General features: G+C 46.2%; 8 protein-coding genes across 8 annotated transcripts; 5 read left to right on the top strand and 3 right to left on the bottom strand.

Moving 5' to 3' along the window:
* Positions 1-3905: 3905 nt before the first annotated feature.
* PtA15_13A355 (uncharacterized protein) lies at positions 3906-4347 on the bottom strand (the record flags this gene model as incomplete). The annotated part of the gene is made up of 2 exons (XM_053162544.1): positions 3906-4266; positions 4304-4347. The coding sequence occupies 2 exons, from the start codon at positions 4345-4347 to the stop codon at positions 3906-3908; spliced, it is 405 nt and encodes a 134-aa protein (XP_053026510.1).
* An 18780-nt stretch (positions 4348-23127) lies between these two features.
* PtA15_13A356 (uncharacterized protein) lies at positions 23128-23676 on the top strand (the record flags this gene model as incomplete). Its single annotated transcript, XM_053162545.1, has 2 exons — positions 23128-23251; positions 23354-23676. 2 exons carry the CDS (start codon positions 23128-23130, stop codon positions 23674-23676), a joined length of 447 nt encoding a protein of 148 aa, XP_053026511.1.
* Positions 23677-24612: 936 nt separating this feature from the next.
* PtA15_13A357 (uncharacterized protein) lies at positions 24613-25467 on the top strand (the record flags this gene model as incomplete). The annotated part of the gene is made up of 4 exons (XM_053162546.1): positions 24613-24664; positions 24765-25080; positions 25181-25327; positions 25422-25467. 4 exons carry the CDS (start codon positions 24613-24615, stop codon positions 25465-25467), a joined length of 561 nt encoding a protein of 186 aa, XP_053026512.1.
* Positions 25468-26518: 1051 nt separating this feature from the next.
* Positions 26519-27341, top strand: PtA15_13A358 (uncharacterized protein; the record flags this gene model as incomplete). Its single annotated transcript, XM_053162547.1, has 4 exons — positions 26519-26570; positions 26667-26916; positions 27011-27181; positions 27287-27341. The coding sequence occupies 4 exons, from the start codon at positions 26519-26521 to the stop codon at positions 27339-27341; spliced, it is 528 nt and encodes a 175-aa protein (XP_053026513.1).
* Positions 27342-28437: 1096 nt separating this feature from the next.
* On the top strand, positions 28438-30568 carry PtA15_13A359 (uncharacterized protein; the record flags this gene model as incomplete). The annotated part of the gene is made up of 6 exons (XM_053162548.1): positions 28438-28539; positions 28660-29130; positions 29359-29982; positions 30151-30251; positions 30314-30457; positions 30538-30568. The coding sequence occupies 6 exons, from the start codon at positions 28438-28440 to the stop codon at positions 30566-30568; spliced, it is 1473 nt and encodes a 490-aa protein (XP_053026514.1).
* Positions 30569-32248: 1680 nt separating this feature from the next.
* On the top strand, positions 32249-32795 carry PtA15_13A360 (uncharacterized protein; the record flags this gene model as incomplete). Its single annotated transcript, XM_053162550.1, has 3 exons — positions 32249-32438; positions 32522-32640; positions 32721-32795. The coding sequence occupies 3 exons, from the start codon at positions 32249-32251 to the stop codon at positions 32793-32795; spliced, it is 384 nt and encodes a 127-aa protein (XP_053026515.1).
* Positions 32796-33068: 273 nt separating this feature from the next.
* PtA15_13A361 (uncharacterized protein) lies at positions 33069-34881 on the bottom strand (the record flags this gene model as incomplete). Its single annotated transcript, XM_053162551.1, has 4 exons — positions 33069-33177; positions 33270-33483; positions 34477-34657; positions 34747-34881. 4 exons carry the CDS (start codon positions 34879-34881, stop codon positions 33069-33071), a joined length of 639 nt encoding a protein of 212 aa, XP_053026516.1.
* Positions 34882-34915: 34 nt separating this feature from the next.
* Positions 34916-35147, bottom strand: PtA15_13A362 (uncharacterized protein; the record flags this gene model as incomplete). Its single annotated transcript, XM_053162552.1, has 2 exons — positions 34916-35043; positions 35111-35147. The coding sequence occupies 2 exons, from the start codon at positions 35145-35147 to the stop codon at positions 34916-34918; spliced, it is 165 nt and encodes a 54-aa protein (XP_053026517.1).
* Positions 35148-70966: the final 35819 nt, after the last annotated feature.

Consider the following 70966-nt stretch of genomic DNA (forward strand, 5'->3'; position numbering starts at 1 on the left):
ACGATTTTCTCTGTAAAACCCCGTCAGCCTCAGGCCAAGCATGGGACTTTAGTCATAAGCCTCTCCTTCGGAGACGCTTCGCGCCTCCTCAGAGAGGCTTAGTTAAGCTTGCTCCTCTGCGGGGATCCAGAGTGCCCCCGACCGCAGGGTCGAGGGACTTGTGACTAGTTATGCGGGGGTATCCGGCCTGATCCGGCAAAAGTCTGGTTCAACTTTGAGACATAACATAAACACCTCGTACATATGAGGTCCATCACATCTTTGTTTCTATTGATCCAGATTTTGAAAAGAGAAAGTATGTAGAACAAAACACAATATCAAAATAATACAAACAAGAACTTGCCCCGCCTGCGGGGCCAGGCCAGCCCACAAAGAACGTGGGCTTGAGGTTTGTTGGTAAGGAGATGAACTCAAAAAATCAGCAACATCTGTATCACCTTAACTTCAAATAATGGAAGGGACAGGGTTGAACTTGAAGCTGCCGGCTGGAAAATTCAGAGAGTGAATTTTCATCACTTTTTGGTGGGTGCTCTCCCAGTCCCACCCAAATGGTCAGACGGGTCCTACACCACAGCTGCAGGAAAATTTTCTTAAGACCAACATGAAGCATTTCAGGTTTTAAAGGTTTTCCGGTTTGATTTTGGTTCTGGGAAAAGTTTCTGTTTCCCAAAAGTTTTCATGGGTCAGATGTGGTTCGGGAAACATTTTGGGGCTTACAAACGGTTTGCAAAAAAGTTTTGGGTTTGTAGATTGTTTTGGGAAAGTTTCTACCCTCCCCAGACCAATTTGAAAAGTTTCCAGAGACATTTGGGATGAGCTTTTTGTAAGAGATCAAATAGGGGGTTTCACAATAGGGATTCCCGCTTCCTGTGGCACTAAATTTCTTTGCTTGCAGGTGACATACTCGCTTAAAAATTTGGCGTGAAGTCCTACAAGAAATCAACCCAAGCATCCTCATAACAATACTTGCAAGCGCTCAAACACCTTCCCGGGTTTCATTATTGTGAAACCCCCTAATATCTCTTCACTGGGGTTGGCTCAAATGGCACTTGGGGGGGGGGGGGGGGTCAGTTTCTAGAACTTGGGATGTATTGCAAAGATCACCTAGCTAGCTTGGGAGAAGATGAATGTTGTCTGGTCTTCTCTCAGTATTTACAATATCAGGAAGGGAAATAAGAAAAGGGAACATCAGAAAATGGGAAAGATGGATGCTCAACTAGCTTGGGAGAAGATAAATGTTGTCTGGTCTGCAGTGTGTTGAATTGAGTCCAACAGGGGTGATGACGCTGAGATGGTAGTCAGAAGTCCGCACAATGCAAAAGGGAATCAACGGAGGGGACAGACTAACCAAGTGCAGGAGGGAGCCAAGTTTTTTGGGGAGGCCGGTAGGGATTTTTTTTTCTTTTTTGTGGGCTGGGTGGGAGGGATGCCAGGTGGTGGGGAGGGGGGGGGGGGTGGTTTGTGGTTGGGTCCAATTGGAGGTAGGTAGGCTGGTTTGGGAGCCATGGCTGAGGAAGAGAGGTAGGGAGGAAGTATGTAGAAGAAAGGAAGAATTGGAAGGCCATACAGCCCCCAGCTGGGCAGGGGGCTGAAATGTCAATTGGTGTTGGTTGGATTTTCAGCCACACATAAAAGCAAGCTTTCCCACGTTAGCTGTATCACATCTACATATAACAAAAGAAATGGCCTCTGGGGGCCAAACAAACCAGTACAAATACCTGTCATGCAAGTAACGCCGGCATCGGTATGCAAGTAACGCCGGCATCAATAATTTTTTGTATTAACCACGTCCGTTCAATGCAGAGTCCGTTCCCTCTGAATTGACTCCGCTTGAACGGACTCCTGGTGCAACTTTCTGAAAGGATTTGGTAAGAGAGTTTGCTCTTCTGCTTGAACAGACCAGCGACTCCATTGAAGCAGACTCCAGAGTTGTCAGACACTGAGACAATACGTCCATGTGTCTACAAGTGGAAAGTACATGTCTTATAACCTAATGGTTAAAGACTCCATTAGTAATTAACTCATGTACATGAAGTCATGAGTTCAATTCCCTGTCTTTACATTGATATTGTACCTTTTATTTCTATGTACATTTATCATGGATTAATGCATAATATTTCACACTTTTTAAGTCCGCAATTAACTTTATTTCACATTTGTTACATATTAGGGGGGTTCACAATTGAAATTTACAAAACTTTGGAGCTAAATTTAAGGCCCTTCTGAACAAAATTTCAAAAAATTGGTAAAATGCATAGCAGCATGTGATACTAGTCAATCAGTCCAATTGATCAATTTTTAAAAAAAATGATTGTAAACACCTTAAAATGTGTCCTAAAGTCTTGTGAATTTCAATTGTGAACCCCCCTATTGTACATACAGAGAGAGATAATCTTATCTCTCTATGTATTTATCCTCATTAAGAGAAATTACTTACAAATAGAGAGATTACACTAGAGATCAAGGCGGCTGTGCCGCCGTACTTCCATTGGCAGACATATAGCCTACAAGCCAATACAAGTTACAGCTTACAACCTAGGTGGATAGGTTTACCTAGTCCATGTCTTTTTCCAGAGAAAAAATACAACCAATTGCATATCTCAAAGAATAATTTAGGCTCTATTTAGCAGCAGTATACTGTGGATTCTTGTAATTCACATGAATCTGAAATCTGATGAAGTTTTAGGCCCTGTTTGGATGCCACATTATATGCCATAAATGTGTGAATTTATGATGTGTGACCCCTGGGGGTTTCAGGAATTTGAATTTTGGTTTGCACATTATAAATTTGCCCCAATTATGACATATAACAGTATGTCCAAATGGGGCCTTAGAAGAGCTGATCAGATTTTGGATGGATGGATGTCAGGCAAAAAAGAATCATGAATTTCCTTAATTTCATTGCTACCAGACTGGGCCTGAGCAAAAATTTGAAACAAAATGCCTCAGTGCTTAGCTAAACTGAGTGTATAATTTCTCAAGGTTGGGTCACATAAAATCCTGACATAATACACTCTTGGACTAAATGTCAAAAAGTTGATATGGAATCCTGTGTAATGTGATCTACTACCATTCCCCTGCCCCCTCCAAACCGGTCCATAACAGTTTTTCAGCAGTGAACTTGCACTCATGAGGCTTAAATTTTGTATGTTTTCAACTTAGAGAACCCTAAATGATCACCATGTACACAAGTAAATGATGGCAGGGTCTAGCCAAACCTAAACCCACATCATGTGAACAATCAAACCTATCTAATGAAAACCCCAACTTGGATCACAGCATGCATATGCTTACTTGAGGAACGGTATCTAAATCTCACCTTGAGATAATCATAATTTCTTGGCAATTTTATAAATTATTTTCCTGAGGAAAAAACCAATTAAAGGTTGAAATTGATATTAACACATTTGGATTGGGCTGGATAGTATAAATAACTAACATTAACAAGTCTACCTTGGGAGAATAAGTGGATGACTTTCAGGCTCATCAGCCACCCTTTGGAAGATGCTCTGTTCAGGGAGTTTATGCTGGAGCTCTTTGTGGGAGAGGACATGTTTCCTCTTGATGCTTTTCATTGTAGAGACCTGGTTGGTATGGCTGGTTCCCGCGGCCCTGCGGTAGCGGACCATGAATATACATGCACATTTCCATCTGAGCACGCGCATGATGTGAGGGTCGTCAACATTCACATTGTGCCGCTTGCAATGTGGGGAAGGGTTGCCTTTGCCTGGGCGCGACGTGGGATGAACAGAGGAGGGGGCGGGGAAATGGATGATGGTGGGACTGTGGGCGAGGTTTGCAGGGACGACGAGAGCGGATACTGGGGCCGGTGAGTTGTTGGGCAAGGGGGTTTGGGGGGCGGTGAGACAGAGAGGCTGCAGATGGGTAGGCGATTTTGTGCAGGACTACGTTGCCGCTGTTGTCTTTGAAGTGCTGGTGCGCCGCTTCACGGCCTCGGCGTCCCCTGCGCTCAGCCCAAGCTCCTCCTCTAACGCCTTGCGGGTCCGGATGCTTGAAAACTTGTTGAGAGTTGGGCTCAGTGGAATTTCCTGCAGCAGCGCTGGGGGCGATGAAACGACCCACATCTTGTGGGCTGAGGAGGGCTGGCCGCCTCCGGGGCGTCGGTGTACATGATCTGGTCCAACATCACGTGCTGGATGGACGCCAACATGGACTGATAAACTCTTGCTCTCCTTTGGCTCTGGGTGCTTGGCTGGGGTGGCCAATGACGTAGCGGGGACGGCGACGGATGTATGGCCGTTCAATCTTGGATTCTTGAGGTAAACAAATGAGAAGCTTGCACTTGCGCTGGAAGTTGTCCTGGACAATCTTGGTAGCTTCCCTCATGATATTCAACATCAATTTCCCGCCGCCGCTGCCGGTCTGAAACAATTCTCGACGATTGGAGGAGAGGGAGTGTTGGGCAAGTGTGTTTAAGTAGTGGCGGAGCTTGTGTTTGTGGTGTTTTTGCCAACTCCAATCTGAGTCTGGGTGGGGTTGAGGCCGTGCGGTGAGCGGCCGAAGCAAAGGTTGACGTTGGGCCTGGAGATGGCGACTATCAGAATTGTGAGGATTGATGCGGGGGAGGTCTTCCAACACGCCGGGAGAGGTCTTACGCAGCTGTTAAGGTTTAAACAGAAGATTATGCGGGTTGTCAGCATCCATTGGTATTGACTTGGCTTCACTGATGCAAAACCTTACATAGTTGAATGTGAGGCGTTCAAGGGTGAGGGTGGAGCCGTTGCCTTGGCATGGTTTTGCAAAGGCAGCCTGGACTGGGCATTCTGGTTACAGGTAGGGCAAAGGTGTAGGCCTTCAGTGGCGGCCCAGTGGGCAGGGGCACCAAATTGGAAGCCGTCGGGTTAGCGAGCACAGCTTTTTGGCAGTCGGGGTGGGAGGTTGAAGAGCTGGGATATCAGGAAATGGCGAGAATGAGATGAAAACTCCCCCGAGGAGAAGAATAAGATTGCACATGAGTAGAGTATATATATACAAAAGTAATTATGTACTTGGGTTGATGAGAGAAAATATATAAAGCCATAATTAGAGTATGTAATGAAGTGTAAGAAAACGTAATGAAAATATGTAAACCCGTAATTAATATGTAAGACAAAAAATGACAGATCATAACACTCCCCCCCTCAACAACCCAAAAGAAGAAAATAAAGAAACAGAGACGTGACAAAACAGACTGAAAAGAAAATAGTTTGAAAAAGCAATCAAAAAGAAAACAAAACAAAAATAGAAGAGAGAATAAAATAAGACCAAAAGCAAAGAATCCAGAACAGACAAAAGAAAGAAATTCAACAAGCAAACAAAGAGCAGGAAGTAATTGACAACCAGAGGGAACCTGGAAGTACGCCAAAAAGAACAAAATAAAGCAGCAACGGTTAACCTCCGTTGAACCAATCAGGGGAAAAATGTTGAGGCGTCGGAAGGAGACGGACAGATGCGGGGGGTGTATGTGTCTCGCAGCTAGCGCATACTGTCCCCCCTGTACTTGCCATAGCTTGTGACGGGCACCAAAGACCCGTCTGAGTGGCAAACTCATTAACCTTCCTCCAACCAAGGGCTTTGGTGAAGATGTCCGCAAGTTGGTCGTTGGTTGAAATCCAATTGAGCCAAACTTTCTCCTGGTAAAGTAGTTTGTTGATGGTGTGAAACTCCCAATCAATGTGGCGGTGTTCTTTTCGAGTCCCGCAGTCCTTGCTGATGTACACAGCAGCCTTGTTGTTGGAGAGAATGAGAGGCGGAGAAACCAAGAAAATTTTTGAAACAAGGGCAGAAACATAACAAGCGTCCTTCGAGGCGAAAGACAAAGCCATATACTCGGCCTGACACGTCAAATGCGCACAGCAAGTTTGACGCTTTGACGACCAAGAGACTGGAGCGCCCCATGCCGTAGAAATGAAACCATGCACGGAACAAGAACCTTCTCCGCCCCAATTTGCGTCAACAAAAGTCTTGATGCAATCAGAAGGATCACCGCCCGCAATTATGGGAAGAGCCGCCGCCGCAGTGAAACAAATGTAACAGACAAGGTGGTCAAGAGCAGCCCAGTGAGAATCATCTGGAGCCATAGAGAAGCGATCCAGAAAGTTGACGGCGTAGGTGATGTTGGGCCTGGAACCCTGAGACAGATAAAGTAAACACCCAACAACAGAGAGGTAAAACTTGTCCATTTCCTTGGATGGGTTCAATACCAAATCGGAAGATAAGATAGGAGTTTGAGTCTTGATGCTTGAAGGAATGAGGCTGATGATTTTTTTGACAAGCAAGGGTTGATCAATTTGGAAACCACCCGGCACTTCACGGACTCAAAGACCAACAATACTGGATAATTGGTGATCCCATTTGAGGTCCAGGACGGAATCCAAGCTTGACTTGAGTTTGTCAAGGAGAGATTTTGAGTTTGCCATGAAGATTCCGTTGTCCACATGAACCCACAGGAAGGCCATGTCTGAGCCATCACGGTACACATATGTTGATTGATCTTCAAGGTTGGATTGAAAACCAATGGATGAAAGTCGGCTTTTAAGGTGGAGCCACCAACAACGGCTTGCTTGACGGGTACCGTACAGGGCTTTGCGAAGTTTAAGAACACAGTTTGGAGACACCCAAACACCAGGCGGAGGTCAAATGTAGACATCATAGTCTATGTCGCTATGGAGAAAAGCTGACTTCACATCAAAAGAGGCAACGGGCCAGGAGAATCAAGAGGCAATCGCCAACAAAACCCAAAGGGAAGTAAACGTTGGAGTAGGCGCAAAGGTCTTGCCAACGTTCACTCTGTGAATCTGGCAAAAACCCTGAGCCACGATTCGAGCCTTGAAACGGGTGATCTCGCCCTCTTGATTCCTCTTCAAAGCGAAGACCCATTGGCAATTGAGGACCTCAAAATTGGTCGAAAAAGGAACCTCATCCCAAACGTGGAGAGAAACCATCATACCAACTTCCTCGTCGCACGCGGCCATTCACTGCGCTCCAGAATCCGACCTGATTGCTTGATTCCAGGTCTCCGGGGCGTCAGAAATGAAAGGTGAGACCGAGACTGCCGACTCAATACAGGCTTCTTGAATTTCAAATTCTTTCATGATTGCGAAATTGCCCAGACGCTGAACAGTGATGGAACTCAGAACAGACGTCAGTTCGCCAGGATTATCCAAAGTACAGTGACCCCGCCATGTAAGCATAAGGATGGTGGACACAAATCCTATGCTTACATAGAGGTATGCTTCTTAGCGAAGTAAGCATAAATCAATGTATGCTTATATAGGACTGGCCTATATAAGCATTGTGAATTTCCAGGGCAGCTTATGCTTACATTGGCAACCACCAGGAGTGGGTTGCCATAGCCAATTCACGCATGTATGCTTATATTTATATGTATGTATTTCCATTACTATCTTGCACACAGACATTTCAAGAAAGAACATTTTTGAGGTTGAAGAGCTGTAGTTTGGAGATTCTCATGGTTTCAGAGATGGAGAACAGCAGTATCTATGGCCCCTTGGCCTCTTTTCCCAGTCCTATATAAGCATTTTTTTGTTTTCTCCCCCCAATTTTTTATGCATTATGCATTATGCATAAAAAGCATCAAATTTGCGGTAACCAAAAATGGTGGATGGAAATCCTATGCTTACAGCAAATTATGCTTACAACGTGTATGCTTACATGGCGGGGTCACTGTACAAGGAAGTTCATTCTCGTGAAAAACTATGGAACCACCACGCTCCAACTTATTTGAAACCAGATCCCACAAAATCCAACCATGAGCCACATCCAAGATCCCAACGTGAATGAGTTCCTTTGCCCAGGGAACAAACTGCTTTGGATAATTCAAGTCGTGAAGGTAAGCGCGACATCCAAAAATGCAAAGCATATTCAAAGAAGGTTTAGATTTGATACAAAGTTCATACGGTGTCTTTGTTGAACCATTGTGAACAACATGGTTGAAAATGAATGTCGCATGTTTGAGTGCTTGAAACCACAAACAAGAAGGGAGCTTTGCATGAACAAGGAGAGTGCGAGCCATGTCAAGCAGACTTTGGTTGGTACGTTCAACAGCGCCATTCTGATGGTGTTCATACGGTATTGACATCTCATGACAAATTTGATGTTCTTTGAGAAAATCATTGAACTTATTTGAAATGAATTCCCCGCCGTTGTCCGACCAAATGCAGTTGACATCGTATCCAGTGTGCTTCTTGAAATTACGAAACCAATTGATGACAGAGTTGCACGCGTCAGCTTTTTGTTTGAGGCCAAAAGTGGAAGTCATTCGGGAGAAAATGTCATGAATGACTAATCCATAGACGCTACCGTCAATGGCCTCAGGAAAGGGTCCAACCAGATCCACCGCTACAATAGCACCAGGCTTGGTGGCTAAATTCCTGGAAGGAGACACAACTGGCACGTGACGACTTTTTGCAAGAGAGCAAGAATTGCATTTCTTGGCAGTGGAGTTGAAACGTTTGTCAGGCAAACCATAAACTGAATTATTGAGAATAGCCCGATTTAAAGTGCGGGCCAACAAATGGACAAGACAAAGATGCCATGTACAAGAAGAAATACTGGATAACAAGGAAACATTGGAAGGAGATTGATTTGAGGGGGAATGGGATTGAGAAACTGGCAGAAACCATCTATAATTTTCGGAGTAAGAAGTGAAGGTGCAACCGGATTGACAAAAAACAAAACAGCCGTTGTTGAAATGAACTGAACCATCCCACCAATCGAAAAAACCGACCGAAAGAACCGTGCCGCAAACTTGCAAGCAGAGAAGTACATTGCTGAGTTGAAGAGGTCCGTGATGTCTGTTGACGATAACATCGCCAACACCTTCTACGGGAAGGCATTCTTCGGACGCCACATGGAGTCAAAGATTAGCAGGCTGAAGTGAGACAAAAAGATCACAGCATGACGTTACATGATTGGTGGCGCCCGTATCAATCAAAAGATCATCAGATTTTTTGGGGGCCGCAGAGATTGACGCCAACAAGTTATCCAAGACTTGAAGCCGGTTTGAGAGGACTGAGGATTTTTTTGGCCGCCAACTCGGGTTGCCGCGTCTGGGATCGTCCAGTGGCAGAAGGCCGTTCTTGGTAAGAGGACAATTGGGAGTCCAGTGCCCCCAATCCCAGCAGGAACTGCACGGATTCTCAGGAGTCAAAGATTTAGATCCCCAAGAATCCGTAGGCAAAGCCCCATGACTCCCCACCTGAGATTGGCCACTTTTCCCGGAAATTCCACGAGTTGGTTTGGAGGACCGGGAACGACCACCACGTTCTTGTTGAGCCAACATAGCCATGACCGATGATTGAGTAGCCTTCTTTGATGCTTGATCCACTCGCAATGCTATGTTGAGCAGGTCGTTAGCCGAGATTCAAAGACCAGGCGAGATGGAGTTACGGGCATCAATGGCATTCGCAACCTCGTTATGGTGAGTGCCAAGTCTGGAGTGAAAAATGAGAGACAGGAGCTTGTTGGTGGACCAACCACCCAAATGGGTCTCCAGATCAAGGAGATCACGTTTGAAAGACTCAAAACTGGAAGAAATGGTTGTTGAGATATCTCCCGAATCCTGAGTGAGACGACTCCATCGACCCAGGATAAGCGACCACAAAGAACCAGAAAACAGGGTGGAAAGAGAAGTCCAAGCGCCGTGGGCAGTCATCCCGTTGAGCAAAGGACGAAGAGCAGGATCAATTGGCTGCTTGATTGCCGCCAAAACCCCAAACGAAGTAGCCGAATCCTCTTCGTGGTGTTCTTGAGTAAGTAGTCCTCACGTTTAGTGACCAAGGCAATGGACTCTTGCAGCGCAGCCGCCCAGTGCGGAAAATTCAAACCGTCCAACATTAGAGGGGGATCAACTTTTTGGCCGAGGTCCTGCCATTTGAGTTGGGTTGAAACTGAGGATGCAGAAAGAGTGTTAGCTTTTGAGGTCTCGTTGATCATTTGGATAAGCAGGATTTTGAGGACATCCTCATTCAGACCTTCAAGACCTTGGCTGCCCATGGCATGCATAAGTAAGTCGTCTGTTGTAAGACTCAAAAGTGGTTGTGAAACCCTTTTGCTGAATGGAGAAGGGGATGATGGAGGTGCAAACTCTGCCCTTCTATACTATCAGATAACAAGACCCACCAAGCTAAGCTTGGCAAGTTTTAATCAAGTGATAGGTCTGGTCTAGTTCCAGATGAAGTTGTTTGATGACAGGTATGTGAGATTTGAGAGTGAGTCCAGTAGTTATTTGCAAATATAAGGGTTGTAGTGATGGGTGAAGGTGATGGTAAGTGTGAAGGGTGGTATGTAAATAACTGGGGAATACTGAGCTGAGGGAAAAACAACTGGGGGAGAGAGCTCCTTATATAGACAAATGTGAGGGATTTTAGCTACAAGGGGGACCCTGGATGAGGGATTTTAGCTGGTGGGCTGCATACAAGTGGTGTCAGAAGATATTAAATACAGGCAGAAAGTGGGGTGAGAAATGAAAGATGATGTCATACTAATGCAAGGAGCGCATAAACGAAGCGGAGAATGTCAAATACAGAGGTACTTCATGCAAGGGGTGCATGAGTGGTGTCAGACTAATGCAAGGAGTGCAGAAATGGGGTCAGAAGACTGCATGCAGATGTAAGGGGGTGCATAAATGAAGCGGGGACATGTCAAATACAGAAGAAATGGGGTTGGTCCCCTGCATATGCAGTGGAGATAAGAGGGATAGAAAAGAGTATGTGTTTGGCTGGGGCTGAGTATGCGTATACCTGGGAAAGGTGACTTGAGGGGTGTGACAGGTTGATGACTGGGGCTGGCCGTGTCCATGAGGGTCCAAGAGGGTGTAACTTCCAATCCAACGGGGTTCCAGTGACGCTTCCAGTGGTGACTAGGGGTAAAATTGGCCGTAGAATCCATTTCTGAGGTCCATTTGGTGGTATCTTGAGGCCTAGGGTGCGTAAATATATAGTATAGAAAAAACTTTTGATTTTTCACTTTTCCGTCTACCACACCGTCACAGGTTGAATGGTTAGATTAGGGTCGGAAGGAACAGGCTCCGGAGGCGGGGTCGTTGCAGGAGAGACAGATTTGCCTTTGCCTTTGGCGGATGGACCGGGTTGAGGACTGAAATGAGGCGGGGATTCTGGAGCAGGAACGGGAGACGGTTTAGACGTCGGACGGAAAGATGATCGTATTGTTGGTTGAGAAAAAGGATTGATTGGATTTGGGTTGGAGGGAAATGAACCGGGGACAAGAGAGTTTGAGCTTTCATCGTCAGACATAGACAAGGAAAGATTCAAAGAGTGGAATGATGAATTGGAAGGGTCGGAGGGTGAAGATGAAGGAGGATACACCGACAACCTCTGAGGAGTAACTCTAGCGGTGAAGTCGGGGATGATAACTTCAGGGTTCTGCGAGCGAGTTCGAACCATAAAACCAAATATTCTAAGATTAAGCTTTGTCGTTGATGAGACAAAGCCTAAGTGAAGTGAATAGGGAGTTGTATGTCTATGAATCCCGCTGGTGACAGCGCGGGCTCATAACCTGAAGAGCTGGCATATCAGGAAATGGCGAGAATGAGATGAAAACTCCCCCAAGGAGAAGAATAAGATTGCACATGAGTAGAGTATATATATACAAGAGTAATTATGTACTTGGGTTGATGAGAGAAAATATATAAAGCCATAATTAAAGTATGTAATGAATTGTAAGAAAACGTAATGAAAATATGTAAACCCGTAATTAATATGTAAGACACAAAATGACAGATCATGACAGAGGTGACTACTGAGATCCTGGCTACACACAAGTTCCCCCAAAGGGACTCAGAGCGAAAAGACCGGTGTGTTTGAGAAGGCAAGGAGAGACGGACCGTTCTGGAGGGCAGAGACGGCGGCGGAGATGAAGGCGCTGGACAGATGCTGTTGTTCAACAGACATATGGTGTCAATGTACATAGAAAACCCATGCTGCTTTTCCAGGCTCATTACTAAGCAATTCAAGGGTCACATACCAGGGGCTTTGGGGGTTGGCTGAAGCAAGACAACACAAAGGGTTGTAGGAGGGATTGGGCTTGGGTGCTTTGGGGACAAGAAGGTGTGCTCGAGGTGATTTTGCCGCAGTAGGGGCGCATAAAATACCTAGACAATGGTTGGGATGACAATGTTATGTTGGCGACTGTTCTGATAGGCCGGAGGGGTGGGCGTGGCAGAAAGCAGCGAGGGCGAGTGTTGTCTATAAAAGGGGGGGTGGGTTCGTATCTTGTCCCTCAGCCAAGTCCAGCCGCTGTAATTCCAGCGGGTGGTTCGGTTCAAGCCCCTCCGCTGTTTCACTTGCTCAGTTTGAGGGGAAAATACTTGTTGGCCCCCCTTTTGCATAATGCCTTCAATGCGGCGCGCTGGGGGCCATCCTCTCACTTTTTTTTGACCCTGCTAGACAGGGATGGACAGTGGGCCACGGTACATCAGCTTGCTGATGTTGGGTGGCAGGTTGTGGGCTTGTGGATTTGTGCATTGTTTTCTCATTGTTCTTTTGTGATGTTGTATTTTGTGGGGAAACCCTTGACTTTTTTTTCCTGTTTTTTGGTAATTTGTAGGGGGAAACCTTGAATTTTTTTTTCATGATTCACTGGCTTTAATATACTTGGGTAAATACTATGTAAATCCCTCTCCTGAATTCCATGATCCTCTCCCTCTCCTTGGAGTTAAGGATCCCTCTGGGGCCTTGACTCAAAGGAGGATCAGCATCCTGCAATATAAAAGGGGGGACCTTTCCCCTGGAGAGATCTCCCCCCAAGATTATTACCATGCAAACCCGTGCACCTTACTATAAATCATAGTGAGTGGGGTTTACCAACTAACCTTCTCTTCCTTTTACAGCTCTTTGACCTCTACTCTTGTATTTTCTAGGTATAGGTGATTGTTATCACACCTGTAACCTAGAAAATAACCTTTCTTTATTAAAAGCTACGGCGCCTGGCTTGAGTTATCGCCGCGTCCCCTTACATTTGTAAGGGAGCTAGCCCCTCCGCTATTCAGCGTTGAGGTGTGGTTTATTCCCACTGGCTGTTATAGCTATAGTGCGGCCCTGTTTTGCTGGCCGCTGCCCAAGCTGCTACAGCTCGTAATCCAAAACCCATCAGCCCCTCATCACATAATAGACGGGCGCTGACAAGAGTCATGCTGTCAAGTCTGTTCAAGCAGACTCATCAAGCGGACTTGGTGATCAAATTTCACCGAGTCCGCTCAACCATATTGCTTGAATGGACTCTTATCACACATCAATAATCAATCCCGTTCAAGAAGATTTCTCAAACGGACTCTTACAGACACCATTTCCATTCAAGCAATGTTAAACTGATAATTGATCTGCATGAATTCAGCAATCATAACACCTACATAATTCCCCTCATCATATGTGCTTGACAATCCCATCATCATCAACTTTCACACTCTCTTCATTCTCAACAATCCCATTATCATCTACTACCAATATTCACATTCCCATGTTCTTTTTATCTGTGGCAGGAGCACCAACATTCTATTTATCAGCCTCCTCCCATCATTACCAGCAATATTCACATTCCCATGTTCTTTTTCTCTGTGGCAGGAGCACCATGTAAACCCCCCTCCTCCTCTGGGGTTCACAAGGTGTCACCAATGGACACCTGCCCTTTCACAGACTTGTAGATAGCCTGTTCCTCCTCCTTCCTTGGCTCAGCAAAGAACTGACATGCAGTCTCTCTGAGCCAGGTAAGCTCCCTTCCTTTGTCTCTCTTCTTTTCCCTCTTCTTCCTCTTGGAGAGAACTGACATGCAGTCTCTCTGAGCCAGCCTTGCAATCCAAAGCCCCCCCCTGTTTGGTCCTAGAACATCCTCCCTGCGCCCGTTCCGCTGCTCATCCACCACCAACTCCAGTGAAGGGATTCAACCCTTACACACCAACATTCTATTTATCAGCCTCAAGATTTTCCTCATACTCAACAATCAAATAATCCAAATCATGAGTTGTCAGCCTGTATGTAACTAACCGTGTCTGAGAGGGTTGTTACTATCAAGATAATGGTGTAAGATGCCAAGGATGGGCCAATGGGTTCGTGGTAAGACCTGTAAAAGGTTTCACTATATCAGTAATCTTGACTGAGAGGCTTGCTCAATTAAGGCGCATCCAGATCAACACAGGGTGTTAATAGGCATCCAAGGAATAACTCAACTTGGGTTCGTGGTTTTACCTACAGAAAGGTAAGTGTAATCAAGAGTTGATGTTATTCCTGAATTGAAAGATGAGTGAGAATGAAGGCACTGTTTAACTATGTATGTGTTAAACCTTGCTGTAATGATATTCTGAGGGATAAACAGTCCTGGGGGGCGTGTTTATATAGAGGGGAAAAGAGCAGGTGGGAACATGAGGCGCTTGGAGGCGCTTCAGGACCAGGGGGGAACTGGAAGCGCTCAATGGAAGCAGATCCTCATGAAGATCAACATTGGAAATGATCAGGGCAGTGTAATGATCAGTACTGATCCTAGATCAGTAGCTGTGCACACTAGCTGATCATAACCAATCAGTGATTCTATTCAGTGCTCTTTGAATTGGATTACATCATGCATTGTTTATGTATTTATATCATAACCACCATATTATGTAAATAGGTACTGAGGCGTAACAGGGGATAAATGAGTGATACCTGTCTTGGGGTATTTCACGTGTACAGTAATATTACAATGTATTGTAATCTTACTGTTTGCACGTAACTTAACTCTCATAACAACCGTACATTATTGTAACTGTATTTAACTATGGTTATCTGTAATGTAATGTATAACAAGAGTAAATTCTTAAGCTGGTATCTAATGATATACATATGTAATAAAGGTTTAAAAGGAATGTACTATGAGTAATGTGAACAATTGCAGGTACTTGGTAGGTGTAAGGTACTGTGACATATACTCTGTGGCTGACATGAGTGGTCTTCATCCCCAAATTTCCATCAACATTGACAACAGACCCCCGCATACACAGTATCATCTAAATCATGAATCTTCTTACAATTTCAATCCTCAACCACAAAACCAATCTGAACACAGCTCACACAAATCTCCATCCCAGCATGGAAATAACAATCATGGCAACCACAACTCCAGGTTGTCTATTTTTAACTTGCTCAACTCCCAGAGTGCTTCACCAAGAAATATGCACAATCCATTTCAAACTTATGAATATTCTTCAAATCTATCCCCTGTGCAAATACCCGCAAACTTGAATCACCCACCTGAAATTGATTTGGGCCTTCATCAGGAACAAATTGATTCAATTTTATCTCAAGAGCAGGATTTTTAAAGGATCCTCCTGCTGGAAATTTGGTTGAACATGATTTCACAGGTAACCATTCCTTCAGAAATATTCCAAGAATCATTTAAACAGACCAAATGCATGGTGTTGGACTGAGCCTCCTGGGTTCAGGCCTGAAAATTTGAGGGCAGTGAGATGTTGTGTGAAGTGTCAAGTCAGGGTGTAAACGGGTTGGGTTTGGGTCGAAAAACAGTGCCCAAACCCAACCCAACATTTAGCGCGGGTTGGGTTGGGTTGGGGCAGATTTTAAAATATGCTGCCCAAACCCAACCCAATGTCATACTATTTTGGGTCGGGTTGGTTTGGGTTTTGGGTTGACTGTCAACCCTCTGTTAGTTTGGACAGCACAGAAGGTTGCCATGGACCGCCCCTTACGCGGCCAGAACAACTTCGGCCGCCGTAATGAGGCGCGGCAATGGACTCGGCAAAGCACTGACCTAGTGGTGCTGCCAAGTCGTGGTGTTGAGTAGCACAATGTGCAGTGTAGATTACTATGCCCGCTTAACAGCGGGCTGGAAGTTAGGAGAAGAAAGGATTCCGCGCGCGGAGATCCTTTCTCCCTTTATATAGTAGGGGAGGCTCTCGTCAAGAGAACTTCCCCCAGAGTTTATTTTTGGTACCAAGCCCGACATCATTGTTGTTCAAAGACAACGATTGGGGCCTTTCCATCAAAACTCGACCAGCTTAGTCCTTTCCTTTCCTTAGCTCAACTCCTCGACCACTACTCGCCTTCGACCTCGCCTCTCGGATCCTTCTAAGTCTCCAAGCCGGTAAGTTCGACAGGCTTTCCTTCATCAGTTTCTCTTTCTCCCTCAGGCGTAGAATCCTTTGGATTCCAGCACATCCCAGATCTGCTAGGCCCCTCTCCTTTGAAGAGGCGTGGCTGCTCCTCCCGCGCTGACGGTTGAGTAGAGAGAGACTTCAGTCTCAGTGTTTTCTTGTCTTCTCGCCTCGCCAGCGCTATCTCTACGGATACTACAGTATCTTATCTATTCAGGGCTCAGTCACTTTAGAGACGAGCCCTGACATCGACCCAACCCCTTAGGCGCCAAAAGCCCCCAACTTGACTGTTGGAGGCGTCATAGTTGGGTCGCAGGCTGACCCGATTAGGAAATAGGCTGCCCAAACCCAACCCAACAATTTTACAAGTTGGGTTGGGTTGGGTTCAGGTCATGTCATTTTCTTTAAGAATGTGCCCAAACCCAACCCAAAACCCGACGGGTCTCGGGTCGGTTTTGGGTCGGCCCAACCCATTTACACCCTGAGTGTCAAGCCATAATCTTCACAGGATAAACAACCTAAATTTGCTGCGGCCAAGGCAGGATCACTTTACAAAAACCACCCCCACCCCCTGAATTGCTTCAGATCTTCAAAATTACATATCAGCCCAATATACCTGAGGGAAATTAACTCATTCTATCCATCTGCTTGATAAATAGAAACTTCACATTTACATCTCTTGGAGTCAATGCCTCAACCAGAGATGCACTCAACAATCAAGGTGAAGGTATCCATACATTCAAGGTGAATGGTACAATTCACCATAACATTGGAAGTTTGCTTCCACTTTCACAGGAATTCCCCAAATTCTCACAGCTGGACATATATGACACAGAAAATGAGTTTGAAAACCACAGAGTTCATGGTCAAGATCTACTTCCAGGACTTATGCAAAGAATCTAAACAATCCTTCACCATTAATATCCTATCATGCCACAGCTTGAATTTGTTCCATCTGAAATAAATCCAAATCACTCAATAAGGCTTACTGATAATGCTACAAATGTGGATCAAAGAGTTTACAAACTCCCAAACGGCGACCAAATTGCTTAATAATAATTCTCAGGAACCTTGATTGGACAATGGGAATTTTTTAATGGAACCAGGTTGGGCCCAAATGTGATTTGCACAAGAGTTGTATCAGGTAACAGAGTTAACAATTCTGTGCCCATCCCTCAGAGTCACATTCCTTTCATATCTGACCCAGATAAGTCTGGAGCTGTCTGGACTGCCTTTCAAGCTCATACACAAGAAATTTTCTGTCAATCTGGCCTCCTCACTCACAATCAATAAATCTCAAGGTCAAAAAATTGGTAATTTTGGGATTGTACTTCATGAACCTGTGTTTTGTATTGTCAAGAAGCAAGTCAAGCCAAACTACTAAGGTAGTGATTCCACAGCCTGAAAGTGGCCAGCCTTCATAATAAACTTCAAAAATTGTTTAAAAGGAATTTCTCTCACATTTTCAGAGTTTTTGAGTATCTCTCATCACCATTTTTCCAAATACTTACTTTTTCAGTAACAAATTTTGTGTCTTTTCCCAAAATAAAATGCCCTTATCTCACCCAGTTTTCACTTGAAATGTTGTTTTTTGACCTATTTTTCAGTTGAAATTTGGTTTCTCCTTTGACTGAATGCATAGTCACCCTGAAATTGCATCATCAAAGGTTTGAAAATTTTATGTCATTTCCTTTGCTCTGTCCCATTCCCTTTTGGGCCTTTCACATCCTGTGACTTTCACACCCCCTGTAACCCCAAATTTGGCGGCTATGCCCTTGCTGTGATTTACAAACCCCTATGACTTTAACACACCCTGGAACCCCAAATTGGGGGGCTTCCCCTTGTGTAAACTATACATTTTTGAGCCCTACAGAAGTAGGAGAACTCAAAAATATAACTTTGAAGTCTGTGCAATGCCTCAAAAAAAAGTTTTATTTTTTTCAGATGCAAATTTTTGGAACAGCTGGTTTTAAGACCATAGCATATGGTTACAGATATGTACTGTGGACTTAAAGACTATTTATTATGTATTTAGAGACTATATTATCTATGTGCATACATACTACAGGTGTAGGTATTTATGTAAATATGCACCTCCTTAGTTATTGATGACTGCGAGATCAATCAGTGCACTCTTTGGAATGTGGAAATGTGAAGAATATTTCTTCATTGCTCTCTGGGCAGCGGGTCCAATGAAATTTCAATAACTTTGGACCAAAGAAGTTGACTTTCTTTTTGAATTTTGGGTTTCTTCTTGGCTTGTTTAGCAGTTTAAGCCAGCTTTTTCTTCATGGATGGCTTGTGAGCTCTACAGTTGCCGTAGTCATCCATTGGGTGAAACTTTTGGCTGGTCCCAATTTGGGGGCCTGGAATTTTTCAAGAAACATAGGGTCCCCGCGGGGAGAGCGGTGGTTGGGGTCAGCTGGATGTCCGCTATGGGTGAGAAAAATGTGAGAAATTCAAGATCAGCTTGACCCTATTGCCTGGTTGATGTTTTCAAAGCAAAAACTATTGATTAAAGATGGCTTTGAGTAAAGCATCAAGAGCTCAGCAGAAGAGAAGACGCTGTGGTGGTAAAACCAGGTTGGGGAATCAAACGGACTGCACAGATGTGCGGAGTTTGCAGACTGTGGTTCCGCAAGGCTGGTGCAGAGGATGTCTCCAAGACGCAGCGCGGAGTTGATTGTACACGGCGCAGCGGCGGCGGAGCTGGACTCAACTTACGCAGGCCGGCGCGAACTGGCTATTAGTGGTGGTGAATGGGGGAAGCTGTGGCAGCTGAAGAAGGCTACGTCAACGGGCGTAGCTGGGGCGGAGGCGGCGTGTGAGATCCCGGCATTGTAGGCTAGACAGGGGTGAGGAAGCTATGGTGAGAGGAGTCCAACGGTGGGCAATGATGTGCGGCAAAGTTGACAGGAGATCCGTGTGAGAGCAGAAATGGCGGATGATGTGTGTGGCTTGGCATTACAGCATCAAGCTTTTACGTGATGAAGAATGGGATGATTTTGACAATGATATTGAGATATTGGACTTCCAAGAACGCAGGTCTATATGTTTTTAAATTAGTTGAAATACAAATTTACCTTATATTGTGAGCCTGCGTCTCTTATGTGACAGCGGGACACAAGAAAAGAGGGGGGAAATAGTTTGGATTTCTTGGGATAAAGAAATACAAACTGAGAGAGAGGAAGAGAAAGAGAGAGAAAAGAGAAGATCAGGCCTAGACTTTAAGTCTTTATAAATTGATCTGGGCTATTCTCAACCTGGAAAATTTGGATGCCAGCTGTGCCAGGCCAAAAAGAGTGCAACAGCCTCCACTCACAACAAGGAAACGTTGGTGGGATTCAGAAGTAGGGTTACTACTCTGCTCTGGTTTTATAGGTCTTAACCAGAGATAACCTTTTGATCTTTTATGATTGAAAGAGTTGAAGAAATGAAGAAACAGTCAAGAGCAACAGAGTTTCACTCTGGATAAGCAAGGTTCAGTGAAAGAGTTTACTTACTGTCAATATCCTAGGCGCCTGTGACGGCAGGTATACTGGGAGCGTGGTAATCTCTTTGGTGGTGATCCTGGGTTATCTGGGGTGTGGTTCTGGTGTGCTGAAGTCTGTGTATCCTCCTCAGGCAAGGAGGATCCTGACTTCGAAAATTTTTCACAGTTTGCTTATGTAATTACATATGTACATGTGGTTTGGCGCGCCTGGTAGCACTGACACGTCACAACTGCGCATGCGCGCCACAACTCAAGAACTCAGGGAAGGAGTATAGTTACAAAGAATTGGTAAGTTGTAAATGGGGTTAAAATTGCATGAGGAAACAGAATATGAAGTCAAAACAAGGATATCTCTGAAGGTGAAAAAGATATGAAGTAATTCATATGTAACAAGTAGAAAAAGGCAGACTTTGGGTCAGCTGTGTTGACTCTAAGGCTGACATATATTTTCATTTTTATCAAGACCCATTAAGCAGCTTTGAGGCTTGAAGCTATTTTATGTTTGAATTAAACATGAGACTATGGCTTTAGAAAGCTCCACAAGCCCATAAAATAGATATAAGTCCATATATATGGCCTTATAGTATGTTATGTATATATGCCCAGGTCCCAATTGTGGAGATCAAAAAAATGAAACTTTTTTTTGTCTGGAGCAATCAGCATGCCCACTTAGATTTAGAATCTACAACCTCCAAAGACCCAAAAATGTGGTCAATGTGAGTTTTGGGCCTATGTTACATTCTCAGGATTGCCCCGCGTCTGGATGTCAACTTTTGCCCACGGGTTGGTACAGACGGATGACTGTACGTCTAACTTAGCTAATTCCATCCTTGGGCAAGCAAGGCAACCTCCAAAGGAGGGACTTCCGCGCTATGTGGACCCCGCGGCCAGAGAGAATTATGACTTTTGGTGGGGACTTTTTTAGAATCACTCTCCCTCATGAGCCTCTGCACCATTTTTGAAATTGTTTACATTTCTGGATCAGAGCTGTAACATCATGGATTCCAGATTCTGTGCAATGCAACATGTGCAATACAGGATATAGCCAACTAGATGAAGTTGCAAAAAAAGATGTTTGAATGTCATTACATATCCCTAAAAATAGGACAATAAGTCAAAAGATTCTCCTTGATGTTCAGCATCTTTTGTTCCCCTACAACTCAATCACATAATGTGATGTGATGAAGCTACACAGGATTGAAAAAGGCCAAGTTCCTGATTCTCTCAGGCCGCAGGGTCCACTTAGTGTATAAATCCCTCCTTTGGAGGGTCCCTGCGGGATGGTGTCCCCCTCCACAAAGAGAGGGACTTAGTTGAGTTAGACTGTACGTGCTCTTTGGGTTTGGACAGCTTCACTGACAGAAATCTTTTGTGGTTGGAAAGCAGTTTTTCCTCTCTACATAGAGCCAGGACTTGATGAGGCTCATTGAAATTTCTATGTATTTATTCATATGTACACCACGGGTGCACCAAAAGGTTTTGGGATGGTTGTCAAAACCAGATGGATTGGATAGTGGTTTTCAGAACCAAATTGGTCTGAATCTGGTTTGTGGACAAATTCTGTTGCCAAAAAGTTCCCAAAAACCGTGCCGTGAGAGAAGGAGCATCCAAATGGTTTCCAAAACCATTTCAAATGGTTCTGGAAAAAAAATTCAAACCAAATTGGTTTCCAAAATATTTTTAAAACCACCTCAGGTGTGAGCCTGAGTCTCTCTAGTGACAGCAGGACACAAGAAAATGGGGGGGGCAATATTTGGATTTCTTTGGATAAAGAATATAGAAATATAAGAGAGAGAGAGAGAGAGAGAGAGAAACTGAGCAGATTCAAGGTAAGCAGATATTCAAGTTTATTCTGGTGGGTACTAACTTCCACTGGCAATGCTACCTCCTTAAGGGAGTGCTGCCAAGCTGTGCTTGAGAGTGCAACATCCTCCTCTCACCAAAGAAGCGTGGAAGGCTCCTGGATTAGACAATTTTAATCCAGCCATAATTTTATAGCTTCCTTCTGGATAGTCAAGGTTCTTTAAAGGGAAACCTATGTGATTTTTTTCTTACAAAAACCACAGAAAAAGAAGGATGTAATGCAGCAGAATCCTTTGGTTGATGATGTCAAGTTAGGTGCAGACCTGTGATCAATGATTGGGCAAAAGCAAGCAAATGGAGAGAGCAATCAAGAGACACAGAGTTCTACCTCTGAGATAGTCAAGGTTCAGTGAAAGAGTGATACTTACTGTCAATATCCTAGGCCCCTGTGACGGTAGGTATACTGGGAGCGTGGTATCCTCTTTGGTGGTGATCCTGGGCTATCTGGGGGTGTGGTTCTGGGTGTCTGATTTCTGACAATCCTCCTCAGGCAAGGGAGATCCTGACTTTGGAAAAATTTCACAGTTTGCTTACATAATTACACATGTACAAGTGGTTGGCGCGCCTGGTAGCACTGCCACATCACAACTGCGCATGCGCGCCATAACTCTCATTGGGTTGCAGGACTCAATTGTAATTCATTGAGTTGCAGGACTCAATTGTAATTCATTGAGTTGCAGGACTCAATTGTAATTCATTGAGTCGCGGGGCCCAATTCAAGGAACTTAGAGCTTGCGGATCAACTTTTATTTTAGATTTATCATGCTCAAATAATTTGAGATGTAGAAAACGCAGACTTTTAGGTTTGCTGAGCTGACTCTGAGGCTGACACAAGAACTTAGGGAAAGAGTAGAGTTACCAAGAAATGACCAGTTGTAACTAGGGTTAAAATTGCATGAGAAAACAGAATATGAAGTCTAAACAACCTTATGTCTTAAAATTAAAAAGATATGAACACATTTAGGTATAAACTGGAGATAAAAGGCAGTTTTAGGTCAACTCTGTTGACTCTAAGGCTGACATCAGGTGGTTCCAGAAATATTTTCAAAATATCTGAAAATGGTTAGTCCAACTTGTTCTTCAGGATGTCCGGACTCAATTAAAAAAAATATTCTGAAAACCAATTGAACTGGTTTTCAAAATATTTTGTTACACCCGTGGTGCACTATGTTTGCAGGTATGGTTGGTGAAATGTGACATTTGCATCAAAAATGCCAACAAAAGCTCAACATTGGCCCACTTTTAAAAAAAAAAAAATTGGAAAGACAAATCTCCAAAATTTGGAACCCCCCCTGTAGGGGTAGTTGAGAAGTTGTGGGGGGCACTGTAGTGCGCCCGATGCGCCGTGTGAGGCCGTGTGTGAATATGATCAAGATGGTTCAACGAGTGCGATGAGGTTCGAAGGGATGCTCACAGGCTCATTCAAAAGGTTTGGACAAGGCTCCAACACATTTTTGTTTAATCCTGTTTGATCCAGTGGAAGCTTGCGACTTTAAAAAACGTATCAGGAAATTCTTTTGGCAGCTGCCGGGCACCGGAAGGATACGGCAATCCTCGGCAGTCTGTTCCGGATCCAGAGCGTGTTCCTCTCCTGAGTGACACACGATGTGCCCATGAAATGCAATAAAAAGACAGTGATAGACTGGACCGGATGACCGCCCAGAACTTGTCTTACACGACTTTTTGCTATTCTTATCGCACCTGCAGTCTCTCCTTTGCAATGTTTTTTCGATCTCTTACACCTAGCTTAGTGGCTCTCATCGTTGGATCTTTCTGTCAGCTCATGGTGACTTGCATACAAGGCGACTTAACTGGCACTCTGGATCGTAACACTGACCACTGTCCACCTCGCATTCCTCTGATCCACTGATGAACAGGTCTCGTTGCTTCAAAGATAAATGCATACTCTGTACCCAAGGAAAAAGTAAACTGGTCAAATCATCCCTCTGTACCCTCGAAGGACACTCGAGACTCGTCAAATTATACTTCTACTCCGCCATCCAAGGACAGTAAGGGCTCGGCAAATACTACTACTTTTACACTCCCCCATGGGCTGGGCACATTCGATATTTTCGGTGAACCTGCTGCCGTGGAAATGTCAGTAATCTTGAGGACAGTTTCCACTCTTTCTCTGAATCAATTGATAACAAGATTTGTTTCTCGCTTTTCGTCTCATCCCATGGACACGTTTGCCATATAGAGATCTTTGCTTGTGGGACCCAAACCGCTGGGGTTGTCACTAGAAGGCCGACATGACTTTGTCAATCTATCCCCGAGAATTGTACAAGACTGCGAAAAACATATGGACGCTGAAATTTATACATATTCTAAAATTGCCCTGTGGATTCATCATTGTTTGAACTCCTTACCACAAACTCATGGGTACTTGAAAAACATGGTGGGTTTCGAAGCCATGCTTAGTCTTGCCGATTCGGATTCCATTGGAGGGTCAAACTTCTTCAATGCTGTAGTCGGAAAAGATAAACACGCCTTTCTGGATGCAGCTCCATGGGTTGACAGCGGACGCTCCCAGTTATCTCTTGCCGGAGTGTTTATACGAAACTTATGTTCAATTACAGCCCGGCAACCAATTTCTTTCGGCGGAGTCTGATCGTATTCAAGTTCCTCTGTAGGAGGGGGGACACCGTCCCGCCTACCCATATTCACTGTTCAGTGCTCACTTGACACTCACACGCCCCGACTTCCCGTCCCGATCATTGACAGACTATGTAACCCCGGCGGCGGCACCTCTTGCTCCGGCATTTCTTGACCACTTCTTTTCTGGCATTTCAGCCTGGATTTTGTCAAGCGGGACTTTTGCATCATGCACTGCGGTCGCGGACATGCCAGTCGCAAAATACATATGTTTGGTATGGGGAAAATCTGGAATGACAAATTGCGTTCTGTTGTGTTTGACGGGTTTGTGATTCCAGCCTGTCAAACATTCTCATGACGCCGTCATCAAATATTGAACAAAAGCCCCATCCAAAGTTTCCCATCTAGACTCTGCATCTCGGAACGGGCCTTTAAGCAGCTCTCTCAGGGTCTCACGACTTCTCCTGTTCGCGCACAGCCACCATCTCGACTCTCTCTTATCACCTTGGCTGCACACCACCAGCTTCGAAGACAGACTACCATGATAACGCCATCTAGTCCTCTCCGCAACCTGCTTCTTGTTTCACTTTGTTGTTGAGTGGACCGCTTTCCTCAAGAGAAGAAGTGGCTAATTCCGTTCACGGGACTCCGCATACTGACGATGATACGCTGGTTTCACAAACGTCCGATCAGATCTCTCCGTGTTCATGAAGACTGGATCTGTGCCGATTTCGCTCGACGAGCACCCGGGCCACACGCTCGCTGAGCCCGCTGGCCACCCTGCTGCTCTCGTTTCCCGCCGTGATCCGGGCACGAGCCACAGCACGGCCGGACGTCAAGGCGGGGATGGCGGCCTGGACAGGCTTGCAACGCCGAGTCAGCCGGAACCACTCGAACGGAGAGCCACCAATGGCGTGGACGTGGGGGTGCAGCTCGATCTGCCTTTGCCCGGCTCGCTGGGTGGCTCCAGCCTGGCCCGCCTGATCGATAACGTCATTCCTAGCATTCCGTGAGTCGATCACTCTATTATTTTAAATTGCTATGAATCAGTTTTAACCCATCCCCATCTTTTTTTTTTTTCTTTGTATACCTTCGACTTGACCACATAGGAATGTCGTAGGATCGCTGTTTCCCGGGTCTTTGTACAATCGTCCAGGCTTTCCGATCATAGGTGGTCAACCGGCAGCCGCAAGAACGAGGGACCCCCCCAATAGTACTCCTAAGACTCCCGGGATCCCTCCTCAGGGGCTGGGCATGTATGTCTCTCTCTCTATTTTCACCAATCGTTATCCCTCAGACCAGTCTTGATGACTCCCTTTTTTTCTTGGATCCCGCCTTTTACTCTTACAGCGATCTTTGTACATGGGACATGGGTTACCCAAGTTGCTATTATTAGGACAGAGGACCATTCTTCTTTTTTGGTCACTCTTTCTCTCTCTCTAGATAGCTCCCTTTGATTTTTTTTTGTGGGAATTTTCAGGATATTTTCCCCTCAAGTATTGCTGTTCGGTTTGCCAATAGCAGTTTTCCTTCGGATTTATCCCAGCTGTTGAGTTTGCTTATCCGCTGTACGATCAGGAGTAAAATTTATGTTTCCCAACAGCCAAGGCTAGCCTGCTGATCAATGAGAGGTCATGAGTTTCTGCTGAGGGATCACGCCCGCAAAGAATACAAGCACTGTTCACTAATCAGAGCCCCCGTCAGTCAACTTTTAACTGTCATCAGCAAAGTGTGTTGCGGTCAGCAGACTCCCCTCAGCAAGGACCGTTGACGTTCGCATTCGAAGATCCGTTCACCCTCATCACTCACTAAACGCATCATCCATCACAAAAAATGCCTGATCAAGTTTTTATTGAGGGAATCGGTGACAGTGCTCACTGACAGTCTGACGTGACTTTCCGTCACACCCTTCTTGGCACGCATTAGTTTTTGCATAATAGCGGAATTCACCAATGAATTTGTATTGATGCTGCGGACGCACCAATCGGACAAGAGGTTTTGAAATATTACGTTCATGAGAATATTGGATCTAAAAAGCCAGATCTGTCAGGCCAGGTTGAACCTTACTGGGTGGTGAGAACTTGATCTCAATCACTTTTCACCAGCCAGTAAGGTTTAGATCTGTGAAATTTTAGTCTGTACGGGGGGCGCAGATCCTACGGGAAGTCTTCCATTGTTTGATTTGGGGGGGAAAGATGTGCAAAGATGAATTGTGTTCTGTGGTGTTTGACGGGTTTGTGATCCCAGCCTATCAATCAGGACACCTTCACCCAGCATCAGCAATAAAACGGAATGAACCCAACGAGCTCCCGCCCGGCACTCCGCCATCTGCTTCTTCTACCGGCATTTCTTGCTTGTGCACAGCCACCATCCGGCAGGACACACACACTCTCTCTTGCACATTCCCTTCACTGCACACCAGTCACCACACGCCCGGAAGCCGGTTGATGATGATCACTCTCTCTCGTCCTGCTCGCACTCTGCTTCTTGTCTCACTTTGTTGAGTCCCCCGCTTTCATCAGGGCGAGAAAAGGCTCTGTCCTCCGGAGGCAGCACACTGACGACGACATGCCGCTTTTCTACGCCTCCCCTCAGGCCTCTTCGTGTCCATGCAGGTGGACGCTCTGCCGACCTCGCCCCACTCGTCGGGTTATTCGCTCGACGGGGCCGCTGGCCACCGCGCCGCTGCCGTGTCCCGTCGTCATCCGAGCACCGGCCCCAGCGCACTCGCGCGGAGATCCGGCAACGGCCTGGACCTGAGCGTGCAGCTCGACCTGCCCATCCTGGGCTCGATGGGCGCACTCAACCTGGGCGGCCAGATCGATGGTTTCATTCCTGGCATGCCGTGCGTCGAGCACATTGCATTCTGCTGAATCGCTGCAAATCATGTTTTAACCATCCCCTATCCTCTGTTCTTGGATTCCTCCCGACTTGAGCAGATATGGTGTCCGATCATCGCTTGGCGAGTCTTTGAATCATCGTCCCGGAGGAAGTGGATTCGGCGAATCACAATACCCTCCGGCCATGGCCAGTCAACCATCGTTGGTACAAACGAGGATACCTCCGAAGTACAAGAATACGGGGGCTCCTGCGAACAGGATCAATGACATGTACGTCTCTCCCAGTCACCATCTCTCACCCAATCACGATCTCTCTCAGATCACCAGTCTTGATGACTTATTTATTTTCGTTTCTTCGATTGCGCCTGTTTGTAGAGATCTTTGCACCCAGAACCCCAATGCCCCAAGTTGCTGGTACTACTATTATTAGGCCGCATGACTGCTCCTCCGTTTCGACCACTCTTGCCTCTATAATCAATGTGAATCCAGTGATTTGTTCGGAAATCCTTGCATGCATATCTCATCGACTTCTGCTCCGTTAATTTTGCCAATTGTTTGACTTCGTACATATTCATCACCCCTCGTTGTTTAATTTTTTGTTTTGTTTTTAGACTTGAGTGTCTTGATAGTTTAATAGGCCAACAGGACAGAATTAGAGTGCAACACTCTAAGCCACACCGCAAGTCCCCCCTAAATTAACACAAGTCCGCTGCTCTGGGCTGGCGCAAAGTGCAAGCCTCTGAATGATGAACTTGGAACTCATGTTTCCCAACTGCACTGAGAGATTCAGATCTTCTGATGAGCTTTTGCTGGGCATTTCTTGCCGTTCCAGTTTTGACCCTGTTCCTGAAGGGCCCCATGCATGCGCTTTGTTAACTATGAGACTGGTCACATTCTGCCCCGCATCTTTGGCTGGTACTCACATCCCTGGAGGTTCCGCTTTGCTGTCCCTTCAAACTTTGTGTTTTTGGGGTATATTGGGCTGTATCATGTATTGAACTGCCTGGGGAAAACAGTGTGGAATTTAATTTGATTGCACAGGAACCAGGCTCTCCAAGCTGTGGTTGATATTCCTTGGCAAATGTCCCCAATCCTCACTTTGAGGAAAGCCAAGATGGATGGCTATTCACCAGGGGGGGATTTGTGGCACTTCCTACAGAGTGCCGTACTGTGATTCCATAAGACCCAGGTCCTGATGTGGTGTTACTATTTACCTGACTCATGTGCCACTTTCCTGGTTTGTTCTATGCATGAGAAAAAGTGATGGAGATATAGCACAAACAGTATTCTTTTCTTCAAGATCTTCTTTTTCCAATGAGCTCATAACCACACAAAAGGTTTCAGGAGATGTTCAGTAGGCCCCAAACCCACTCTTGGCTGGCCAATTTTGGGAGGTAGGGAGGCATTGTGAGCTGGGCTAGTGAAACAGCTCTCTGGGCCGGGCCGCGTGCCGGGCCAAGCCCGCCCGGCGGCTGTCTGGCTGTCTGCTCGCCCAGCCTCCCGTTTTGCAGCCAAGCACCCCGGAAATGGCCCAGCAGGACTTCCTCCTCAACCCAAACCCATTCGACTTCCCCCGCGAACAGCAGCAGCAGCCATTCAGCCCAGCCTACAACGTCAACGCATTCGGAGTCACCGACCGGCCAGCAGCAGCAGCAGCAGCAGCACCAGCCAGCAGCAGGCCCCGGCTGGGCATCTCCAGCGGACTGCCCGGCGGGGGGGACTGTGCCAAGCTATGCCCACGCCACCAGCGGATGGCCAACGAGGGCACCAACAGGGCCCTCCAGGAGGCGATCGAGAAGCTCACCCAGACCGACCAGGAGGCCGTCAACACCGTCTGGAGCATCTTCAGCGCATCCAACGGCCACCGCCGGAGACTCATCCTCACCGGCCTGCTCACCATCTGCTGCCCCTCCCAGCTCACCTTCCTGACCGACTCGCTCCGCGCGGCCTGCCGGACGGACCCCTTCAGCCGGCTCCCCAAGGAACTCAGCCTCCGGATCCTCTCCTACTTCGACGCATTCAGCCTCGGAAGGGCCGCCCAGGTCAGCAAGCTCTGGAAGAAACTCGCCGACGACGACCTCCTCTGGCGCGAGATGTGCCAGCAACACATCGAACGCACCTGCCAGAAATGCGGCTGGGGCCTCCCCTCGATGCAGAAGCGCAAGCGATCCCCCTCCCTCCCCAGCTCGCATCAGCAGCAACAGACCCAGACCCAGCGAGCCAGGTCCTCCGATCCCAACCCATCCCCTCCAATAGCATCATCATCCTCCACCTTCCTCCTGCCCCCCTCATCCCAACCACCACCACCACCACCACCACCACTCTCTGAACAGCAACAGCCACCGTCTGAACCGCAACAGCCGGAGCCGCAACAGAAACAGAAACAGAAACAACTGTCCATCCCCACCCGGCCCTCATCCCCGGCATCGATCGATGACTCAACCAAGCCCTGGAAGTCGGTCTACACAGAACGCCTGGCACTGGAGCGCAACTGGCGGAAGGGGAGCTACGTGGAGAGCGTACTAACGGGGCACACGGACTCGATCACCTGTCTGCAGTTCGAGGAAGACCTGACGTCGCCGAGCTTCCCGATCCTGATGACGGGGAGCTGGGACCGGACGATACGGATCTGGAACGTGGACCGGCAGGAGTGTGTGCAGGTGCTGCACGGGCATGCGCGGGGGATCAAGTGTCTGCAGTTCGACTCCCACAAGCTGATCTCCGGGGCCATGGACCACACGCTGAAGATCTGGAACTGGCGGACCGGCGAATGCTCCCGGACCATCCTCGGCCACAACGCGCCCGTGACCTGTCTGCACTTCGACCACCAGCTCCTCGCCTCGGGCTCCGCGGATGGCTCGATCCGCATCTGGGACTTCTCCTCCGGCGCCGGCTTCGTCCTCCGCGGCCACACCGAATGGGTCAACACCGTCCGCCTCGACACCAAGTCCGCTCCGCCCGGCGCCGCGCCCTTCAAGCTGCTCTATTCGGGCTCCGACGACGGCACCGTCCGGCTCTGGAACCTCGCCGCCCGCCAGACCCTCAAGGTCCTCCACGGCCATGTGGCCCAGGTCCAGTCCCTCTCGCTGCTCAGCTCGCCCGGGATCGACCAGCCAGACACGCTCATCTCGGGCTCCCTGGACAACTGTCTCAAGCTCTGGACCATCCGCTTCCTCCTCCCCGTCCCCCCTCCACCACCACCAACCTCATCGACCATCGCCCGGGCCCCATTGGACCAGGACGGCGCAGAGGTCCGCGTCGAGGGCTCCTGCGAACGGACCCTGTTCGGCCACATCCAGGGCGTCTGGAGCATCGACGCCGACAAGCTGCGCATCGTCAGGTGCCCGCTCTCCCTCCCTCTCTCTCTTCTTTTCCTCCCAGTCGCTGACCCATCCGTCCCAGTGCCTCCCACGACCGCTCGCTCAAGATCTGGGACCGGCTCACCGGCAAGTGCGTCCACACCTTCGTCGGCCATCGCGGCGCGGTCTCCGCGGTCAAGCTCACCGACGACAAGATCATCAGCGGCGGCGACGACGGCGAAGTCCGGTCCGCCCCCTTCCATCCTTGCTTCCCCCTCCCCAGCGGCCTGCTTGACTGACTCCCATTGCGTGCGGATCGGCGTGCAGGATTTGGTGGTTCGGGCCCATCGCGGCGTGACCCGCTCGACGGCCGCTTCCCGGCCGCCCGCTCTCGTCCGCCCGGCCCAACGGACGCCTTCTCTCTCTCACTCTCTCTCAAAAAACAAACAAGCATGTGTATTGCCCCCTCCCATGAAAGAAGAGCATCCTTGTTGTGCGCATGGTTGCGTCGTGCGGGCCGGGTGTGCGCAGCTCGGCTTCGACTCACAGGCCCCCTCGCTGCCGGCCTCCGGCGTGTGTTTTGTGTGAGAGGGGGGTGTGGTATCCATGAGGTCTGGGCTAGAAATGTGTTGGAGTCGGATGGGCCGAGCCTTGATCTGCTGGAGAAAATTGGTCGAGGTTGACTTATCAAGCTGCATCCAATGGGTTAGAATGTCCTGCTAGACCATCCCTCCTGTGTACATGGGCAACGGGGGGTCTTCCACTGCTTACTTCTGCATGAGTGGATGTGCTTTTTTCAATTCAGAGTCTTTTTGCTCTCTCTTTTGACCGTCCCGGTGGCTGTCTGTCAGTCAATGGCGCACGACCTGCCACCATAGTATGTGGGACAATCTCCGCGCTACTGCCCAGTGCACTGCAAGACAATGAAAGGGTTATCAGGAGGGCCAGTGGAGCCTAACTTATATAAGTCCCTCTGTAACAGGAGGGGGGACGCCGCCCCGCAGGGACCCCGAACTTAACACAAGTCCCTCCCTGTGCTCGCGGGGCGCGAGCACCCTCCCGCTTGATGGAGGGACTTGTGCCTAATGTCCGATGTTTGGCCTGAGGCTGCCCAGCCAAACATCTAAAAATTCCTTATATCCCCCATATCACCGTATACCCATCGGATTTCTTCACAGCCTCTGGCACCATTAGAATCAGTTTTTCTTTCTACATATTCTGGTGTGTTTAACACAACACCTACCCCCATCCCTTGAAAAAAAAAATTGTTGTAAAAGCATGGCTTGCGAGGCCTTGCAAGGCTGAAAGTTAAACCGTGAGAAAGTGTCTGAACTTGACCTGCAAATGGCCCGGCGGGTCTGTCACATTGCTCAGAAAATGCCCTTACAAGAATGACTGCTGAGCGGCCAGTTCTTGATGAATTTACTTGAAAAAACATGTACAAGACAGCTGAGATCAAGGGCTAGACATGGCCAACTGGGATTTGGATTATGAGGTGATACCAAGTTGTAGGAAAGTTGTAAACACAAAATCACACATTTTCATTGAAAAACCCCGTCAGCCTCAGGCCAAATATGGGACATTAGTCCTAAGCCTCTCCTTCGGAGACGCTTGGCGCCTCCTCGGAGAGGCTTAGTTAAGCTCGCAGGGACCCTCCGTTCGGAGGTCGCTTCGCTCCCCCGAGGAGGGAATTAGCTAAGTTAGCAGTGGAGCCCTTCACTCAGTATGTAAAACTGCCCCCCGGGCGAGCTCATGTCTCACAGAGAGGCCGACCCGCAAAAACCTGGGTCTGGCAATCCGGCCCTGGTAATGGTTCACATGTTTTTTTTAGAAAGCCTCGATATGAACGCAAGGGGGGAGGAGACCCTTTGGAGGCCGCTTTCCCTTGGTGCCCGTTGCCAGCAGCGACATCGCGGTGCCAACCTCCCTTTTTTCTGGGAGGGCGGACTGGCGCTTGAAGATAAACGTCGACGGCCATCGGGCTGTCGTCTCCCCATCCCAATCCCTTTCCCCTTCCACAGTCCCCACTGGTCGCCCCATGCATCTCGCGAAGCTTTGGATCCTGCTCGTCGTCCACAGCCCGGCGGCTTACTCCCGCTTCCGATGCAACGACGGCTCGGAACCAGATTCGGTCCAAGGCGTCTGTGTGAAGCCAATCGATCTACTGACCGATCCCCATAAGGTGCCCGAATATTTGAAGCCGCGCTTGATTAATAAAAACTACATTGGTGCGTTACGAAGCTGGCAATGGGTTGGGATGTCTGCTGATTGTCTTACCTTTAAAATTCCCCACAAACTTGTTTTCGGATAGTGATGGATGCCACATGGCTATTCGACGATCGCTATACCTGCAAGGACCTGAAGGTTGCCGACGTAGCCCCACCGGAAAGGTACTGCTGTATCCGTGAACCGGAAGAGATTAGCAAATATGTGCGTCCATCAATGGGATTGGGCTTGCTTTGACTCGAGTAGAGTGCCAAAACTGACTCCCTCTTTCATTTTACCTGCAGACGCGCTCTAAGACGCATCAAGAAATGGCTGATCTTCATTGTTATACTCGTGACGGAAAGAAAAAATCCCGATGAATTCATCCGCTCCGCTCTCGACTCTCTACCTATTTCCCCTCTTCAACTCCTTGGTTGATTGATTCGCAATCATCAACAAGCAACCCTTGCAATTTTTTGTGCTGGACATTTGTAAACTTTGATGTGGTTCTCACGAGGATTCTTTTGATTTCCGATGACATGTAACAAGGCTATGGCCTTCTGATAATATAAATCATGACACAAAAAGTAAACAAAAAGAAAGCATGCATCCGACGAAAATGTATCTTGGACTGCTACGTGGTGAGAGCTTGTCTACCGTACCCGATTGGGGCAGAAGGTCACTAGACGTCGTTGCGCCGAGTTGGTTAACCACATGGCCAGCTTCTGATAGCCCGTAACCCTGGCGAGACGCACTTCCTTCCTGGCCAGTCATCCGCCACCCACATCTTGAACGGAATGGAGCACTCTTCACAAACCCACAAACTTGATCTCAGAAAGCCGCATCTCTTCAACACTGTTTCCACAATGTCCGGAGCCACTGGTGCCCCGCCGCTCCTACTCAAGTCATGACGGGCGTCGTCCAGCAGCGGAGACTTCGCCAAGAAGGCGGCTGAAGGAGGGGCGATCTGCAAGGAGGTGATCCTCCTCTCGGCAATCTCTTCGGCGAGGCTCGAACTTCCTGTGGAAATCGAGAACAGGACGATAGTTTGGAGTCCTGTGTAGCGCACTGAGTATCACCCCCTGGGTCCATGAGGCGAATAAAGATAACCAGTCCATGACATGCCAAAAAGTGTTGAGTTACATGAAATTCGCCCCTAAATCCGCTACTCATTATGAATACGCAGGAAATGCGCGCCTAAATCCGCTACTCATTATGAATACGCAGCCAACATTCCAATTCTCACTCGCATCTTGAATATACCAAACATTAACCTAACCCTCATGATATCAGGATTCCAACGCCAAAAAGCAAATTCATCCCGCCCCAAGCTTGCTAGTCTTTTCTTCACGCGTTTACACTATCAACCCGTGAAGAAGAGACTAGTAAGCACAAACTTTCCTCAAAGACATCACTCAAACCTCAACAACTCGTCAACAACAACTAACAATAATTTTATCCAACTTCCTTTTATCTTTGTTTTCCCTTTTCATCATCCATCCAGAATCATTGTGCTCTTACACGCGTCCTTCACCCAAATCCATAACTAAATCTAAAATCAACACAACTGCGCTTTCCACCGCAGGTATGCACTAATATAAAATAACTCCTTTATTTCTACATATCATCTTATTACTGTCTCATTGTTCATTGCTTATTTGTCCTTATCTTTTTCCCTCCTTCTTTTGTTTTCATGTTAGGTGTGTTTGCTTGAGAAGTCGTTGTCGTCGTCAGAGATCATTTACACGGTACAATTTTTGTCCCATAAAGGTTAGCTTGAAATAAAATTTACACGCGTTTACACTATCAACCCGTGAAGAAGAGACTAAATCATTGTGCTCTTACACGCGTCCTTCACCCGAATCCATAACTAAATCTAAAATCAACACAACTGCGCTTTCCACCGCAGGTGTGTTTGCTTGAGAAGTCGTTGTTGTCGTCAGAGATCATTTACACGGTACAATTTTTGTCCCATAAAGCTATACTGCTCGAATCCCAGGTCCATTTCTGTCTAGAATTTACAAAAAGGGAGCAGGCCAATCGCCCGTTCATCCGGCCCACAGTCGAGTTTCTGGTGCCAAAAGGAGACGATCAAATGGAGCATTGCGTGGTGGCTGCACATGGCCCCTTTCCTCTTCCCGCTGGCCCCACAGCTCCAGATAACGGCGGCGATCTTCGGCCTGGATCCACGCGCCGGCGCGGTGAACCGGAATGGGCGGTGGTGGGACCCGACAGGCGGCTGCTGCAGAAGGGCGGTCCAGTCAGTCAGCGTAGCAATTCCCCAGTTCAGTTGGGCGCTTCCGTCCGGTAGATGCGCAAGTCCTTAAAGACGCGAGCTGCAGCCGAGCCCGGCGCGTGGCCGATGGAAATGCGCTCCAGCAACTGTTTTCCGAGGCGGGGCTCTCGAAGTAAGGGCAGGCCGGCGAGCAGGGCATCCAGCCCGAACGACGCCGGGACGATAAGCATGGGTTGTGCAGACCTTAAGACTTCCGCCAGCTCGTTAGGATCGATTGGCCATCGTGAAGGTTAAGCCGGCGGCCAGAAGCATGGTCACAAACAGGGTTCCATTCGGCAGGTGCAGTAGAACCATCGGTGAGAGCAGGCCGCATGAACGGCTCGGCCGATGGTCTGAAGCCGTCGTGGAGAGCAAATCAGACGGCCTGAGGCCAAGTTGATGGGTCAAGTGATAGCCGACAGCGATTGCCCTTCGCTGAAGCTACAGCCAAGTCCATGGGCTCTCTGTGAATGGGTAATAACCGTATTTTTTAACCAACAATTGTTCACATGTTCATGCTGCTTGTTGTCGGATTGAGCACACGTTGAGTGATGAAAAAAGGGAGGCTATCAGAACGGAATAACCCTCTCCTTCGGGGAGGCTTGGTTAAGCTCGCACCAGGGTCCAGGGGTGGGTTGTCGCATGTGCCTCTCATTCCATGCAAAAAGTATTGCGCTCTGGAGCGCGCCACGCCCGGGTAGACAATCATTGATGACAGAGCAGACAACGACTCACAACGTAGCCAACGTCACTTTCTTCTTTAAGTTTAACTGGTGTCCCGGCATTCTCATTTCTGGGGCACGGCGCGCAGTACCTCCGAGTCCAGCGCAACCTGTCTCTTCGGCTCACGAGAGGTTCTGGTGGGCTCAATGTATAGCTCGGTTGTTTTGACGAAAGTCAAGGGTTTAGGTCTGGTAGATCTGCCAGAGGTCCACAAGTTTTGCAAACTCCGCCCGAATTTCGTCACGTTTCACCTTATCTGAACGCCCGTCCCTTCCGTTACGCGGGTCTGCCCTTCTGGAATCGGCAAGAGAAGGAGGACGAAAACAGACGTGGAAACTGATGGAAGACCGGTAGAGGAAATAGTAAACACCCGTTCAACCGATGAGACAGGTTGAGACGGCGAGGACGAAATCCGGAACAAGTTCATGGTGGAAGGTTCTGTAAGTGCCTCAATTGCCTAACTTAGCTAATTCCCTCCTCGGGGGAGCGAAGCGAAGGAGGGACTTACGGGCTATGTCGACCCCGCGGCAGTAGAGAATTAGCACTTTTGGCAGAGACTTTTTTAAAATCAATCTGCCATCTTTGTTTCTGAACCTTTTTTTCTCTAATTTACATCTCTGGGATGGCTTAAGCTGTCCCATTCTTGCTACTATATTTTCTCATCCTCAACTCATCTGGTTGAGCTGCAATCATGGCTGTAACATTATCAATTTCAGATTCTGTACAGTGCAAAATGTGGAATGCACAATGAAGTGGACACTTGTCAGTCACAAAAAAGGACTTCATGGGGCACCCAACTAACTTAACAAATTCCCTCCTCCAAAGGAGGGACTTACACCCAATGTCCAAGTTTGGGCTGACAGAATCAGAATTATGTCATTTTTCAAAGGTTTCTGGCTTCACCCTTTCCCATTGGACAGCAAAGGTTTGGGGGAACAAAAGATTCCCAAGATCAAGGAGAATCTCTCCAAATTTTTCTGAAATTTTTGAGCCCTTCAGAACCCCTCAGATCTATTTTTTGTGACTATCTGTGGTCTGCTTCATCCTATATTACAAAGTTCACACTGTACAGAATCCAAAACTCATGATGTTACAAGGGACATTGCACATCAAGAAGACAGGTTGGGGATAGGTGGGTATAGTACATGGATAAAGAAGACTTTGTTCATCATGGAAATCCAAACAATAATGAAATTGGACAGGAAATGGATGGGTGAGAGCATTTTTAAAAAAGTCCCCACCAAAAAACCAAATGCTGTCAGCCTGTAAGTCCGTTTAGCGCGTAAGTCCCTCCCTCCAGTCGGTGCAATGCAACCAGTGTTTTACCACTCCACCTGTAGGAGGGTGGGACTTAGTTAAGTTAGGACACCCAAGGCCCCAGAAAAATTTGTAAAATATGTACAAAGAAACTCCATGATGTTGTGCACATTTTGCTACCCCAAAATTTTATTTCCTGGTGACAAATGGCGCGTCCAGAGAGGATTGAAAAACAACATTTTTCTAATTCTCTACTGCCAAGGGGTTGACATAGCGCATAAGTCCCTCCTTTGGAGGGTCCCTGAGGGACAGCGTCTCCCCTCCAATAGAGGGACTTAGTTAAGTTAGCTCAATTGCTGTCAAGTTCCAAAACAGAGTGCTATCCAAGTTCTGTCCTGTAAGTGTCCTTTATGGAAAAGCCAGTGCTGTTGGCGTAACACAAAACCAGCCTTGTTCCCTAATTGACCATGTGTATAAAATACAAATCCTACCGCAGCCTTTGCAGGCAACGTTTCAGCCTCTAACCCTGACACTTGGCCAGGTGCGGCGTCTACATCCCCTGAACCCTGAAAACCTCAGAGAGAAAGGATACCCGATTTGTTGGGACCAACAACCAGTCAGTAGCCTGACTTGTGCCTATAAAAGGAAGTCGCTTCGCCACCAAAAGCTGAACCCATCCATTCATCCCTTATCACTTTTCTCTACAGTCACATCTACATCAGCTCACACTTAGCAATAAAAATCTTAAAAAGTCTTTTCTGACAAAAATCTAATCTTGTGTATCTTCATCATCCACTCGCTCAGCCTTGCTACCAAACCTTGTTATGTTATAGGCATATGTATTTAGTATTAGCATATATTTCCTTTGATGCTTGTAGTGTAGTTTCCATCTTCTCTAAAAGCCCCCTCCCTGGGATGCCGGTGAACATTTCTTTTCCTCACTCTCCTCTGTTTCTTATCACCAACATCCCAGGTTTGTCCTAGTCACTTTTGTTCCTTTCTTTCTCTCTTTCTTCTTTTCCTTCCTTCTTTCTTCTCTTTTCTCCAATTTCCTCCAGAAATTAACTCTCCTCTGTTTCTTATCACCAACATCCCAGCCGGAGCCTAACAAAACTTAGCCTATTTCTGTTACCAACTCAACCTTAAATCTCCCGCCGTCATCGGCCTAATTCACTCCTCTACTACAATCTTGAATTTGACTTTCCCCGCACTACGCGGCTTGCTTTAATTCTCCATCATCCTCCTAAAAGGCCTCTACCAGCGCATCACACTCTTGTGTAATCTTCATTCACCTTTCTCATTGGCCTACTCTTATCCTTAACTAAAATCCTCAGTTGAATGTACCCTTGCTCTTAGGTAAGAGCAACTGCTTGTTTCTAATTTACGCATAACAAGTTGCAGTTCTTGGCCTAACTTGAAATCACTCTTAGTTCTTCTCATTTTAACAATTGCGTCAGCCGGGGGGTGCGATTCCTTGCTCTCTACGTGTTTTGCAGGCGTCGGCCGGCAATGGGACCCTTCCCTGGCTGGAAAATACGTTCAAGGTACGAAAGCAAGAATGTCAAAGATTTGGGAAATCATCCTGACTCGTTGTCCGGTTACTAGTGCAGCTAACGGCTTCCGTGGGGCCTGATTACTGTGACAATACAAGACAGAAGGGGGCTACTTGGGGTTTCTGCGGCGAAGCGTGTGAGGTGGAAAAGCGGGCCAAACCTTCTTTATCATTACATTAGGTTATGCGTTGTATCTAGACTAGCTACATATCCGACTTTCCCTTTCTCTTTTCTTTTCCTCACTCACCTTCTCCGATCCAACTCCTTCCACACCTCCTTAGGTGCATAGTTGTTTTCTCTCCCCTCTCTCTCTCCGTTCCCTTGTTGGCCTTCCAAGATTGGCCTCTTTAGCTCACTGCAAGTCTCTGGTGTTTCTCAGGTATCAATCCCCTTTTCCTTTCTCTTCTGTCTCCTCTCTTTCTTTGTTCTCTCTATGCAATGAATCACTCACCTTCTCCGATCCAACTCCTTCTGCACCTCCTTAGGTGCATAGTTGTTTTCTCTCCCCTCTCTCTCTCCGTTCCCTCGTTGGCCTCCCAAGATCGGCCTCTTTAGCTCACTGCAAGTCTCTGGTCTTTCTCAGGTGCATAGTTGTTTTCTCTCCCCTCTCTCTCTCTGTTCCCTCGTTGGCCTCCCAAGATCGGCCTCTTTAGCTCACTGCGAGTATATGGTGTTTCTCAATTACCAAGAAGGAAAAAACAGGTCTGAAGCTACATAAATCGGGAGTGGGAAGGATAATTGTTTCCGCACTTGGGTCAAACATAAGACTTACATCAAGAAGATTCCAGGGATCAGTCGATTGGGTAATGAATTTTCCCCGAGTTGAGAATCAGGCTAACTTAACAAAGTCCCTCTATTTGAGGGGGGACGCTGTCCCGCACGGACCCTCCAAAGGAGGGACTTACACCCAATGTCCAAGTTTGGGCTGACAGAATCAGAATTATGTTGTTTTTCAAACGTTTCTGGCTTCACCCTTTCCCATTGGGCAGCAAAGGTTTGGGGGAACAAAAGATTCCCAAGATCAAGGAGAATCTCTCCAAATTTTTCTGAATTTTTTGAGGCCTTCAGAACCCCTCAGATCTATTTTTTGTGACTATCTGTGGTCTGCTTCATCCTATATTACAAAGTTCACACTGTACAGAATCCAAAACTCATGATGTTACAAGGGACATTGCACATCAAGAAGACAGGTTGGGGATAGGTGGGTATAGTACATGGATAAAGAAGACTTTGGTCATCATAGAAATCCAAACAATAATGAAATTGGACAGGAAATGGATGGGTGAGAGCAGTTTCAAAAAAGTCCCCACCAAAAAACCAAATGCTGTCAGCCTGTAAGTCCGTTTAGCGCGTAAGTCCCTCCCTCCAGTCGGTGCAATGCAACCAGTGTTTTACCACTCCACCCGTAGGAGGGTGGGACTTAGTTAAGCTAGAGAATCATGAGGAGGAGGAGGAGGAAGGAAATGGAAATCAAAAGGGTTTATCCGCGTGCTCCATTCAACCGCTTCCGAGCCTTATAGAGCCAGTTGCATGGAAGGCTGGCGAGGAACATGATGAAACACTGTCATGAAGCGCCTCTTCAAGTTTTGGCTTGTGATTGTGCCAGATAAGTTTCAACCTGGGCTGGCATGAGTTCGCTTACCGAAGTGTCGCACATTTTGGAAAGTGGCGGTGCTTCATGGCCACCTCATTTGAAAACAAGAGGATATAAATAGAGCCACAAGGTCAGCAATTATGTCCCGCTATTGTCCAATCAACCCTTTTGTCCTTGTCCACTAAACCAGCGTAAGTTTTGCCTACCGCAGCCCCAAGCATCAACATCCCATAAGCCAGCTTTAATCAAGGTCAATTTTCATCCTTCCATCACACAGTTATACAAGTGATTTGAAGTCCGTCATCCGCAATTTCTCCTAGTATCCACATAACCCTTTTATCCTTGCCAACTAAATCTGCGTAAGTCTCTCAGAACGTTAGCCTACTACAATTTCACCCAGCTCTGATTTATTGCTGTTGATAACAATCTGTTCATCACATAGTTGCAATGCGAACTCCTTTCATGAACCTGGCAGCTCTGGTGGTTGCTGCTGTGTGCGTCTCACAAGCAGTTCAGGGCGCATCTGTCCAGCTGGATGGCTCTGTCATCCAAGTGGAATCTTTACTCAATGAAGGTACGTCAAAATTGCTTTGCCCCGGAGCTGAGAAGAATGATTCTTCTGTTATCAATTTTAATGACTAGAGCATGTATTATATATTGAAAGCCTATTCTACCAAATTGATTACAGGATCATCCCCAGTTCTTCACAGCTTACCAACAGACGATTCTTGCAACCCTTTGATTCAAGAAACATGTCATCCGCAAAGTGATATCTATTCAGAATGTGGCACATGCCAAATCTGTGGTACTTGTTATTGTGCTATAAGAGGAAAACCAATTGAAAATTAAGGTATCCAAAGTTGAAATCATAAAATTTTCAATACATAAACGGATGTATTGTTGTAATAACTAGGGTACTACGATTTACGTGACAAGCCAGAAACAATGTGTTTCAGAATATCTCACAGACAAGCTAACAGATAATGATTGGAAGATTGGTTTCACAAGACAGAATATTGAAGATATTTCAATGTGGATTTCAAAAACAAGAAAAGAAACAAAAATAGTGCAATAAGAAAGAAAACAACTGAGATGCGCGCATTGTGAGGTCTTTATAGGTACTAGTGAATGTCTGAGCTCTACAAAGTATGCAAGTGAATCATGAGATTAGAGAACTATTGATCCTAGGAAATACACTAGTATTGTAATCCTGTTTCTGCGGGAATCCTATTGCTAACTATGATAAGCTTCTTTTTCCTCTCAAATGTCAGCCATATTCTCTCTCTAAGCTTTGTCACTCTTATGTAATATTATCTAATAACCTAGTACGTATTTCCAGTTCTTACAACTATGCTTTAACTTTTACTCATTAGAAGTAACAGTATAGCGGAATTGGAAGACTGGTGAAATAAGATTAGTTGGTTGTGAGTTTGGGCAGGTATATCACCTAAAGAAATCCAACAATCATGAGCCAGGGTAGAACTTTTCCAACAAATTAAGTATTCATTAGATCCCTTTCTCTTTGAACAATGATCTAAAACCTCAGCAAAGAAATCCCAATCTATTTGAGCAACCGGTGATAGATGATTGTCAGGCAAAGGCATATTTGCCCAAAATTGATTTAGAGAAGCGTTTTTATACGGTTTTAACAAAGAAACATTAAACACTGGGTGAAACTTAGGGCAATGTTCTGCAATATCAAGCTGAACTGCTTGTTCACCAACCATCTTTACCACTGAGAACGGGCCTAAATGCTTGAAGTCTAACTACGCGTTTGGTCGACGTGTCTGGATAAACCGGCAAGAAAGAAGTACCTGATCTCCAGGTGAAAAAACAGGGGTGTCCCGTTGTCGTTCATTGTAATACAACACTTGCTTTTCTGTAGCCTGTTGCATAGAATCAGAAGCCTTGTTCTGAATCTGCTGTAGATCTTGGATTAAACTATCTGCCTTAAAAATTCCTGAGGTCAAAGTGAGCGTTGTGGTAGACGGAAAAGTGAAAAATCAAAAGTTTTTTTCTTATACCTATACTTACTCACAATGAGCCTCAAGATACCATCAAACAAACCTCGGAATTGGATTCTACGGCCAATTTTACCCCTAGTCACCACTGGAGGTGTCACTGGAGCTCCTCTGGATTGAAACCTACATTTCTTTGGACACTGGACACCCATCACACGTTCACCATACCCAGTCACCAGCCTGTCACAAGCCTCAAGTCAAGGATCACAGTATTATGCTTATACACATCACAGAATACAAACATAAATCTCCCCATCAGACTACAGTCATTACATATTATCAAGTACTCTTCTATTTCCATATTATGATGTCATCACACACTGACTCTGCAGCCTCAGACTTCATTTATGCACCCTGTGCATCCACTTGTCAACTCATGCAGTCTACTATCACTTTACGCAGCCTTCATGCGGCCCTACTGCATTCTTATGACATCATTTATGTACCCCTGACACAGTATGACATCATTTGTATCTATTCTCACCAGCTAAAATCCCTCACACTGTTGTCTAGATTAGTTGAAACCCTAACCCACAAGCCCTCTGGGGCTCCACTTTTGTCTATATAAGGAGCTCTCTCCTCACCAGTTGTCAGCTCCTCAGTTCATTACTCACCAATCACATTCACAGTCACCCCAACTTTGACATTTACAGTCTTACATATACTCAACAACCTACATACATAACAACCCTTACATTAACAATAAAAACAATTTATTCAGTGTCATCAACAAGCTCATCTGGAACCAACCAACCCTATCACTTCATTAAAACTTGCCAAGCTTACCTTGGTGGGTCTTGTTACCTGATAGTATAGAAGGGCAGAGTTTGCACCTCCATCATCCCCTTCTACATTCAGCAAAAGGTTCTCAGGAACACTTTTGAGTCTTACAGCGTGTCAAAACAGGGATGATAACCATGGACAAAAAAGATGGAGAGACACCAGTAGATGTAGAATGTAAGTTATTGATAGCAAATTCTGCTACTTCTAACTTTTCCAACCTATCAGTTTGATTGTAATTCACAAATATTTGTAGATAATCTTTGAGTATCTGAGGCCCCATAAATCCAAATTTTGAGGAATCAAAATTTCAAAATGGCAGTATGCCTGTATGGTTGCTGTGAGCCTGAGTCTCTATAGTGACAGCAGGACACAAGAAAGAAGAGGGGAATATTTGGATTTCTTTGGATAAAGAAAATACAAATATGAGAGAGAAAGGAGAGGGAGAAAGAAACTGAGAAGATTCAAGATTAAGCAGATTTTCAAGGTTATTCTGTTGGGAATGCACGTCCACTGGCAATGCTACCTCTTTAGAAGAGTGCTGCCAAGCTGTGCTAGAGAGTGCAACAGCCTCCTCTCACCAAAGAAAAGTGGAGGGCTTCTGGATTAGACACGTTTAATCCAGCCACAATTTTTTAGCTTCCTTCTGGATAGTCAAGGTTCTTTAAAGGGAAACCTATGTGGTTTGTTTCTTACAAAAACCACAGAAAAAGAATGATGTTAAGCAGGGGCAGCCCTGTGATCAAGGATAAGGCAAAGGCCAGCAAAGAAGAGCAGATCAAGCAGACACAGAGTTGTACCTCTTAGATAAGCAAAGTTCAGTGAAAGAGGTTACTTACTGTCAATATCCTAGGCGCCTGTGACGGTAGGTATACTGGGAGCGTGGTAATCTCTTTGGTGGTGATCCTGGGGTTCTCTGGGGTGTGGTTCTGGTGTGCTGAAGTCTGTAGATCCTCCTCAGGCAAGGGGGATCCTGACTACGAAAATTTTCACAGTTTGCTTATGTAATTTACATATGTACATGTGGTTTGGTGCGCTTGGTAGCGCTGACACGTCACAACTGCGCATGCGCGCTACAACTCAACAACTCAGGGAAGGAGTAGAGTTACAAAGAATTGGTAAGTTGTAACTAGGGTTAAAATTGCATGAGGAAACAGAATATGAAGTCAAAACAAGGATATCTCTTAAGATGAAAAAGATATGAAGTAATTCATATGTAAAAGTAGAAAAAGGCAGACTTTAGGTCAGCTGAGTTGACTCTAAGGCTGACAGTTGCCAGGCAACTACTCCCAATTCAAACTTCTGTACTGGGTTGGTGGAGGTTGCAAATGGGTATGTATATGTAACCACCAATTCTTGTACCGGCATGTCTGACAACTCCTCTAGCCAATCCAACAAGAGGTCGGACTTGCCTGTCCAAGCAGATGGGCCAATTGGTGATGGCCATGTCCAAGAACTGCTCAGACAGGCCGCTCCAAGGACGTGTTGTACCTACCAGTCCAAACGGACAATTCAGCTGGTGCCAGTACCTAGTCTGACCTGCTTACCTTACACTATCATCTTGCTAGTAACAACCCTCTCAGGCTCGGTTAGTTACCTACAGGCTGAAAACCAACATGAAACTAGTACCAATCTCCGCAGCTGGCAAGAGCAGATTTCATGTCAGAAGTCTTCATTTAGTGAGCTTGATTTTTCTGCCAAATTGCTGTCAAGGAGGTTGTCCAACAAAGCAGTTGCATGGGTGAACTGCAGGCATTCCGGATGGCAATTAGTCAAAAAACAGTGCAGATGAGGAATACAAAAACGGGCCACCTCAAGAACCATCCAAAATGACGTCCTCCCAAACCCCTCCAACAACCCCTTATACAATATATTGCTCCCATGGAACACGGCAAGTCTGCAACAGAACTTGGCAGAGGCCAGACCCAAAAAACTTTCCCTTTGAAAAGCAGACTGAAACCTAGAGATGGCAACTTTGCACCCGTTGCGGGTACCTGCTATCCGCTGGCGGGTACCCGCCAACTAGAGATGGCCCCATGGCACCCAGGTACCAGGTCGTTTTTCCTGAAAAACAGACACCTGGTACCGCACCTGGTACCGGCGGTACCTTATGGGGGTACCAGGGGTACCTCCCAGCTTTTTCTAGTAGTAAAATCATTTATTTTCCAAACTTCAGGAACATAGCATTTTTTACAAAACTGTTGTAAATCACTCGTCATCATCCACAACAATGACCTTTCTTTTACCTTTTTGCTTTGTCTTGTCTTCTAATATGCGCCCTTCCTTCCACTTCATCAAAGTACCAGGTTCGATCTTGTTGTTCTTCGAGTAGAAGGCAACTGTCATCCCCCTGGTCAGCGACTGATGCGCAATTCTATGCCTCTTTGATGTGACATAATCGCGCCCAAAGCTAAATGAGCGATCTACGTCAACGGAAGTTCCTGGAAAGTTTTGAACGGTGTTCAGTTTCTGAAAATTTGTTCATTATATATGAAAGTTAAAACACACCTGGACAACTTAAAACGTCCAGCGCCATGTGTACGAGGCCACCATGCGTGTTTCCAGTGCCCTTCTGTTGGATCCACCACTTGAGTGGATTCACCGGTTGGTGGTTCTCCAAGATAAGTCCTCCCAATAGCCAGATGTCCAGGTCGTACGGGGTATTTCCCTGTTGTGTGGCCGCAGCGCTGCTCAGGCTGTCAGCCTTAGAGTCAACTCAGCTGACCTAAAGTCTGCCTTTTTCTACTTTTTACATATGAATTACTTCATATCTTTTTCATCTTAAGAGATAACCTCATTTAGACTTCATATTCTGTTTCCTCATGCAATTTTAACCCTAGTTACAACTTACCAATTCTCTGTAACTATGCTCCTTCCCTGAGTTATTGAGTTGTGGCGCGCATGCGCAGTTGTGACGTGTCAGCGCTACCAGGCGCGCCAAACCACATGTACATATGTAAATTACATAAGCAAACTGTGAAAATTTTCGTAGTCAGGATCCCCCTTGCCTGAGGCGGATCTACAGACTTCAGCACACCAGAACCACCACCCAGATAACCCCAGGATCACCACCAAAGAGTTTACAACACTCCTAGTATACCTACCGTCACAGGCGCCTAGGATATTGACAGTAAGTAACCTCTTTCACTGAACCTTGTTTATCTCAGAGGTACAACTCTGTGTCTTGCTTGATTTGCTCTTTCTGCTGGTTTTCTGTCTCCTTCTTGATCACAGGGCTGTCCCTCCAAATCTCCAGGCCTTTGATAGGCGAGACAGGAGCTGAATACTGAAGACAGCAGACACGATGCGGGTGAGTGGATGATGGTGTGGAAGGATCATGATTTGCATAAATCAGAAGATGAGAAGAAAAGAAAACAACGTGAGGAGAAAGAAAAGAGAATGACTAACCTGAAGACAGCAGACACAATGCGGGTGAGTGGATGATGGTGTGGAAGGATGAGGAAAGGGAAATCCTTCCACGTCTGCTGCCTCCAGTACACTAGATGAAAATGTGAAACTGTAGTGAAATGTGAGAAGTGAAAGTGACATGTATGTAGCACACAACTAGAGATGAAACAGAAATAACAACAGCTCTATAACTCAACAGCCTTTGCCTCAATCTTGATCACAGGGCTGTCCCTCTTATCATTTGGCCTTGCCTCAAAATCTAGGTTAAAGGGCTGTCCCTCAGGTTTCCCTCTCAGAACCTTGACTATCCAGAAGGAAGCTAAAAAACTGTGGCTATATTATACTTATCTAATCCAGATACCCTCCTGAGAGGAAGCTGTAGCTCTTCTAGCACAGATTAGCAGCACTCTTCTGAAAGAGTAGCATTGCCAGTGGACGTGCATTCCCACCAGAAAAACCTAGTACTTCTCTTCATCCTTATCCTGCTTGGTTTCTCTCTCTCTTTCTCTCTTTTTCTTATAGTTGTATTTTCTTTATCCAAAGAAATCCAACTATTTCCCCCCTTCTTTCTTGTGTCCTGTAGTCACTATAGAGACTCAAGCTCACACAGGCGGGCCAGCATGCCAGTCGTCTTGGCCTGAAAAACAAAGGATTAGATGTTATTTCATGACAACATTGCGCATCATCAAGAGAGAGTTCACTTACAGTAGCGGTGGTATCTGGTGTAGTGGTGGGAATCGTGATTGGTCGTGGCTTGTAATTGTTTACCCACATGTCCCTTGCAAGGCGTATTGCTTTGGTTATCCCCTCAGGTTCCCACCGGGCCAATTTGAAGTAATTGTTGTGGTGTGCCAAACCTGTTTCAAGTATCAAATTGCATAAAGTCTTGGTTCACTGTATGAGAAGGAGGCATATTCTTGGGTGTATTATTGCATGATTAGATTCTACAGGTCATTTAAACCCTAGTCACTCACTTGAACCACTAGGCTAGCTCCACTCAGTCAAAAGTTATTTGGATTAAACTGTTTGTGACAGAACATAATCAAATACTATAGAATTATATTTGGTAAGTACATAGTATAGAATCAGGTACAAGTACATAGTTAGGGTGTAGTTTATACAGGTGCACACACGTACCCCTGTATGGTTGCATGACATCATCAGTCACATGTTGGATCACACGTTTATCAGAAGGCTTACTAGCTAAAATCCCTCAACGGAAGCTTCCATGCAGCAAAAATCCCTCACAGGAGAAGTCACACCAGCATAAATCCCTCAACTGACTTCCCCACCAGCAAAAATCCCTCACATTTTACTATATAAGGAGCATGTCTTCCCTCCTCAGTTGGGGCATGCCACTCAGGCAATCCTCATCAGAACACACATCTCACTCAGAAGCTACAAGCAAAAATCAACATAAATCCACTAGTGTGATCTCAATCAAGTTGCCCATCAAAATCTTTCATACCTCAGAGGATATATAAGTAGTCAAGTAGCAAGCATCACCACTTTTGCCCTTAACAAGTCAAAGTGATCTTAACCCATTGTACTCTTAACTGAAGGTTAAGGAGGAGGGCAAAAACACTTTGAATAGTTCACATCTGCCATTAGTTTTTTCTCTCAACATTCTATATCTCAGCACATACTTCTCTCACTCAATACACATATAAACCATATAAAACATATCTTACGTTCCTACTGATTTTGTCAGGCTCGGTGATGCCAAGACACGAAGTCCTCTAGCTACACGAGTGACTGCGGCGAGTGAGCGCGTCGGTAGACGCGGTAGGATGATGGTGTTAAAGTTTTTATATCCCTAATGGGATGTAACGGAGGGGCCGCGAGAGCAGCGGAATGGTTATGGTGCCCTCCGGGGCGGTTCTTACAGGGCCTGACGAGCAGGGGTAGTGGATCCTGTGTTGTCTGGGGTCCGACAAGCGGGGGTAGTTCGACAATTTCCCAAGTATATAGTTGATGGGGATTACACCCGAGATGATAAAGAGAAAATGAGCTGGACTTACTGTTGAAGCAGGAGTCCAGCGACGAGCAATAAATCTAAAAACAATCTAACACAAGCTGAGAGCGAACTGATCAACGAATATGTTCGGCGAAGTAGTGCGCTGCTGGGCGGTTAAAGTGGTTGACGATTCTGGGGAGCCAGAGTCCTCCCAACACCGGCTTTTATGCTGTTTCTGGGAGGCTCGTCGGCTCGCTATTCTCCTGGATGGCCTTCCAATACATTTTGTTGGAAGGCACAGCCTCTTTACTGGTCTTGCTACTCGTAAGACCCGTATCTCTTGGATACCGGTCACAAGGAAGATTCTTTCTTCTCGGAACTCGTTTAAAGAGTTCTACTCGAAATGACACGCTAGAGATCCTCTGCTCTCGAGTGGAGGATCACTAGGAGTCGGTTCCTATGCGGAGCTCTTCGGCGATTCGTGTCCGAGTCTTTCCGCTACTGTTGCTGCGACGGAGCTCGGAAGAAGATTGCTACCACGCGACCAGGTACTGTAGTTCTCTGAGTCGCGTGGCTTGATTGTTTAGCCGCCTACTGGCGGCTGTTGTTTCCATGCGACCAGGTACTACAGTACTCTGTATCGCGTGGCTGAGTGATTTAGCCGCTAACAAGCCCACGTAGTTTTCGCGCAACCAGTGGCTGTCTGCTGAGTATTACGTGGGTCTTCTGAGGGGGTCTTTTTATACATGCTCCCTTGTTTTTGTTACTTGTACCTAGTTGGGATATATTGTACAGAAGAGATTCTGGACCGCGCGGCGGTCCCGTTGGTGTCTAGCTTCTCTAGGAAGCTATTTGTAATATTTAAAACAATTTAAAACAAATCTATGCTGCGCAGAGATCCGCGCTGCGGTCTGCTCTGCACCCGGTTTACGGTGCTCTTGGCTGCGCTACCGGAGCTGCAGGCGGGGCTCTATTCTAGAATGGTAGCCCGGCTGACATTCCCCACCACCAAGATAAGTTACTCTTAACTTAGCTGACTTTCTAAAATTATTTACGTTTAGAAGCTCTGTAGCTACGTAGTGAATTGCACCGTCCGGGATGTTGTCTTCTGGCAGCCATTCATCTTTATCTGCAGATTGGTTTCTGTATCTTACAAGGTATAACCTTGTATCTTTTCCTGAAATCCTCTCCTTTTTATCTTTGAGGATCTTATGTACCTTAAGTTGTTCTTTCTTTGAAGGTTCTTCTATGGGTACCGGTAACGGTTTGGGGACCACTTCATTTGCTCTTGCAACATATTTCTTGATAAGGCTTACGGGAAACACAGGGTGTTTCCTACTGAATTCTTCTGTCAAAATTACTTCTACTGCATTTTTACCGTGTAGGTTCTTAATGACAAAAGGTCCCACAAACGCGGGTTTCAGTTTTCTGCTACCTCCCAGATTATTAAAGTTCACTGTGGACAGAAGCACTGGATCTCCTATTTGGAATTCAGGTTCTTTGTGACTTTTGTCCCAGCAAGTTTTACTATACTCTGCTGCTTCTTGGACACATCTGGCTGCGTGAGCATTTGTTGCGTCTAACATCTTTTTGAAGTCCGCGGCGGTTGGGTGGGCTACAGGTAATTTATCATTAATAGTATCCTTAGGTAACCGCGGTATCCATCCTCTTTCTAAGATGTAGGGCGTTTCTTTTGTAGTAGAATGTTTGCTGCTATTATATGCCATCTCTAATGCTGGCAACAGGTTGACCCAATCATGCGTGTACCCGTCACTGTTTTTAAACTCTAATCCAAACGCACAGAACCTTCTGAGTAGGTCTTCTAATGTTTGTATCATGCGTTCTGCTAGGCCATCTGTCTGCGGATGGTATGCAGTGGAAAAAGCTAGTTTAGTACCCAGCATATCATGCAAGTTTTGCCAAAATTCTGATGTAAATTTAGGGTCCCTGTCACTTATAATAATTTTTGGGATACCTACGTCAGCCATTATTCTATTCCAAAATAATATGGCTACTTCCATAGCTGTATCATCTTTATGATGCGGGATAAACCTGGCTCTTTTTGAGAACCTGTCTACTACTACTAGAACAGAGTTGTAGGAGAAAGGTCCTCCAGGGGGTAGGCCAGTTACAAAATCCATGTTGATTATTTCCCACCGCGTTTTTGGTTCCGCAATGGTTTGTAATAATCCAAATCTCTTGCCGGTTTGCTTGTTAGACTTCTGGCAAATTTCACATGACTTAACATATTCTTTAACCTGGGTTTTCCAGTCAATCCACCAGGCGGTTTGTTTGACTCTTTCAACGGTACGCTCTTCGGAGAAGTGACCGGAACCAACATTGTCATGGCATTCTTGTAACATATTTTTTATGTGACTCTCTTTGCTTAGCACAATTACGCTAGAATGTCTATGGCGAAAATAAATTATGCCGTCTAAGAGTGTGAATTGTCCGGCTTTGTAAGGAGTAAGCCATTTCTCCGGTAGACTAGCAATCAATTCTGGCGCGCTGTTTTCATTGTCCAATATATTGATTAATTTAACTAGCTCCATATCTTCACTGTAACTAACTCTGACCTCTTCGAAGAATACATCATCAATGTCACATACATGAATGCCTAAGATTGGAAATACATCCTCATCTTCTGGGTCGTACGCTGGGTTATCTGGAGTATTGGGTAGAGCCCATCTACTTAGTCCGTCGGCATTAGTATGCTTAGCTCCCGCTCTATGAATTATAGTCATGTGGCCTCTATATTGCTGAATTGCGATTTGCCATCTGAGCATGTGACGGTTAGGTGTTTTCATATTCATGAGAGTTTTCACAGCAGTACAGTCGGTGACTACTATGATTTTACAACCTTCCAGATAGTAGTGTAATTTTTCTAATGCCCAAACAAGGCAGAGACATTCAATCTGACTAGCGCCGTATCTCATCTCTGTTTTACGGACTTGTCTTGATATGAACAAGATTGGTTTTTCTACCGGTACTCCATCTATAATGAATTCTTGGTGTAACGCGGCGCCTATTCCCTCAAAACAAGCATCTATGTACAGGATGAATGGTAGAGCGTAATCTGGTTGAGCTAAGACAGGGGCAGTGGTTATGAGTCTCTTTAGCTGCTCATAGTCTTCTACTCTCCCGTAGGTCATCTCAAAAAATACATCCTTGCTACATAGTTCATACAAACTTTTGGTTATGTTTGCAAACCTAGGGATGTGTTGACGGTAATAGCTACAGAATCCAAGAAATGACTGCATTTCCGTAATAGTCTGTGGCATAGGTTTGAGTAGTACTGCCGCCACTCTATTTTGATCTATAGCTAGTGATAAACCTGAGACAATATGGCCTAAGGCTTTAAGTTCTTTGAATCCAAAGTTGCATTTCTTAATGGACATTTTCAAACCGGATTTTATAGCTGTTTTGAGTACTAATCTTATTTTCTCAAGATGTTCCTCCCAGTCCGCAGAATATATGATGATGTCATCTATGTACACCATCATCCAGCTTTGTCGGATAAAAGATCCAAATATGGTATCCATCATACGCTGAAAGTGGGACGGCGCATTTTTAATACCAAAAGGCATGCGTAAATATTCGTAAACACCCAAGTGGCAGATAATTCTCATAAATTGCCTACTCTCTTCCTTAATAGGAATTTGGTGGAAACCTTTAAGCACGTCCATTGTCGTGATAAACTTTGCGTTAGCCAAGTTATGTAACGAGTGGTCTATACGGGGGATAGGGTAATTATCCGCTTTCGTATAATTGTTAAGCGCTCGAAAGTCTCCTACCATGCGGGACTTCTCATTATGCCATGCTATTATTACTGGTGTAGTTATTTCCACTTGCTCATTATGGCCTACTTTCCTCAATACTTTAAGTTCTAGAAGTTCCTTAATGTGAATTTCTAGTGCTTCGCGGGACTTAGGGCTCGAGGGATACGCCGCTCTCCTTAGCGCGGGGGGATAAGGAGGTTTGCAAGTAAGTTCTATCTCAATGTCATGTCCGGAGATATTGCCTATGGGCTCCTCTTTTGTGCAAAAAGCTTCTTCATGTTCAAAGCAAATTTTTAACACATCTAGATGTTGGTCTTTGCTCAGTGTGTCACTGACAGCAGCTTGAGACATGTAATCTTGACGGAAACGGTTCAGCTCTTTCTCGTCTTGGTTTCCTTTTACAGGGCTCTGAAAATTGATGTTACATATCTCAAACTTCCTTTTCCAATCTCCACCTATAGTGTAGAACCTGTCTTTACTTTGGAAAACATCTATCCCGTAAAGACAGAATGCATCATTCCCCAAGATTAGGTAATCACACACAGCATCTTCTAACACTACAAATTCTATATGTAGTCTAAGTGAACCCTTGGTGTGCGGGAAAATTAGTGGCATCTTTACAACTCCTATAGGCTTAAGTGCAGCATTACAACTACTAAACTTGGCACGCGGGGTTGGGAGTAATTTCTCCCGCCATCTTGGATAGTACCGGCTCAACAAGTTGGTACTGGTACATGAACAGAAGGCTCCAATGTCTAGGAGAGCTTTAACTTCTTTACCATCATAGAGAACAGTAGTGTAACTTGTTTTGCCTAGGGTATAACTCATACCTTCTTCTGGCTTATTAGTCATCAATTTGGCATCAGATACATGTCCGACTCCAGCGGAAGGGTTCCATTTTTGTGGCAAGTTTGAATCACCTTGGATTACTGTAATGTGAAGGGGGTCACCCAAGTCTGCTTGAATCACGTTGCAGCGGGCTATTGGTTCGGAGCCACAATCCCCGGTGACACTCTCCCGGTCATTTTCAAAATGTACTATATCAAACTGGGATCCAGTGTCAGAGTCGCCTTCGTCATCTGTAAACACCTCAATGTTATTAATCCTTCTGCGGGGTTTGGGGCACTCAGGTCTCTTATGGCCCTTTTCCCCGCAATTATAACACTCAGGAATATTAGCCTTCTTTGGCGCAGTTTCAGCAGGTTTTGTGCCGGTGGGCGCATTATCTCTATACACAGCACTCTTTCTTTCTTCATAAGATTTGGGCTTCTTATCTAAACCTTTTGCAGCAATCACCAATTCTATAACTGAGACTAACTCTGCTAAGTCTACGTCAGGATCCCGCAGGCGACACATTACATCATGCTCTAAGTCACCCCGACACTTTTTCAATATTTTCTTGGTGACAAATTTTTGAGAAGGTTGATCATATATGCAGTCAATTCTCTTCTTTTGTGTCAAGCACCATTTGTAAGGCACATGTTTCATAGGGTCAAAGAAATCGGTTTCATATGCGGCAAGCATTTTATCTTCCCAGACGTCAGTGCCGTATTGTAAGTGGATCAGTTTCTTCCATTCCTTCCAGCTGATTTTGCCAACTGATTTCTTTTTTCCTACAAACCAATCGAAGGCCATGCCTTCAAACAATCGGGGTAATCTGGATGTCACTATTTCATCTGACGCTTCGTAGGACTCAAGGAGATGATCTATGTAATTCATAAAGTATATGTGATCATATTCTCCTTCGCCGGTGAATTTGGGCCATTCTTTGATGGGTGGCAAGAGTTTGTTCATTGCGAAAATATCAAAGTTGCTCAAATATGATGTGGTCTGTCTTGCTTGGTTTTGGTAAGGAGGGGTTTGTTCAACAGGTTCCTCTTTTTTGGGAGGCATTGATCTTTCTTTATTTTGAAAGACTCTCTCTTTTGTGTTCAAGAAAGGGTTATTAAATTGTAATTCTTCTTGAACAATGGATTCCGCCTTATTGGTCATGTGGGGCGGAGTTTGAATCCCAGAGGCTGCCTGTTTAAGGGACTTAATCTCAAGTTTCAAAGTGCTAATTTGTTCCGAAACAGACTGAGTGATTTGTTTGGCAACTTCTTTGATTGTGTCATCCTGGTTACTGACAAGGTCAATTAGAATTCGTAACTGAGCAGATTGGTGCTCCTCACGCTCACGCTGAGCTACCATTATCTCAGATTTAATCATGGTGATTACTTCATTTTTGAAGTCCGCCAGGCTGATGTCAAGATCAGTTAATTTGTCCTGCGCTGTGAGATTGGAGTCTCTTACTGCAGCAACAGTTTTAACTATGTCACGGAGTTCTCTCTCAGTTTTCTGAACTATTTCTCTCAGTTCTGGGATCTTAACAAAAGGTTCTTGGGACAATTCCAGCAATTTTTTTACGCCGGTCTCAATCATGTTACTCGTGGCTTTATAACAATCAATAATTTTTGAGACAGTAGTTTTATGGTAATTATTTGAGTTGTAATGTAATTTGTCTAGATTACTGTATACATTCTCAAACAAAGAAAAAATAAAGTCTCTGTCTATTGTAGGTGATCGTAAGCTTTGTCTAGTGTGTCCGCCACCTTCATCAGACGCTTCCATCGGATGACGTTGTCTCTGGCTGCTTGAGTTGGGGGTGCTTTGCGCTTTTTCCCGGTGTTTCTGGCTGGGTAGAGTTGCTTCATCACCGTCCAAGGATTCCAACCCTCGACGTAAGACTCTAGCTGTTTTTGAGCCATCAACTTCTGCGCCATTTTCTGGCTCTCTTGAGCTCTGCGGAGAGCTGTTCGCAGCTCTTCTGTCGCTCCTCCTTTCACTTGGAGAGCTACACACTCCTGCCAGTTCAGGACGTGGTCGCGGACTAAGTCCTTGGTCTTGTCCAGCTTGATTAGCTGTTCTTTCGTCTTGAGGATAGTCCTCGCCGGATTGGTCGAGGTGGTCGTCGAGGTACTCGGAACCGGAGCTGGGTTCTTCTTCTTGAACTTCAGGGAGCTCAGCTTCGGAGTCTTCTCCTTGGGAGGCTCGACGGCTACCTCCGCGGCTTCCTCCTCCTCCGCGGCTTCCTCCTCCTCCGCGGCTTCCTCCTCTTCCGCCACTTCCTCGGCTTCCGCCGCCGGTGGCTTGTCTAGGATGCCTCTTGGGGGTGGACAGAGGTCCTTCGAGATCGGGTCTGCTCGATCGGGTGGACATGTTAGTTTATGTTTTTTTATTTATTTATTTATGTTTTAGTGTTTTTATACGGATTATTTGCAAGAGAAACTTGGACTAACCGAGTTCGTCCGCTTCAGAATCGCTTAATACGGGATTCTCAAACTTCTCGGCTTCTTTTGCAGTAAAGGAGCTTGTTTTTTCCTTGTTTTGTTCGGCCACTAAGCGGAAGAATCAATAATTTTTTAGAATTTTTCAAAGTAAATTTTTAAGTACGCGAAAAAAAAGCGATTTACTTCTTTCCTTTTTTCTTTGAATTCTATTCAACCGGTGTTTGTTGAGTAGAAAGTTCAGAGTGATTCGAGCCTCTAAATCTTTTTTCTTGGTCTTTTCAACTAGGATCGTGCCGAGTTGGATTCTTTCTTCGCAGGTTAACTTTTCAAAGTCGTCCGGCTGGTAGTTTTTAATAAACTCTTCGTTTCTGAGTTTAAGATAGCGGAGGTAATATTGAATCAGCTCGGCGTTCTGTTGTAAATGAGCCACTGATGTGGAAAAATAAGAACGCAAAAAGCAAGTTAGGGAGGTTCAAAAGCGAGTAAAGAGATGATAGGAGATAATTCTGAAGGATTAGTAGCTTCAGAATTGTTCAGGGGTAAGTTGCGCGCGAAAGAGCGCGGTTTTTGAGCTTTACTAGACTAAAAGGTCAATCTAATGGTGCGATATAGCGCGCCGTGCTCAAACTGCAGAGTTTTCTAGACACAATCTAACGGTGATGTAAGCTAAAAGAATTTTAGAGGTAGGTTTGGTTTGGTTAATCGTCAGATAGACGAAATAGTAGGATTTTTTCTGGTTTTTTGGGATAAGTTCCCGGCCAGACCCCCAATTGTCAGGCTTGGTGATGCCAAGACACGAAGTCCTCTAGCTACACGAGTGACTGCGGCGAGTGAGCGCGTCGGTAGACGCGGTAGGATGATGGTGTTAAAGTTTTTATATCCCTAATGGGATGTAACGGAGGGGCCGCGAGAGCAGCGGAATGGTTATGGTGCCCTCCGGGGCGGTTCTTACAGGGCCTGACGAGCAGGGGTAGTGGATCCTGTGTTGTCTGGGGTCCGACAAGCAGGGGTAGTTCGACAATTTCCCAAGTATATAGTTGATGGGGATTACACCCGAGATGATAAAGAGAAAATGAGCTGGACTTACTGTTGAAGCAGGAGTCCAGCGACGAGCAATAAATCTAAAAACAATCTAACACAAGCTGAGAGCGAACTGATCAACGAATATGTTCGGCGAAGTAGTGCGCTGCTGGGCGGTTAAAGTGGTTGACGATTCTGGGGAGCCAGAGTCCTCCCAACACCGGCTTTTATGCTGTTTCTGGGAGGCTCGTCGGCTCGCTATTCTCCTGGATGGCCTTCCAATACATTTTGTTGGAAGGCACAGCCTCTTTACTGGTCTTGCTACTCGTAAGACCCGTATCTCTTGGATACCGGTCACAAGGAAGATTCTTTCTTCTCGGAACTCGTTTAAAGAGTTCTACTCGAAATGACACGCTAGAGATCCTCTGCTCTCGAGTGGAGGATCACTAGGAGTCGGTTCCTATGCGGAGCTCTTCGGCGATTCGTGTCCGAGTCTTTCCGCTACTGTTGCTGCGACGGAGCTCGGAAGAAGATTGCTACCACGCGACCAGGTACTGTAGTTCTCTGAGTCGCGTGGCTTGATTGTTTAGCCGCCTACTGGCGGCTGTTGTTTCCATGCGACCAGGTACTACAGTACTCTGTATCGCGTGGCTGAGTGATTTAGCCGCTAACAAGCCCACGTAGTTTTCGCGCAACCAGTGGCTGTCTGCTGAGTATTACGTGGGTCTTCTGAGGGGGTCTTTTTATACATGCTCCCTTGTTTTTGTTACTTGTACCTAGTTGGGATATATTGTACAGAAGAGATTCTGGACCGCGCGGCGGTCCCGTTGGTGTCTAGCTTCTCTAGGAAGCTATTTGTAATATTTAAAACAATTTAAAACAAATCTATGCTGCGCAGAGATCCGCGCTGCGGTCTGCTCTGCACCCGGTTTACGGTGCTCTTGGCTGCGCTACCGGAGCTGCAGGCGGGGCTCTATTCTAGAATGGTAGCCCGGCTGACAGATTTCCACCACCAACTCCATTTCCCCGGATCCACTCAACATTTCCGCTGAATTCAAGTTTGATCTAGGTTTGATTAGAGACTGCTACATATAGTTATCTCTATCATTAGTTTGCCACAACAATAAAATAAATTTGTTGTGATAACTCTTGTGTAGTATTATAGAGGGGCAGGTCTTTCAAACCACCCGTAACAGTTGTAAAAGCTTCATACATACTTGAAATATTATAACTGCTATTTCCCCCTCGCAGAACTGCCACCCGTCCCAAAAGGAGTTCTCACATCGTCCTTGAACAAAGGGTGCAACACTTACCAAAAAATTATGTTGGTATTGGTATGAACAAGATTAGAAGCAAGAAGGACTCACAAATTGCAATTCTGTAAACAGGAGATGTATTGGTCAAACTGTAGTACTTGTTTGTCAGCTTTAATCCTGCTCAACAAGCATTCCTCAATGCTGGAGGATATTTGGTGGTGGCCTTGATGACAGTTGATAAATGGTTGGTGATTTGATCAATGAAGATTACTATATTTGATAACCGAGCCGAGCCTGCAACCAAAACTTGCAAAGTAATCTCATAGAATAGGTTCAGTATTTCCACCAAATCACGAGCCAAATCGAAGTCGGAGTCATCAAGTTGATGCTTGCAATTGACTCTGTGCCTCTTGTTTTGCTGCCACACAAGACTGTGAGGAAAGTTTTGGTCAGTTTACCTGGTAGAATTCATGCAGAAAGAACAACTTACATAGCATCTTCACAACGTATTATACTTTGCAGTTGATTATTTGTGGAATTCAATTGGGTACTCACATCTCTTTCAATGTTGTGTGGTGTCTTGCATTCTTTGGCTTGACAGATTTCAACAAACTTGGCTTTGGAATTCGGCAAGAACCTCAACTTTTTGGCAATCACACGAATCTTTTGATGAAGGCAAGCTAATTATCAGTACGGATCAATAGGAGTATTGGATTTCTTACCTTGGCCAGAGTGTGTTTGCAAGAGCCACTAGTATAGTGATCCTCATCTTCATCACTAGCCTCATCAATATCCCCTTCGCCAAGATATTTGTCTTCATTGTCTTTGTCCACCAGCAACTCTTCTTTGCTGGAATATTCATCTGAGCCCAAGGCGGGCTCGTCTGTGTGAGTAAGTCTAGCAGCCAAGAATCATATCAGATCAGAGCTAAGGGCCTGTACCATAGCAGTTCAGAAAACTGTTTTTTGCCCGGAAAACAAGTTCATCTGAGCCCAAGGCGGGCTCGTCTGTGTGAGTAAGTCTAGCAGCCGAGAATCATATCAGATCAGAGCTAAGGGCCTGTACCATAGCAGTTCAGAAAACTGTTTTTTGCCCGGAAAACAAGTTTATCTCCGAAAAACAGTTTTCACCAAAAAACATGTACCACAGCGCATGTTTTTGGGGATAACCGGATATTGTTTTTCTATCCAAACAATTGATTTCCAGAAACAGGTCTGACCCTGTTTCTTCATACTGATTTCTTGTCACTCACCGTTGCCCAGCAGTTGACTCATCGCAATGGACCATAACATTGATCCAGCGGTCCTCATGGACATTCCACCACCTGCTCCACCATCCGCCCTACCAGTCAAACGCTCTGCCACTATTGCGCCTTCTCCAGAACCCAGCTTGTGCTCCACAAAGCCGCCACCAAAAACGAAATCCGCACCCAAGAAAGCTAGAAAAAAAGCGAAGAGCAATGAGGACGATGACAATAACAATATTGAATCTAAATCACCACCCCACATCTGGACAAACGACCAGCGTTCTGCCCTGCTTGAGCTTATAGCAACTGAATTTGCTGCTGGTAAGCAAACCGATAACGGTGGTTTGAAGAAGGAAGCTTGGCCGGGTGTTGTGAAGAAACTCAATGAGAAGCTTGGAACCAATCTTACCGGTAATCAATGCAGGAACCAAAAAAATACTCTCCGAAGACTTTTCATTGACTTGAAGTTTCTTCGTGGTCAGAGCGGGTTCGGGTGGGATGAAGAGTGTAAAACGGTGACCGCTGATGAAAAGGTTTGGGAAGAGCTGATTGAAAGTCATCCTTGAAGAGAATTCGCCAAACTGAAGGATAAGCCGTTCCCTCTGTATGATCTTGCTCTGAGCGTCTTCGATGGAACGGCTGCCACTGGCGGAACAGCGGGCGCTCATCTCCCTCCGTAATTGACAACCGATGCGATCAAACTCACGCCGGCGACCAAAAGAAAAATTGTGAAGGAAGACGATCACGACAACAATGACACTGATGTCGAAGTGAACCCCTTGTCTTCTATCAAAACCACGACCTCAACTGCTAAACCCAAACGCCTCCGCGAATCAAAAAACATGCTCATCAAGTCAGAAATGGAAAGCATTAATGGTGCAATCCAGGCAGTCTCAGAAAACTCCAAAGGTCTAATGGGAGCATTCACAATGATCGCCTCAGCGATATCAAACAACTCCAAACCTGAAGATCAATCAGTCAGTACCCCAAGCCTCCCAGTCCTTGGTTCTAGCACCCCATCCTTGGGACCAATCCAATCGGTCAAAGACACGGCCCTAGACCTTTGCGCCAAAAAATTCTTGGGGATTGTTCCCATTGAGTCCTACTTTGAATATGTATCGGTACTTGAAGACAAAGACAAGGCCTCAACATTTATAACACTCAATCGTACTTCAAGATATGAAGTCTGCCACGCATGGCTCGAGAAGCAGGTATCAAAGGCGAATAAGCAGGCATGATGCAACCCCAGTGAGTCCAAAAGCCTGATAGTAATTACCATCTTGATGCTTGTTGTGACTGACTATTTTATAATCTGTGTTTCCTCAACTCAGACCCGATGTTCTTCTCAGATCTGTGTTGCTCGCGTCTCAGTGGCCTCTGTTTCAGCTTCTTGCTTGCCTCTGCTTTGGCAATTTCTTTCTCTGCAATTTCATTTATCTCTAAGACTCTAACTTTATCTCTCTGATCTACAAAGTCGCTCATAGAATGAAAAGTCATGATATAAACACAAAAGTTTGCCTTGTATAGGCTACATATTGATCCCAGAGCTTGTTATCAATAATGTTGGTACAAGAATGAAAAGATGCATGATATAAACAACAACTAGGGTTTATGGGCGGCTCCGCCGCCCTGTGAATGATCTTATAATTTGTTTGACCACTAATACAACAACTGTATATGGAGTTTTTTATGTATAATGATTGATGGCGAGGAGCTGAATACAATTGCAATTGTATTCTGCTAAAAGATGTACGGGCTAACTTGACACAACAACTTCTTCAGAGGGCCTGGTGCAGCCTGGCTGACGCGGAGCACCCCTTGCAAAGCGAGCCTCTTCGGAGGCTCGCTTCGCCTCCTTCGGAGGGTCCTTGCGTGTTTCACCGCTAAGTTGTTATCTTTTTTTTTTTGAAATAATGGAAATCAAATAAAATGGTGGCAAGATTAGTTGGTGTTGTCAGATGAGGAAAAGAGAGCATGTTTCTTTGTTTGTAATTGAATGTCAGAAAAAGAGATCAAGAAGTACATCTGACCTTTGAGTATTCCGGCTGAACGGGGAGAATCAATTTGATGGACAATTTCTGTTCATGCAATTTGTCAACAAGCAGTTCTTTTTGATTGTGATTTTTAGATGTTGCAAAGGATTGATCAAAGTTTGGTTGTTCTGAAGTAGAATGTCAACAATAATAACCAACTCAGTCGGCAGTGCTTGTCTCTAAACCTTGTCTCAGAGGATTTTGATAAGGAAGTTTGATGCCTATCATCGGAGAAGAATGCAAGCAGTGTGTCAGTTGTGCAGTGCAAGATATTTTTGGGGGGAGAGCCGCGTCATGGAGGCACTAATGTGCTTGGCAGGCCTCAAAAGGAGAATGTTGATGTGGGGCGCAGGGAAAAGGATAAGGCGAGGAAGTGCTATTGTAGGCGTGATGAAGTGAGATAGGATTGATGAGTAGCACTCGGAGAAAGATCCTATTCCGGAAACACCATAAAAGATTTGGGGGCGGGTGTCGGTCCGCTTAATGTTAAACCGCTAATAGGAGGAAACTCATCTTCCCGGGTTTCGCAACCGTCCTCAAAATGGCGATACACGGATGAACTTGGTATCCCGGGACACGCTCTCAGTATCCCGGAATTGACGATATAGGAGGAAATTAGTCATTTGCAGCAGGCAACGATACGGCCGAGAGCGGCATATGAGTACACAAGGTGCCGAAGTCGGCATAACAATGAATGAAGCAAGGACCAATAGCGGCGGATATAGGTATAGATAAGGCCGAGAGTCTTACCTTAAGCGGAATGCAACGAGCGACTTCCTGATCCGGAAGGCTTCACAACCGGAAATAGGAGAGAAAGATAAAAAAAGCGTTGATGAGATGAGGATTTGGGCCACAGTATAAAAGAACACGGCTTGTACACAATTCAAGTTCATCGCTTGGCTCCTGCTCGGCGCCAATTGCTTAAGGAGCCAAGCAATCCAGGACAATTGGGACCTGTAGTTAATTGCAAAGTCGGGGGGGGGGCGGGATGCTGCCAATTTTTTTTTTGGTGGGCGCGTCGGTCCGCTTAATGTTAAACCGTTAATAGAAACTAATTTTTCCTTGTATAGGTTACGTATTGATCCCAGAGCTTCTTTGCCAGTTGATCACACCGTTGCTTCATGATTGCATCCTCCTCAGCGACATTAAAAGGTTCCGAGTCCATTTGGGTACGGGCAAATACTCGGGCATCTTCATCGGGATCGTCAAATAGGTTTTCAATTCCCTCATGACTTTGGATGAAATTCGAAAGCATGCAGAGAGCATAGATCAAAAGGACTTGTTTGTTCAGGTCAATCTTGGGTGCCGATTGGAGGATGGAAAATTTCCTCTTGATACATCCAAAGATGCGCTCAACAGTGTTACGGAGGGTAGCGTGCCTTAAGTTATAGAGCTCCCTTTTGTTTGACGGCTTCATTCCAGCTTGGGCCTGTTCTTTGAGATGGTATCGGACACCCCGATATGGTGTCATTAATCCTTGTCGAAGGCCGTATCCGGCATCGGCGAGGAAGTAATTCTTTTGAGGGATCTGGAGACCTTTGGATGTTGCATCGTTGAAGACTCGGGTATCATGAGCGCTGCCTTCCCACCCAGCCAGGACATAAACAAATTTGAAGTTGAAATTAACGGCCGCAAGCACGTTCTGGGCCAAAAAGTGTTTCCGGTTTCGCCATGGACTCTGGATCTCAGCGGGTACAGTTGCTGGTACAAAGACCCCATCGAGAGCGCCTAGAGCATTCTTGAAAGCTTTATACTTTGGGTTTTGCAAAATCAAATTGGGTTGTTGACACGACTCCATGTCAAATTTTACGTAGTTTGGATATATAGCAACCAGCGAGTCAAGAACAAGGCTAAAGTACCTGATCAAATTGTACACACAGTAGTATTAATGACTTTCTGCCAGCCGCTTGAAGATATTGGGAAATAAACAACTCACCGATTAATTGTAAACAAACCACGGCGGAACTTGACCGCTGTCTGGCGCATGTTATTGTTGTGACAAACAATATCCAAGAAAATTAACACCTTTTCCTCCACAGAGACCGATAGACCGTTCTTAAGGAGGCCGTTAATCGTCAATTCTTCAACTAGAGTGTCAAAAGTTGTGCGTTCCATCCGAGTGATTTCGCGGAAGAGCTCGGGCCTGACTTCATCCATCAGGAATCTAGTGTATCTTGCTTGCCCTCCATCTCCATAATATGCCTCGTATGTATTCTATAGACTACCAAGGTACTAATTGCAAGCTACTCCAGCGGCAGCAAGCGTAATTAAGACGCGATCCATCTCAATAATTGCTGCTCCGGCAGCAGCCAGGGCGGCTACAAACTTGTTATCAACCATTCTTGATGAGGCTGGATGGGTGGGGTGATGTGTGTTGTGTCTTGATGGTTGAGGTGGTGCGTTGATGTGTTGATGTTGGTGTTTTCAAGGGTGGATAGGTTTGTCTTGATCATTGAATGGTGGAGATGGTAGGATACCGGTGATCACAGGACCAAGGAACAGGAAGGCTATGGTACACGTTTCTCAACAGGCTGTTTTCCGGTTCCAAACAACACAATATCAAAAAAAAAAAACTTGTTTTCCGCGTGAGCAAAAAACAAATTTCGTATGGTACAGGCCCTAATTGTTTGAAGGAAGTATCCTTGGATACTTACACTCTGATTTGTGCCGCAGCATCATCATCTTCCAAGACAGAGCCTTCTTGCTCTCTGACCACATTTTTCTTCTTCTTCTCCGTCCCGAATGGCCGAAGCATCACCTTGACAATCAGATTAAGGATGTGCGCAAAGCAGCGTATCCATTGGGTCTTGCCTTTGAAGTGTGGCCACTTGAGCCTTTTGAGTTCACTCATCATTGCTTCATTGTTTGAAGCATTGTTGGTTACTAGTCCGTGTATCTAAACAGGATGACTTAGCTAAGCTTTGGAAGGGAAAACACTACAGAAATTGTCAAAAATATGCTTACTTTATCCTGTATTCCAAACTTCTCCACTACCATACAAACACTGTTGGCCATGTACTCGCCGGTGTGACTTTGAGAAAGCCGAATGAAGTCTAGGGGCATGGCCTCTAGTTCAGAATTGCCCGAGTCTTCTTCTTTTAATCAATAGATCACCACCCCCAAAATGTTAAAGCCATTCGGCGACTGCCACACATCTGCTCCTAAGTATAATGCACCTCAGTGCGCCTAAAAATGAAGAATGAGACCAAATCAATAAGATATTCATTGAGCCTATTGGGGCCGCTTTAATAAAGAAGAGGACCCACCTGCAACTCATCTCAATACTTCTCTTGGATTACGGAGTAAAGTTTGTGGATGTCTTTTGAGACTGCTTTTTGGGTGGGTAAATTCTTGACTACTGTTGTATGGAGGATAGCTTTATGACTTTCCTCAACCAGTGCCGAGAAGAGTTGTTGAAGTGTCAATCTAGCACTGCTTAACACATTGTTGCTTACACATCCAATCACCATTGGGGCAACATCACACATCATCATAAGCATACAGCTACTGTATTCAACTGCAACATAGCAATGTGTACTTAGCTCAATGGTTAGAGCATCACTCATGAATGTTGAGTATGTGAGTTTGACTCTCACAGTACACAAGGTTGTGGGTTCAACACCCACTTCACTTGGACCTTTCTTTTCACTTGTTCAATAAGGGTCAAGCTGCTTCAGCACAGAGTTGCGGAACCTGTGAGAAAAGAATTTAGTCATGTACTTGCCAATCTAAACTCTATTTGCAATATAGCTTACTTCTTTTGGATTGATTTGGCCAGTACCTGTAATTCCTAGAGCAGCCAAAGATTGAGTGGTTTGGCCTTCATTTTGCTTTTGGAGACATATCGATGCATGTTTAGTGAGGTTGCTACAGGAGGTGTCTGAGGTTGGGCAATTGATCTTGGTTGCACACCTGATGTCTGGTGTCAGCCAAACTTAACTATTGTTTTTATTGAAGTGACTATCTTACATCTTGCATTGATAGGCTATCATGCGCCTGCCAGACTTATCTCGTTGATCCGAAAGCTTGGGTTGTTGGTAACTGTGAAAGCTTACGCTGAGACCATTCAAGGCCACTCTCCTAGCTTGATCTGATTGAAAAAAGAGGAAGATAGTCAGAAAAATATTCAGAACAGGCTTGAATGAAAAATAAATCAATCCAATCACCTAACTCCTCCTCATCAGTCAAGGGGCGAGCAATTCCTTCTGTTGAAGCTCAAGCATTTCCTGATTTTGAGCTATGGTTTTCTTCCTCTCGGTCAGTTTGGCCACTGCTTTTGATAGGTCCGGTCTCCGGTTCAAGGCTAGGTTGAGAGGAAGCCATTGAAGGTGCATGCAAGGAGTTGAGTTGGGTTCAGTTACATTTTGGTGGCATCCTGGGTATCGCCAGATGATATCCAATCATCTGTATGTGCATACACCCAATGTCTGAACTCCTTGGAAAAGCGGGTTATTGATTGGGGGTCCTGGAGTACACCGGGGACCTCTGGCCGGGCAAGTGCGCCGACGGTAGGGAATGCCCCAGTGGACACCGGTCCTGTTGGGACCCGGGTACCGCACCCGTTTTTTTGCCCAAACCCAACACCCGGCACCGCATCCAGAACCGCCTGGCGGGTGCGGCGGGTACCCATGAGTATGTTCTTCTCAGAACCTCAAACAATCCGTATGGCGGGTACCCGTGGGTACCCGCCATACGGATTGTTTGAGGTTCTGAGAAGACCATACTCGGCCACTCCATGAGAAGATATTCTGTGATCTGCTTGAATCTTTTGTTTGATTTAACCAGTTTGCTCTTACTCAACATGCGCCCACCATGCCCCAATCATTCACTTATTTTGTAGAGAAAAAGGAGACAAATAACCCCAAGTCATCTTTCTAAATCATACCGCTGTCAACGCGTACTCAAAAACGCTGCATGGAACCAAATCGGCGAGGTTTAGATTCTCAGTTATGTTGCCAAAACTTCGCAGCTTCAGTGGATGAGCAAACGGACGTGTTGTAGACTCTTTTCGGGCGAACACTAGGCTTGGTAAGAGACAGCTTTGAGGAGACGCAAGAGTGCAAAGGAACGTGCAGGTTTAAAATCAGCTTCTACAGAAGGTAAGGGTGGGGGAAGAGAAGGCAGCGGGGGGAGTACTCAACAAGTCCCACAGGTGCCCTAGGACGGTCTTGCGGGCGACTTTGTGTGTTCTGGCGAGGCCAGGGGTCTTGAATTCCAGGCTGGAGAGCCCGGCGGCTTTCAGCGAGGGGTGAGGCAGGGGCGAGGGGGCGTTGGTGCGGGCAAGGGGGCCAGAAATTGGCGAGGGTGTGGCTGATTGGCTAGCGGCTGTTGACGGGGACGGCGAGGGTGACGGAGGCGTAGTTGCCAAGGATGAGGCTCAGCGGGGCGGGGAAGACAAGTGAGCGAGTCCTCTGCAGGCAGGGGCCCTGGTCAGAGCTGGGAATCCACCGACAACGCCGCCAGGGGACACCCAGCTCCACAACGCCCTAGCCGGAAGGCAACACCGCCTTGACCGACCAGGGTGAGGTACCAGGTACCAACGTGGAGATCAGGAAGGAGTTGGTTGGCTTGGGAGGGCAAGGTCCCAACTTCCCCATTGTGGAACTCTGACCGGTGCTGGGCCGTCGGCAGTTACTTGAAGGGAAAGTGCGCTGTGCGCTGCCTTCACGGTGGTCCGGGGAAAGTGAGAGATCTGGGATTCGAGTTGATAGCGTTTAGTGTGGGGGAGGGATTTTTGGTTTGAGAAGACGGGAGGTAGATTCCCGTTGGCGGTGGTTTGTTGTTAAGGATCTGAGGAGAGAAGCCGGCGAGCTGAGCCGTGAAAAGTGATCTGAAGGGAGGGAATCTGGAAAAGGGATTGGCGCGGCGCTGAGAAGGTGAACTCAGAAGCTCCGCAAGTATATCGGCAAAACTATGGGATCAATAAACTTTAGATTTGGGATTCTGGAGGTTGATGGATGATCTGTGTATAAAATTTTTTATGGTTCAGACGAAGTCCATGCCGCCCCATTGTCTGAGTTCAAACTGAACTCAGACTCCGGGGTTGTGACATGCTGTGGACAAGTCATCATACACCTGTGCGCACACACGCGCAACAACAAAAAGGAGGGAGGAAGAGAGAGAAACAAACCAACCAAACAAAACATAAACAAAACCAACCCTCCGCATAACAATGCCCCTCTGACGCGCACATATAGAAATAAAAAGATGTAAAGTGGGTCAGAAGGAAAACAAATGGAGAAACAAAAAAAAGACACAAAACAGACAAAAACAACAAGAAGGAAGACATGTGATTTTTCTTGATCCTGATACGCCTTGATGAAATCTTGAGGTCTTGCTGGTGAGATTGCTGATCTTGCTGACTTGATGATTTTGATTCTCTTGTGGGCCTCTACCAGTATGACCACCACATCCACCCACCATTTGCAGTCTGTCCCTAGACTGCGCCACGCATTCCTAGATCAAGAGAAGAAAAAAGGGGAAGAACCCGGGGGCCGCTCACAAATGTGGCAAATCGTAGAGTTTTTGACAAAGCGGTAGAAACTACCCAAGAGGTGCATACTTTGGGAGGACTTACTTTGATACTCCTATGCCTCCACGGAAAACCCAAACAACGCGGAACTAGTTTACCCTCATTGCGGAGGCGGACTTGAGGAGAGCAGAGACATTCTGCAGGATCAAAATTGGGAAAGGAATCAAAAGACGGATCAAGATCGCCTAGTTTATTCTCATTGCGGAGACATGGATGAACAGATAGTTTATTCTCATTGCGGAGACAGATCTGAGTTTGAAAGGAAGGTTGTTGCTGGGTGGAATCGGATGAGGATCGGGAAGCTAGTTTAACCTCATTGCGGAGACAGATCAATGTTGGTGAAGATAGTTTAACCTCATCTTGGAGGCGGATCGGAGGCGGGGAGGCAGATTGGATTGGAAAGGGGAAAGGTGATAGTTTAACCTCTTCTCAGAGGCCGTTGGAACCAGGAATTGGGAAAGATAGTTTAACCTCATCTTGGAGGCGGATTGGTGTTGGGGAAGATAGTTTAACCTTGTCTCGGAGGCTTGGGAGTTGAGCTAGATTACCCTCATTGCGGAGGACGTTGTGAGACGCAACTAGTTTATTCTCTTCACGGAGACGGGATTGAGAGGATGAAGAACCGCCTGGAACCAAAGCATAAAATTAGGATGGAGGGCGGCTCACAAGTGTGGCGGATCGTAGGGTTTTTGAAAGGGGGGTGGCATCCAGCCCAGAGGTGCATCTATGGAGAGAACTTACTTCTATAGCTCAATGCCTCCGCCAAATATCCATTTCCTCCGCAAACGCCCTGGCCTCCACAGTCAAAGGTCTCATCCGCCAAAATTTTTCGCCTTTGGTGCAAAACTGAATCCTCTTGCTATGAAACAAGGAAGGTTGGAAAATTGATGGTACATGATATCTTGAGGAAAAAAAAGCAGTTTGGGAGTCGGAGAGCAGATTGGAAGAAATGTTTTTAGGCTTTGATTGGTTTTCTTGATGTTTTTGGGGAGTGTTGATTTTAATGACTGAATTTGAAGAAGAAAGATGAGGCCGAAATGAAAAGCGCGACTTTTGAGACTCTCGTGCTAAAGTTAAGCCTATGGTCAAACTGCGAGACTCTATATTAAGTTCTCCGTGTGTCAGGCCAACTGAACCTATAAAAAATGACGTCCCTGCAAAGGGTCCTCTTGGGCCTTTCCCTTCCGGGTGAGAACCGCCTTACGTCTGTTGGCAGGGAAATCCCTCTCCCAACGACCCGTCTCCGCTGAACACAAGGAAATCTTGATTCTCCGGCCATTAGCGTCCGGAAGGAGGATCCTTTTGCCTGTCTGTCCTGAGAAATCAAGTGTAATGTCAAAATCCATGAGGAACGGACGGCCCAGAATAATGGGCCCGTCCACCCGCGTAATCCAAAAATGACAGGTCCCAACAATAGACTTGCCGATGCGCATGGGAATGTCCTCGGCCACGCCAACTAACTCGCAGGCCTGGTTGCCTATGCCGTAAACAGCCGAGCTGAAGTTCACTCTAGGGCTCAGCCGGAGCTTATTGGCTTTCGTATCCGAGATAAGGTTGAGCTGTGATCCTGAGTTGACCAAAGGAGCTGCGTTTCCCTCCTCCTCGCCAAGCCAACAGGGGAGGAATCCCAACGGGCAGGAGTAAAGGCTGCTCTCTTCCGTTGATCCCGGAGATTCTTCCATCAACGTTCCCGACAACACCTTGAACTCTCCGGATCCAACCTCTACGCACCTCCTTGAGACCCACTTCTTCATCCCATCCGCGACTGCCGGTGCAATAGAGAAGAGCTCCGGGACCGTAAGAGTCAGAACTGTCAAATCTCCGATCTTCCTGAGCACTCCTTTGACCGCTTTAGGATGATCCTTCTGTAAGAATGGCATTTAAGGGCAGGGTATGGTGCTGGAATGAAGAACAAGTGAAACGCAGGGCGTGTAACAAGAAGGAGAAATGTAAAGTAGGAAATCAGGCAAGAATGGCAAGTCTGCGGTACAAGGTCGTCGCAAGATTGCTGATGATAAGCGTAAACAAAAAAAAGGTCTTGAGGCAGGTGAGATTGGGCTTTGGTGGGATTTGGACTAGGCGGAGAAAGAGCTATGTACGGGTGAGAGACTATGAACAGTTTTGAGAGACAGCGGATGAAGAAAAAGGAGAGGAGGAGAGAGCGTCAGTCTCTTTTATGCGCACTAGTTCGCTGGTGCAGGTATCTCGTCTGCAGCAACGTACTGTATGCAGCCTTAGAGTAGACCGGCGAAAAGGGAAACGCCCACGGCTGGTTCTTCACAGCTGGTTGCAAGGTTTGTATCAATATTCATGTTGTCTGTGCAACGAGAAATCAGTATTGATTAGTTTCATGACTGTTTCATCAGAACCGGTTTGCTCAACGGTCTGGTACAGTCAGGGAGAAGGTTTTGTGCTTACCCTGATTGATATCGTGGCTTGCATCTTTGGGGTCGTTGCCCGAGTTGAGAACACGGTTGGCTGGGTTCACTGAATCAAGCGGGGCTGGGCGAGTTTGAGGCTGAGTTGGGTCAGGGTCCGAATTCTGACACCTTCGCGATCCCCCGCTCAAAACAAACCCTAGGAGTACTGGAATCAGCCTTGGCCTCTGGGGTCAATGGTGTGGACTCCCCTGATTCCGGATCCTGCGGTTGAGACAAGGGTGATCGCTCAAAAAGCTCTGGCTTGGCTTCCATATCCGTTGCCTTGGATCCCGGGCTTTGAGAACAAGACTTCCTAATGGGCCTCTTGGCCGCCGATGAGGTAACTGCAGGAGCCTTGTAGGGGCTGGGCACCTCATGTTTCTTGCGTGCCGGGTCGGACTGATAAGCTCCGGAAAAGTATTGTGACAAGACTGCTGGAGGATACCAGGGATCTAAGGTACCGCAGGTCGTCCGAAATTCTTTCTCAACCACATTTGTCTTGGGCTGATAGGACGCCACAATGTGGCGAATCGGGCGCGAGGAGTCAAACAGAATCAGGGCTCCGTTGGGAAGGAAGAAGTTCGTTCCCTTCTGCTCGACCAACTTCTCATCTTTGTCCTTTTTCAGCTCAAAATAACGGGCCGTGCCGTGGCCCTCACGATGACAGTAGTAGCAGACTAAAGGGCCGCGAGATCCAGAAGAGGGGTTCGGCGGTGACGGAGCCGCCGCAAGTTCTTGCTTCAGCCGCTGTTCAAAGGACTGCAGCATTTGAGTCAGGTTGTCCACAGTAGCAGGAGTCTTTGACTGATCCGCCGTTTCCTTGGGTCGGCGATCCGCCTCCATTTTGAGCATCACGTTGTTGGATGCCTTGAAAGGACCAGGAACAGGATTTGAGGATCGGGAATTGTAAGAAATGGAGCAACTAAGAGTTGTTTTATTGCTAGTTAGACTCTGCTTAAACTAAGTACAATTCTTGTATATTTGCTAATTATAAACTGTGGGAAATGGTTTTTACCTAAGAGCGGATCGTAGTCCTTCTCTAGCTAAAACAGGTTCCTGAGGGGATACTGAGTAGTATCTGAGATCACGCGGAGCGTGTACTGTTGGGTTGAGTAAGCTGGGGGATAACTGCGCATGGTGTCAGTATCTGGTCATGGAAGACTGGAGCGGACTCAAGCTAAGTCGCTCTTACGCTTTGCTTTGATGAGCTACGAGCCTACACTGTCGGCGATGCGTCAGGATAGATGGGCAGAAGAACTGTAGTCTGCAATAGCACATACACGTTCATGTCAGCACCGTCTATTCTGGTGCATGGGCTCTGCAGAAGGAGCTACTCACCTGCGGTCGATGCCGGGGTTATTTGCTCTCTGAGGCTGGGGCCGTTTTGGCTTGGGTGTGCTTCGGCGCCGTTTGTACTGAAGAGTTTAA

The sequence above is a fragment of the Puccinia triticina genome, chromosome 13A, assembly GCF_026914185.1.
Source record: "Puccinia triticina chromosome 13A, complete sequence".
Classification (NCBI taxonomy): Eukaryota; Fungi; Basidiomycota; class Pucciniomycetes; order Pucciniales; family Pucciniaceae; genus Puccinia; species Puccinia triticina.